The sequence below is a fragment of the Microtus oregoni genome, unplaced genomic scaffold (genome assembly GCF_018167655.1).
Source record: "Microtus oregoni isolate MIOR12 unplaced genomic scaffold, Mior012 000031F_ref0000149, whole genome shotgun sequence".
NCBI lineage: Eukaryota > Metazoa > Chordata > Mammalia > Rodentia > Cricetidae > Microtus > Microtus oregoni.
In genome coordinates, this window is record NW_024543090.1 from 20020472 (window position 1) to 20083702 (window position 63231).

The following is a 63231-nucleotide window of genomic DNA, read 5'->3' on the forward strand; positions in this document are numbered from 1 at the left end:
CACTGCTGGCTTTTTCTCTGAGCTGCAGGTCCCACCCCCACAGTCAGACCGTGATATTATAAAGGTGTTCATTATCCATCCCAGAACTTTAGTGCCCATTTTGAATCTCTTTACCTTCGGTGCGTACTGTCACTGGTCTAGGCGGGTTACCTTTCCAACCATGTTTCTATACATGCCTGTTTTCCATCAGAAGCAGATAAGGGAGCATCAGGAAGACACCCCAGTGGACCCCCTAGATACCAAATACAGTTTTCTTCTCCATTACATAATGGCATTCGAAAGGACTGGGGTCAGTTTCCCCTGCCAGCAAGTGACTCCTGGTCTTGCTTACTGTCACTTTGCACAAGGATTCTAGATAGAAAGCAGCACTTTTATGGGGGTTTTGTTCTGTTCCCTTGGGGAACTGTTCCACACTCTGAAGCCAAATCCTCCGAACACTGGGGTTCCTACCTAGAACCGTGGGAACAGCAAATGACAGATAAATGGGGTCGCTCTTATTTCCACCTCTGACCTCCCACTTTATACCCACATTTTCAGACATGGTACCATATAATGGATATCAATTAGGGTGCATGCACCCCTGGATCCCAGAGGCTCATCTTCTTAGCACCTTAACTCGAAGAGGTTAGCCCATTCTTGTCTCAACCTGTGGTATCAGGGTGATGACTTGTGAAATAGGCCTGAAGACCCTATAAAGTGACCTGTTCAGTGAGACCCCTTGTCAGCAAGTTAACACTTTCTAAGCATCCCAGACAGTGGCCTTTCAGGTGAGAAGCCAACTCTCCCTCCAGGATATACCCCAGCTCTTCTAGAACAAAACAGGAGCAGCATACTCAACTTGTTACCTATGACAGGTGGTCCTGGGGCTCGGGAGGTCATAGGTCAGTGCTACTGCATGGGAGTCCACTCTGGAGAGCCACTCTGACCATCACACCTGTGCACAGCCTCCGTCTAAGCCCCCACAGCCATTCATAAGACCACTATGCCATCCGTGCTGGTCATTCTGTCTGCTTGGTTGTGGAATATCTCCTTTGTGCTGTATTCTTGCCAGTGGGCATTCACATGTGATACGCAGATTTCCCCACCGTGTACCTACTGCCATCGATACAACACCTCATCACTCCCCAGACTTTCTTGCTATTCATCCTCATTTGCTGCAGCTCGTGAGCCCGTGTAGATGTTCACATCAGACCTCATACTGGAAGGTCATGATGGTAATGCAGTCTCCAGTCAGGTGTATCTTCAGTATCAAGGTGGACACTATATCGAGCAGTTAGCTTTCATGCCTGCTCCAGTACTCAAGTATACACAAACACACACACAAACACACACACACGCGCGTGCACACACAACCTCTGAAGAAGTAGGAAAATTACAACTGCATTCCCAGAGTGCCGTGGCAGCCTTCCTCCGGGACACGTGACCTCTAAGCCAATGTGTTAGTCACTGTGATCTGGATGCAGAGAGACACCATGACCACAGCAACTCTTCTAAAGGAAAGCATCTAATTGGAGCTTGCTTACAGTTTCAGAGGCTTAGTCCATTGTCATCACGGTGGAGAGTGTGGTGGCATGCAGGTAGACGTGGTGCTGGAGAAGTAGCTGAGAGTTCTACATCCGAATCCAACAGGAAGAGAGAGACACCAGGCCTGTCTCAGGCTTTTGAAACCTCAAAGCCAAGCCCCCCAGTGACACACTTCTTCCAAAGCCCAGCCCCCAGTGACACACCTCCTCCAACAAGGCCACACTTTTTTTTTTCTTTTTGAGACAGGGTTTTACTGTTTTTAGCTCTGGTTGTCCTGGAACTCACAGAGATCCGCCTGTTTCTGTCTCCCACGTGCTGGGATTAAAGGCGTGGGACATCACCACTGTCCAGCTTCTTAATCCTTCTCAAGTTGTGCTACTTCCAGGCAGCCAAGCATCCATTGAGCCTATGGGGGCCATTCTTACTCAAACCTCCACAGTCAAGTTCTACATGTAAAAATGGAGTCAGGTTTAAAAATTGAACAACATGTATAGCTGTTTATTGGAGCAGCTATTGTCTGTCTCGTGGCCTTTCATCCATCACTTTCGTTTGAAAACATTTATTCGTGCATCTTTACTACATTTTAAAACTTATTGTGTGTGTGTGTGTGTGTGTGTGTGTGTGTGTGTGTATGGTTGTAGGCACCGGTGCGCAGAGGTGTATATATATGGAGGTCAGGGGACAACTTGTGGGAGGGGGTTCTCTCATTCTCTCCTACCAGGGATCAATCTCAGGTCATCAAGCAGCTGGCGTCTTTACCCTGTGGGCATATCTTGACAGTACAAAATATGGGTCTTAAGATGATATATTCATACATATGAAAATGTATGAAATATGCTCTGATCACCTTCGGTCGCCATTCTCCTCTCTTCCTTCCCACTCCTCTTGGTCCCCTCACCTCCTGAACATTCTCTCTTCTGCTTCCATGTCTTTTTAAAATCTAGATCTCTGTGATGGCTAATTTTGGTTGTCATCTTGACTGCATCTGAAACTAACTAAAAGCAAGCTGCCGGGCTCTCTGGATTTTCTGAATCAGACTATGTGGGGTAGGAAGACCTGCCCTATATGTGGGCAGCACCTCTGATGGCAGAAGCTTTGCCTTGTCTCTTGTCCCCACTCCTGCTGGCAGACCCATCTCCCCTTTGCTGTGGCATCCCTTCACCGACTTTAGGAGCAGCATACCCAGAGTTTCAACACAGACTGATTATCAGCAGCACTCCAGGGCTGCAGGCGTCTAGCCTGGCAGACTGAACAACCACCGGATTCTTGGCCTCCGTGTGAGGCCGCCATTGTTGGACCACCTGGACCACATCCCAGTGAGACGATCCATTTTCTCAGTTCTGTTCTTTTAGAGAATCTTAGCACAATTCCTCACGTGAAAGAAAATGTGACATTTGAGTTTGGTTTATTTTAATTAACATTATGATCTCAGTCTATATCCGTCTTCCAGAAAATGACGTGACTTTTTTCTATTCATTCATTCTTATTCTTTTTGGTTTTTTTAAGACATGGTCTCACTATAACCATGACTGGCCTGGAACTCACTCCATAGACCAAGCTGGCCTGGATCTGACAGGGATCCGCCTGCCTCTGCCTCCCAATGCTGGGATTAAAGGCGTGCGCCACCACACCCAGCTTATTATTATTGCTTCTCTTGACGATGGTTAGCCTTACTTGGGTAAGATAGAATGTATTTTTAGTTTGTTTTTTCCTGATGGATAAGGATAATCATCTTTTCGAGTATTCTTTTCTATTTTAATAATTTTAAAACCATCTACCTTTAAAGATTTTTAATCTTTATGTGTATGAATGTTTGTCTAAGTATACATATGTGTACTATGTGTGTGCCTGATGTCACACAAAGTACACACACAGGCTAGAAGAGGGTGCTGAAACCCCCAGAACTGGAGGAACAGTTGTAACTCTACGTGGGTATTGGGGACTGAACTCAGGTTCCCTGCAAGAGCAGCAAGCTTTCTTAGCCGCTGAGCCATGTATCCAGCCCCCTTTTCATGTATTTCTTGACTATTTGTACTTTTTCATTTGGAGGGCTATATGTTCAGTTCATTCACCCATTTATTGATTGGATTATTAGTTCTCTTGGTGCTCAATTTTTAAAATGCTTTTAAAAAATCTTATTTATTTAACATGTATGGGTATGTTGTCTACATGTGTGTCTCTGCACCACATGCATGCCTGGTGCCCTTGGAATCCTGGGACTGGGCATACAGACAGGTGGTTTTGAGGAGCCATGTGGGCACTGGGAATGGAAACTGGACCCTCTGGGAAAGCAGCCAGTGTGCTTAACCATTGAGCCATCTCCCCAGCCCCTGAATTTTTTTCTATATTCTGGATAGTAAACCCCCTCAGATGAATAGCTGCAAAGACACCCCCACTTCTGACAGTTGTCTCTTCACACTGGCGTCTGTTTCTTCTGCCATGAAGAAGCCTTTTCGTTGATGGAATCCAAGATGTCAGTTGTGTTTATCTGAGCTCCTGGAGGCTGATTCAGCAGGAACTTGTCCATCCCTACACCCTGAATGGTCCCCTCTAATAGTCCCAAAGTTTCCAGTCTTACAGTAAGTTCTTAGACTTTTTCAGAGATTTCACAAGGGCAAAATGATTTTCTTAATACCAAGATGTTCATTTGCCTTTAAAACTGCATTGACATTTGCACCAAAGTTGCAAAGTTAATAGTGCATAAACTTTTGGCATCTTTAAACTACAACAACAAGGCAGTGGCACCAAATGGAACCAAATGGAATACCAATGATAAATTACTAAGTTAAAGAAAGAAAAGGAAGGAAAAGCCAGTTTCACTTAAGAATATACTCCACAAAGCAACAACCACTGTTAGACTAAATTAATCATGACACTTTACATGCATCTCTTTCTAATACTCCGAGTGACGGAATGTAAGGCGCTCTACCCCCGCGGGAGCATGACTGTCCTTTGGGGGAAGTCACTCGAGTGACTGGGTTGTGAACTGAACTAGCCACCTTCTCTCTTGGAGAGTAACTGACAGAAAGCTATTGTCAGCCAGACTTGACTACTTGGCAGATGTTTCCTCAAATGTGAATCAAGTGTCCCTGTCACTTGGAGAAAAACTGACATCCGTTACTAAGGATAAAAACCCGACCTTTCAAGTAAAAATAGATTTGGGGTGACCTGTATGTACCATATTATGACCTTGACTGATTTCCAAGGGTTTAAACTCTTTCTGGTATTACTACATACGATTTATATATTGCATAATTAAATGTTCCAGTATTTGAAAATACGCATATATCAGTAAATCAGTATTTTCCTAATAGCCAAAGCAGAATGTTACAAAATAATACATAGGTAAAAGTGCCATTTCAAGAGCAAGGTGGACAATGACTTTAGTGTCAAGTACCAAAATTACACTAATATAGTAAAAATAGTGCATATTTTTTGTTTGGTTGGTTTGGATTTTTTTTGAGACAGGGTTTCTCTGTGTAGCCCTGGCTGTCCTGGAACTTGCTCTGTAGACCAGGCTGGCCTCGAACTCAGAGGTCCACCTGCTTCTGTCTCCCAAGAGCTGGGACTAAAGGCGTGGGCCACCACCGCCTGGCTAGTAACGTTTTATAGTCTGCATTGCAACTTCCACTTAGTACTCATTGAGATTTGGTGTAGTACAAAAAATAGCCACACTGATCTGAAAGACTACTAAAATACTCGTCTATTTTCCAACCACATATCTACATGATGCCAGATTTTCTTTATATATTTTGACCGAAGGAACACAGTGCCAGCAAAAGTAAGACTCCAGCTGTCTTCCATAAAGCAACATTCAAGGGAGTTGTAAAACGGTGAAACTGGCCAGCCATAGTGGCACATGTCTTTAATTACAACACTGGGGAGGCAGAGACAAGCAGATCTCTGTGAGTTCAAGGCCAGCCTGCTCTACAGAGCGAGTTCCTAGAAAGCCAGGGCTACACAGTGAGATGCTGCCTCAAACAAGCAAACAAACAAACAACAACAACAAACAGGGACCCTAAGCCAGGCATAGTAACATCCATCTGCAATCCCAGCATTCCAAGGCTGAAGCAGGAAAACAGTGAGTCCAAGGAGAGCCTTGGCCACTTAGTAAGTAAATAAGTAAAGCCAAGCCACTTTTTAAAAACTATTTTCAAAATAAATATACTTATTTTCACAAAAATATGCTCTTTGTTAACATGCAATGGAATTATAATGTCCTAATAAAATATTATATAAATTCCTGCCTTCTTTTCCATGTGGCAATATACCAATAACTATAACCCACACAAAGGTTTTTTGTTGACCTCAATTTTTTTATATCTGACTCGTGTTGCCAAGACTGGTCTTGAACTCCTGGCCTGAAATGGTTTCTCTACCTCAACCTCTCAGGTAGCTGGGACCACATGATTGTGCTACCAAGGCTAGCTCTGGAAACCTGAATCTAAAATGCTTGAGAACCCCTGGCACAGGTGAGCCAGTGTACCATAGTGAGCTGTCCAGCTAGCTCCCCCGAAAGATGCTGTGGTATCAGACTGTTCCAGAAATCTACCAGCCTGAACCCCAACAGGATGCTCTTCGTATTTGCTGTGTCAACAATCTCACCTTCTGGAAGGGCTTCTGCTGGCCTACGGAGGGCAGCTTGCTCTGAGAAGAAGCTCCACCATACCGGCATCCTTTCCACCAGACATTCCTTGTTGCTTTGATACCTAAGTATTGTCTGAGTCTTCCTGCCAAACTTAAATAGGTTCCTAGCCATACTCATATCACCCACTGTAGCACCCCCCCTCTCATTTTTGTCTTGTTTGTTTTTGTTTTTGAAACATTCTTCCATGGCAGTTCTGGCATTCCATTTTCTTCTGGTGTTTCTCCAATCTCCCAACGTCTTTGTCAGGGTGTAAAATCCTGACTTTATAGGACAGTGTTTCCATAACAATAGGCTGATTCAAGACTGTGTTCAGTCCTTCCCACACCCACTGACCTGCAGGTCTGTCTCTGGCTCCTGCCAGCAAGTGCTAATTTCACTCCACTTATTGGTCTAATAGATGGGGAGACAGGCAACTTCCTTTGGTGCCTTCCTAGGGTCAATTCCCAGGAACAGTAACAGCGGGGAGCCATTCACAGCCAACACCAGCCAGAGGAATGAGTGTGTCCATCCCATGGGCTACCTGGCTGGTGCCTCACAAAATCCACCACGGAGACAAGGTTTGGCTGTGCTGCCAAGCAGAGAGGAGCAGGGATCAAGCACCCAAGCTAGGTTTTAATTGAATTCTAGTTCTGTGACCTTGGGTAAGTGCCTTAACCCTTTCAAAGCAGTTTCTTCTAAAAATGGAGATAGATGGTAACTACCTGATAAATTGAGAATACTTCCTCTCGACACAGTGTCTGTTACACCCATGGCCATAGTTCCTGCTGCTGCTTGGATTGCTTCCCCGGAGGCTGACGGGGCTTCTTCAGGGAGCAGACAATGAGACTCGCAGCAGAGACGGTCATTGAGCTGACGCCGCAGAATGCTCCACAGGGATGATGTACAAGAGGCTCCAGGGTGGTTGAGGATACTCACCAAAGATGGCCTTTTGGGTCCCTTCTGTCCCCAAACTTGCCTTGATTCTTGAGTTCCTGCCTAACCTTGGTGGGGGAGAAGCACTTAGAAAAGCATATTCACTTTCAGGCCACTAGGGGGCCATTTAGTTGCCGGCAACAGAAATACACTAATGGTTTCTTAATGGCTCAGGCACCAGGGAGATCAGGCTCAATTATATCTGAAAGCATTTTGAGTTCCAGGGGTAAAAGACACTATGTAAATCTAGATAATAAATAGTTCTTATTGACGATAGGTTAAAGAACCTGGCACCGTTTCATTTGGGGAAGAATAGGGAGAGGAATTGAATAAAGGCTTCAAGCACATCATTGTTTAGAAGAAAAAAAAGAGTGACGTGTTGTTTTCCTACTCTGCTGGGAAGCAAGCAAGAAAAAGGAAGTGTAATTTGCAACAGAAATATGGAGAAACAATATGGAACTCATTCCAGGAAGTGGATCAAAGGGGCTCCACAGGCGTCTTATGTGGGATCTTAAAGCGTAATTCACCTTGGGATGGTGGTATGATCAATCCTGCCAGGAAGGTCAGAGAACCACAGAGAAAACAACATTCGATGGTAGTTCGTGGATGTTAACTCTATAGGCCACCTTCAAGGCCAGCTCTGGCTGCCCTGGGAGCAGGGTAGGGAAGAAAAGCGCTCTCTCTCTCTCTCTCTCTCTCTCTCTCTCTCTCTCTCTCACACACACACACACACACACACACACACACACACCACCTATCAATCCACAGAAGCCAATAAGCACTCCAAACTCCCACCATCCTCGTCATTTCTCAGAAAGTAAAGGGCAAGCTTTTCCTTGAAACAGCGTCAGTTGGGCCGTTTTGCTAATGGCACAGCCCCACCTGAGCCTCCACCAGGACTGGATTAGAAGCTTGTGGTACCAGCAGCCCACTAGTAGCTGCTTCTGTGCCTAGGGATAAGGCTTGGGTAAGGAACGTCAACGTCAAAGGCTCCTGGAATGGGAGAGAGTCCTGTCCCACAAGGTCAGAAGCCAGCCAGGCCCTCCTTCGCAGAGGCCACGGAGAAGGTACCCCCACCCCACCTCATCAGGACCACAGTCCTCCCTCCCATACACTTAAACCAGCAGTTCTCTCAGCCTTTCAGACACCCAGGCTCACAAAGACAGTTTGGGGAAGATTCAAGTGGAGGGCCCCCGAAATCATAATGAATCCCACAGAGAGGAAATAGGAAGGAAAGAAGCAAAGAGGAGGTAAAGGCATAGGGAAAGTGGTCACTGACAGTCCCTGCATGCAGAGGGGTGTAGGCACCCAAAGGGCCAGAAGAGCAAAAGTCTAGAGCCTGGTAGGACAAACCTCAAGTGGGAAAAGAATTCTCTAGATCCTGGGGCTGGGGGGAAAAAAAAGTAAAAGAAAAAGAAAGAATGAAAACCCTAGGAGACGCCCTCTACCAGCTCAGTGCAGCCCCAGGAGCACAATTCAAGGACAGCCCCGGGAATCAGAAGACCTGAGTAGGACTTGAGACCTGTTGTGAGACGAGATTAAAGTGGCAGGCGAATCTAGGGAACAAACTTTCGCTCTGTCCCTGAGGCTCACGACAAACTGACTCAGGGGTCCTAAGAGGCCCCAAATAGGCAAGATTCGTGGAGTCTCAGAGTCCAGTACATCAGGAGAAAAGAATCGCGACAGGCAGCGGTTTGGGTGTACGCGCCGGGTTTCCAGATCTGAACCGGGCTCTTCGGGGTGAAGGGATCTGGGACACTACTGCACCCGCTCCGCGAGAGCTAGTGGGAGATCAAGAGCTTAGTGTCTGCCCCACTTCGGAGGCCTAAAGGACCGGGGCCTGGTTGGCCCGATCACCTCCTAGCCTGGGGCGATGTAGGGAGGTGCAGGAGTTGACAGCTCCCCGCCCAGCTGGCCCTACCCTCCGCCTCCCGGCTCAGCACTCCCTCCAGCACAACGCCGCCGTTTCCCCCTTTAAAGAAGCGCCCATCGCCCCTTTAAGGCCCAGCCTTCCTTAACTCTCTCTTAACTGGGCGTCCCCGCGGGTCCCGCGACGCCCCGCTGCAGCCGCCTCCCCGAGCGGCACTTCCGGGCCTCGGCATCGCCCTTTTAAGAGGCAGCCCCCCTGGCAGCGCGAGGCCCCGCCCCCTGCACCGGCGCGCCCCGCGGGGGAGCCGGGTAGGAGCCGGAGCGCGCGGTACGCGCGGCCACTGGAGACCAGGCGGCCGGCGGCCGAGCAGGCGGCGACAGCGGATGGGGACTCGGAGTCGGGCGGTTGTGGCTGTGGCGGCGGCCGGGAAGCAGCTGGCGGGCCGGCGGCGGCGGCGGCGCTGGCGGCGGTGACGGGCCCCGGCGGCGGCGGCAGCAGCAGCAGCAGGAGCAGCGACGCGGTGGCGGGCTGCGGGCGGGCGGCGTGAGGAGCGGCGGCGGCGGAGCGCGGGGCCGCCGGGAAGCTAGGGCGCCGAGACGCCCCCTGCCCAGTCCTCGCAGGCCGTCAGGCCCCCTCCAGCCGGGGCCGTGGAGCACCGGGGCAAAGGCCGGGGCCCCCCCATGAAGGAGCGCGACGCGGCCCCGGCCGAGCGGGGCAAGCCGGCCACCTATACCGGGGACAAGAAGGCGAAGATGGCGGCCAAGACCAACAAGAAGTGGGTCCGGCTCGCCACGGTGTTCGCCTACGTGCTCTCCGTGTCGCTGGCCGCCATCGTACTGGCCGTCTACTACAGCCTCATCTGGCAGCCGGTGGGCGCCGGGACCTCGGGGGGAGCCGCCGGCCCGCCCCACAGCGTCTCCAACGCCACTGGCCCGTCTGGGACTTCGGGGGCGGCGGCGGGGTCCAACACCACCAGGTCGTCCCACAGCGAGGCGCCACGCGACGCTCCCCCACTGCAGGCGGAGAGGCCGGCGCCCCCGGAACCCGCTGCAGACAACCCGCTAGTCGGGCCGCTCGAGCGGCCGCGGGGGCCGGACGAGGACGAAGAGGAAGCGGCCGCGGCGCCCCGGAGTCGTTGAGCCTCTCCGCGTTGGGGGCGGTCGGGAATCTTCGGCCCCCAAGCCCACAGGCTGGACTTTGCGGCAGGACCGGCTCCGGAGCCCTCCGGAGTGACCCCTACGCGAGCGAACGCCCCCACACACCTCAGCGGTCGCCAGCTCGCCCCGGGAGCGGGTAACACACAACCGGACCAGCCAAGGGACCACGATTCGCCGGGGACTCGGGGTTTGATCTTCCCAGCACCCGTGCTGCGCCAGGGCCCAGAGCCATAAGGGGAGCTGGGGGTGGGGGGGTGGGGAGAAAGAGCCTAGCACCCAGCCCTTCTGCGCCGCTAGCTCTGGTGTATCCTAAAGCAGGGGGTGACTGGGGCGCCCCATCCCCAAGACTCAGGGGAGGGGAGGGAGTTGTGTAGGGGCTCTTTTTTAATAAGCTGAAGCTCTCCAAAAGGAGAACACCAAAAGTAGCGGAGCTCAGGTACGTCAACCTAGTTGCAGTGGCCAGACATGCGTTTAATTTATAGATCCCTGTATATAGTTGTTGACATATGCACTAGAAGCTATAATCACACAGAATTCTATGTATTCCCCCTCACCCTGGGTAGCTACTGAATGGTGGGGTCCAGCAAGGGCTATTTGCTTGGCCTCCAAACTGCACTTAGTCAGAAGGGCACAAACACAGCTTTTTTTTTTCTTCATCACCCACTCTTTCACCTGTTCCCTGCCCGGTTCAGAAAGATTAAGTTCCCGACGTTCTTACACAAGTATAATCGTTCTTAGACTGCTAACATGACAGTGGAAAAACCTCAGTAGTAGAAACCGTTTAGGGAGGGTGGGGGAATGTATTGATCCCCCTCCCGTTCCCATCCTAAGGCTCCCACCAAAGTGGTTTCCTGTTGCAGCCCCGGGTGTCTGGATGGATGCCAGGGGCAATGGAGAAGGAGTACGCGCTGTGTTTAGATCAGTCTCTTCCCTCACAGAATTCCTTTAGGAAGAGCAAGCCTTTGTAAGTGCAGTGATTGGCAAGTGTTTTCTCTCGTTCCTTTTCTGGCTCCTCCGTTATCTTATCTGGTTCCAGATCTTGTCTTATTTAATTTCTTGCCCTCCTAGATCTTGTCTTACTCATTTTTGCATTTTCTATTTTCTGAGCCTGAAACAACACAGCATCTTGCCGTTAGGACAAAATCAGTTTCGAAGCCCAAGCTTTGATATGCTCTGGTTTTGAGTTACTTTATAGGACTCAAGCCCGAGAGTGTGCTAAGATAGCCAGTGAGGGGACCAGCCATGGGAAGATTGAATTGGCACCTTGTCTTTCTCGTTCCTGATAAGCTCCCACTTAAATGCAGCAAGGTTTCTAGAGGTGTGACAGATGAAGGGACACACACACACACACATGCACATAGCTAGCTCCAGGGCAGCAGGAATTATACTCCTTCAGTTTGGATTCCATTTCCTCTGCCACTTGCTTTTAGGCAATTGAGTGTGGGTAGTGACAGAGATCTAACCCCTTAGTGTTTCCTTTTTGGGAAATGAGCTACTTAAAAAAGAAACCAACAGGAACCCTGCCCACCTTGGTCCTGAATTGTCTATCCAGTTTTCTGGCCTACCTTGTAGTAGTTAGCTCTGATTCAGGTTTACAGGACAACAGTCTTGATTTAAGCCATGTCCTGTCCTGGGCAAGAAAGTAGCTCCTAAGCTGGCAGCCTCCCAGCAGGCTGCCAACACCCCAAGGTGTCTGGGCTTGGAGATTTCTTCACAACTGACTAGGACTTCGGTCGCTAGGAGGCCCATGGGGACTTTTTAAATTTTTGAGGAGAGACTGGGGGGGGGGACATAAAATGCCACTTTATAACTTCAATAATAGCCTGTAATTTATATTTATGGTGTGAATTTTTAGTCCTATATTTTAATAATTTGTAAATTGATCTCTTATTCCAAGAATCCTCGGGACTCGTGGGAGACTATCTGGGAGTCCATTCCTCCTACCCTTGTGACCCTGCTTTATGGACTGTTTAAATCCACTTTGGGATGAATCAGAGTCCAGCCAGACCACTCGTGGTCCAGCTGGCCTCCCGACTCTCCAAAGCCTTCACTGGAATTGGGACATTTTCTCCAGCCCTAGCTGTGAACATGACCAGAGACATTATTTATAATTCAGCCATTCAAGATATACCTGTACTTTAAAAGTCCTGTATATTTTTTAAAAGTTTTATTTTTCAGGTGAACAAAATACATTCTAAGAACTCTGCCTAAGCCTGTGTCAGTTGGTCCTTTCTCTTACTGACTTTATGGAGAAGGAGTAGAGGTGGTCTTGGGTGCCCTGGGTAGGTGGTGATGAATAGGTGCAGAAGGAAAAGGCAATTGCCTTGCTGTTCTCGGTGCCTGCAGTTGAGCAGATTAGAGGAAGATGGCAGGATCCATCTTAGTCAGGTCAGAAGAGGATGCCAGTTTCTGCTAACCTAACAAGGCCGGAGGGCAGAGAAAGTTCTACTCCATGGTACTCTTAAGCAGATACCTAGCAGGAGGACCAGCAAGTGTGAGGATTAAGCTTTAATCACAAACATTTAGCTGTCTGAGGTGAAGATACAGTTGCCTGCTGGCGTCGTGTTCTCACCTTAAACTGTTGGCCTTTTGCTAACTCAGGAAGTGCTGACACGGAAAAAGACAAACCCAGGCCTCTGAGCTGCCTTGTGGAGCCTGTCTCCCCAGGGCCAAGCAGCTAAGAGGTGTAGGTTGCTTCAAAGGTGCAGGGTTTTTTTTTTTTTTCCTCCCCTGAAAGCAAACAACAACAACAAAAAAGATGTGGGTGAGAAGCATAAATCTAAGGGATTAGTTATGCTGCAGAAATACATGGTATGAAATTGAGTTCAGCTCCTTACGAGACAATTGGTACCCAGTACAAATCCGGAGTGAGAAGCCAGTGTTGGTGGAGCCCCCTGTGGCCTGCACTTCTCTAGAACTGTGAGGGGGTAGGCACTGTGCATTTACTTCACCTTGTAGTCTGCGGGAGGCTAGGGAAAAGTCCCGCCCTTCCTTTATTTCCCTCTTCAGCCTACACAATGGCTTTCTGTGCGAGGCCTTGGTAAGGTAGGAGTGAGTTCGGTGGCTTTCCACTCACCCCCTCCCATCCGCAGATGGGGACATGTGGCTTCTACACCTGCACACAGCTTACCACATTGGCCAGAGATAGCAGTAGGTACACGGAGAGCCTGGTGGCTGATTAGAACAGGGCCCGATGGAATGGGAACAGGCTTCGGAAACAGCTTTCTTTGCAAATGTTGGGTAGGAGCAAAACTGTCCATGTGTTTAAGCCTGGAAGGCCTGTGTGAAGGGCATTAGAGATTTTCCCTCTTAACTGCTCTGCACTGGGACGATCCCTGGGTGTCTGCTTATACTGAAAGTTACCGTGTCTGTTCATTCCCTGGCAGCCTGAAAAAAAAGAATGAAGTTTTGAAAGTATGGGGTCAGGGAGCCCTTTGGATGAGCTTGTATCTTTCTCCTTCCTCCATGGCTGCTCGGGTACAGAAAAGTGTTTCTCTGAAACCTTAAGCAGTGTTATCCCCCCCCCCCCCCCCCCCACTAAGAGCTCCACGGTATGGATGGCACCACGGTTTGGGAAGCTTTTCTGTCTACCTTGGTTCTCGGTTTTCCCTGGGGAATTGTAAGCTGGTGTGTTGTGTCGTCGAGTATTTATATCCTGTTTGGAAATGCTGGAGGCAGAGCATCTACGTGTTCCTACACGCTGCTGTTGCTGCTCTGAGGAGCTGGAAGGCTGGTGGCTTTAGGGCCACTGCAGCTCTTTAGAGGGTAATAATGGTCCTCCCTTCCTGTCTGCAGAAAATGGAGGTATTTCTGGAAGTGCAGTTCTGTGACAAAGGGCCACAGCTGTACCGTTTAATTGGCCTCCCTCTGGGAGGGGAAAGGGCTGCAGTGGCTTTGCTCATTTCTCATGGCCAGTGCCAACTCAGTGCCTGGCACAGAGCACCAAGTCCTCAGAGAGTGTGGATCACCTGGGCGGTCACCGTGATGGAGGTAACGGCACGTCGTCATGGTGCTCCTGTCATGGTCCACTTACGGAACCTGCACCACAGCCTTAGTCTCTTTCAAGCTATAGCTGCCCTTACCTGGTTGAACGGTTCCTTCCGTCCGTGTTGATAGGCTTGGTCCAGGAACCAGAAGTCCATGCTGTCATCCATATGGCTGCAGCACGGGCTTTGTGACCCATTCACTGTCCTCTCTGTCCCAGCCTTAATGTAGAGCTACAAAAATAGCTGCACTGTTGACAGTTTTTTGGTCACATCTGTTTCCCTCACAGACATAGCCTGTGGTTTTCTGCTGCAGAGAGCCTGTGTTACGATTTTTGTTCCCTCCAACAGCTGGTCAAAAAAATAAATAAACAAACAAAGCCTGCCTTTGCCACACACCCAATGCTATTAGGATGTCCATCGTCGCCACCAACCCAGCCCCCAGTGGTCCTTCTCACACAGGCGTCACCTGGTCAGTCATAAGCGCCCTCGCTGAGCTAGTTCTTGTGGTCCTGTTCAGTTTCGAAAGCATTTATTAAGCTACAAGAAAGGAACCAGAAGATTAGCACACACTTCTTGCCCATGGCCGTCATGCTCTATTGCCTAAACAGCTCCATTTTCCTAATTTCTCTCATTAGTTTTTATTCCGGCAGCAAGATTCTGCTTAATATCCTCAGGAATATTTTCCACAAACCATTACCATTAATTTAGTATTTATCAAGTGCCCAGAGTATGCCAAGTGAACTTCAAAACTCTCAAAACAAACTTGTCAAAAAAAAAGCAACTGTATTCCTCAGAAATGATTTCTTTTTAAATATACCTTCTTTTTCTTCTACTCCCTCAGTGTTCAGTCATTAGATACAATTGTCCCCTGTGTCCCAGAAGCCACCTGTCCCTTAGGTACCTGCTGGGATGTGTCAGGTTACAGAAGCAGGGCTGGAGAGATGGCTCAGCAGTTTAGAGGGCTTGCAGCTCTTCCAGAGGTCCCAGGTTCCACTCACAACACCCACGTGGTGGCTGACAACTGTCAGTCACTCCATTTCCTGGGGTCCCCCGCCCTCTTATGGCCCCCACAGGCACCAGTCACGAACGTAGTGCACAGACATGCACACAGGCAGAACAACCATACGCATACAACATAAATTATATATATTTAAAAAGTTACAGGAGCCCATCTGTGAGGTCTAGTGAGCTCATGGCGTGACCAGAACCCTGGTGGGAGGCAGTGTGTTCTCAGAAGTGACCCCTGAACAGGAAGTTAAGAAACCTCACAGCTCATCGGTAGCATTGGAAAGGCCTTGGCCTCTTCTGCCAACCAAATGGGATATCCTAAGAGCAAATGAGGCAGCGGGTGTGAAAGGGCTTTAAGGCCTTGGGAATAAACGGATGGTACATAACACAGGAGGTAATATATTTTCAAGGGCATATCCATTCCTGCAGTAGAAAAAAAACAGAAGGAAATGTGAAGGGGAGGCCAGCAAAGATGACACCCCAGACCAAGAGATCAGCATCTCCTGAGAAACTGGGAGAGCTATGGCACTGTAAGCCACATTCCAGATCAGCTGAGCGACTGTCTCAGGAAGCAGAGGCAGGACTTTTGTTTAAAAACCAGCTTTCCAGCCAGGTGCATGCCTTTAATCCCAGCAGAGGCAGGCAGATACCCGAGTTTGAAGTCAGCCCTATCTTCAGAGTGAGTCCCAAGAGGGCCCGGGCTACAGAGAAACACTATTGTGAAAAACCAAAAATAAGTAAATAAATAAAGCAAAAAACAAGACTCAAAAACAAGAAAAGCCAACCCAGCTTTCCAGGTGATTCCAGTGCACACTGGAGTTGGAGAGCCCCCGCTGGCCCAGCCTTTCCCTCTGATTCGGTGACGTGGGGACCTTCCTGTTGGGCTAGCTGGTCATCAGTGTGATTTTTGACTCTTTTGCTTCATTGGAGCCAGCTGCCCTGCTTGAGGGAGAGGAAACACTATGTCCCCAGAGTTTGTAAGAAGGAAAAAGCTTATGCCGTCCATTATTTTTGACAGTTTGCCCTGGAGAGCTTGTTAAGATGGAGGTAGGCTGTAGTCTCCTCCCTCAGCCTCCAAGGTGCTGGTGTTCTTGCTCACCTCCCTCACCTCCTGCCCCGGGGCTGGCTGCTGCTCCAGCCAGTCCTTAAAAGGAGCAGTGGGTGCCACGCTTGTTCTTTCTGGTGCCAGGTCTGCGCTTTTTCACCTCCCTGGCGTCAAGTGGATGTTAATGAGAGCTGTGACGTAGGCACAGCAGACTTGAGAGAAAGCAGCCGCAGTCTGGACTCTGCTGGCTCTCCTCTTCACCGTTCCCAGCCCTCAATTTTTGCCTGTGTGGGGAAGCTGCGGTCACCATATCTGTCCTTCCTCTGTAGCCTAGAGAACTCCGACTCAGAAGGAGATGCTGGGGGACACCGATACATGACAGTGCGAAATGGCCGTGCCTTTGTTTTCCTCTCTTCTCTTGGCAACCCCCACTCCCAGAAAAGACAGTCCATATGAAAAAGTTTGCCATTTCTTGGTGTTTTTAAGGCCCAGTGTCATCTTTTCCTATAATTCTCATTCCTGAGGGTGGGACCGGGGCTGGAGTTAACTAGTGGTCAGATCTTCCTAACTTGTATGTTGTTTTAAATAGCTGAGGTTGACCATAAGAAGACCAGTCATTTGCTCCTTTGGGTGGCAGAACTTGCTTCTGGGAGACTCAGAGGAAGCTCCCTAGCGGGTGGGCTTCTGGAGGAAAATAATGAAAGGAAAGGAAAATGCCATCCTCTCCGAGAGAGCACTGATCCCCAGTAAAAGGAAAGTAAAAAAAAAAAATACGGCAGAACACAAGCAGACATCGACATTGTATCCAAGGTCCACCTTGTTTATTAACATTCTGTGTGCCAGCTCCTCTTCCCGCAGTCTACTGAGTGCAGGCATAGTTTGCACAGGCCAGCTTTCTCAGCAACCCCTTCGAGGTCCTGCTGCAAGCCTCATTGTGCAAATGGGGAAACCGAAGCTCCTAGAGGTTCAAGTTGACCAAGGTGGATGGGAGGTCCAGGGTTCATATTTAGAGTCTCAGACTCCAAAGTATGTTCTGCTCTACTACAGGGTCTGGGATCAAAGCACACACCTTTCTTACAGCATCATCTCCGTTTCCTTCCTGCCTTCTTAGTTTCAAGGTTTCTGCATGTGATCTGTGTCCTCTCCCTCCGGGGTCCCCCTGGGGACTTTCCTTGTTGGCTCCTTCCAGCCCTGCATCTGGTTCCCCAGAGCTGGGTTTAATGAAGACTCCTACTTTTGAAAAGTAGTCTTGTCTGGTTGTTGGAGAGAAGAGGGCTTCCTAAGGGAAAGCTCCGGGTCAGAGCTTTCAACAAAGCCACCAGCAAGAGTCACCTCAACGAGCTCTTTGCAGCCTCAAGAGGAATGACTGACAGGGATTTCTCCTGCTCAGAGTTGACTCTGTCGCAGAGCAGGCTGGCCACACCCAGAGAGCTGGGAGGTGACACCCTTATCTTATCTTATCTTGGAGAAAAGCTTCCCTTTCTCAGGGAAAGCTTGGTGTTATTGCTGGCACTTGCGGCTTCAGTGATGAAGATGCCCTGTGTTGGCTTCCGGCTTCCCTTTTCTCCAATCCCTAGGACGGCTTCCTGCAGTCATCTACTTAATGGCTGTTGCCCATGAAGAAAAGCCCCATGCCCTCAGTCCTCCTTGCCAGCTCTTTCTCCTGCTTAGGTCCCTTTGTAAGGTCTGAGCTAGAACCCTGCCAGATGTTTACATCCTCAGCCGGCGGTCAAACATGTCCTGCTCTGTGTGGTTTAATGAAGTACATTGTGCAATTGGCAGCATCCAATGGGGGGGGGGGCAAATTGTGAATCCTCTCTCTCTTTCTCTCCTCTCTCTCTCTTTCTCTCCTCTCTCTCTCTTTCTCTCCTCTCTCTCTCTCTCTCTCTCTCTCTCTCTCTCTCTCTCTCTCTGTCTGTCTGTCTGTCTTGAGGATCCTAGAGATTGAAACTAGGGCCTCACGTATGCTGAGAATGAGCTCTCCCAACCTGCACCCTAGCCAAGAATTCGAATTCTTGATCACCATCATTTCTTTGCAGTATCTGAATTCAAGAACTCTGCCTGACCCTGCTCTGTTCCAGTCCCATCTCTTAGGAGTCATGAGCTCCAGGGCCCGTGTCACACTCCAAAGACCTAGACTTGAGACTGGAAGGCAGGATAAAAACTTGAATTTGGATCCTTCATTCTGGCCCAGGCATGTCTCACATGTACAAGAATGTTTTTCTGCCTCTCCAAACTTCCGCTGACCCTCCTGCCCGCTTCATCCGGTCACATCCCTCCCTAGCCAGCTTCCTTTTCATCCACTGTAGAGCAGACTCCACTACCCACTACCCAAAGGTTCTTCTGCAGGAGCCTCAGAAGCCAGGAAGCCTCTTCTACTCGGCAGGGCCAGCACTCCCCTAGTTCCAGCATAGCCAGCAACTGGCCTTAGAGTGTAGACTTCGCTCTAACCTGAATCCTTCACACACTCCACTCCAGAACCCAACTCCTCAAAGGGTGCTTCAGGCCAAAAAGAGCAGCCATGCCTCCCTCACCTGGGACTTACTAGAAAAGCAAACACCCAGACCTTCCCCAGACCCCCTGGGTTCAACCTGCACCCGGAGTGCGAGAAGTCTCTAAACAACATGACCTGCTCGAAGATTCACACTGCCTGAGTAGAGGCAATAGACCCAAGAGCCAGGAAGGAAGGCCAAGACTGGAGCCCAGGTTTCAGGCCACACATGTAAAGATGGAGATGGTGTGGGCTTTCCCTAGAGTTTCAGAGGATTGTTGTGAGACCCCCACCATACACACACACACACACACACACCCTGTAGAGAAGAAAGGGGAGGGGCTGCATGGTGCTATCCAGATGAGGGCCTGGGAGCAAGGGCACAGGCCATATCAAAAGAAGGAAGCAAAGGTGGGGTGGCTCTCTCAGGCTGCTACCCTCGTCATACCCAAGGCTGCCAGGCATCTACAGAGGAGAACAGCACTTGCCATTCAGCCTGGAGCTGTCGATGACTGAGCTCCTTCCCTCCCTCCTGCTGGCAGAGTCGCCCTCCCACTGACTGGATCACTGGGAGAAGATGCTCAGGAAATGTTTGTTGTATTGAAAGGAAGCCACAGCTTGTGCAGAGTCTGGATAATTCACCAGACGTGGGCCCCGTGGGAGGGGCCTGGATGGAGACTGAGCGAGAACAACACATCCCGGTGTCGTACTGAGCTGAGGTTGCTGTTCCTCTGTCTCCGCCTATGTTCTGGCTTCTGCACGGCCCTGGTGAGGGGAAATGTGGAAGGAAGGAAGGAAGGAAGGAAGGAAGGAAGGAAGGAAGGTCAGGAAATGGCCCTGTCTGCAGGGTCCATTCAGGGCGCCCACGATGTCTGATCTGGATATAGAAGAGGCAGACTCAGTACCTGCCAGTGAACTCTTCCATTCACCTGTGGCCACGGACAAGAGAAGCCTAGCCCAGATCAAAGAAGAGGCCCTCCGATGCCTCCCTTCCTTCAAGAAGCCTTCCACTCCAACCTTGTTCCTGACAGCCATGAGCCCCAACCCACTTTCTATGGGCCTTGGGCAATTGTTGAAATCCCAGTTTGGCCATCTTGGAAGGCCAGGACTGTGAGTCACCTGGATGCAAGGCATGGGTATCAGAAAGGGGCTGGGCTGGCCACACCAGCACTGAGACTACCTAAAGCTGAAGAACCCGAAAGCTCTGACTGGGCGGGGTGACCTGGCAATATGGAATGACAAGGAGCCAGGAGACCCACATTCTGGGGTACTACCAACTCTTGCTTTGTGGGAAGGGCCCTATCCTAGGTAGCAGTAGGCCCAGGCCAGGGATACCATCCTTGGACAAGAGAGCCCAGTGTGGCAAATGTGCCAGGGTCCTTGCCCATATGTAAAAGCCCACTTGCGTAGAGAGATGTGCAGAGGAGGCCCTCACGCGGTGCCCCTGCGGAATTTTGCCACACTGCTCGACCACAAAGGTACAAGCCACAAGCAGCCAGACCCCTGTCCTGCAGAAGGTTCTTGATTGAGCTCTCTCCTCCACAGCCTGGCTCCCCAACTCCCATGAGCTTTGCTCAGCAGCTTCCTGCAGGGCCAGGGCCTCCTGCCCCGGTTCTTCTACTTGTGCCTCTTGCCCTTTGGCCAGTTCCTCTGGGGGGGCCTGCTTCTCAGTGCCAGGTTCTGCTGGGCCCCAGCTTTACCTGCCTGGTCCTCTTTGGACCCTGAGGCCTCTGCTTCTTTCAGTGGCTCAGTATAAATGCAGCCTGCCAACTCAGACTGGTGGTCATGCCTTGCCAAGGTCTGCTGCTCAGAACCAGTTGGCCGTGGTACTGGACTTTCTGGAATCCCACACCTTGTACTGAGTCCACATGTACTTTTTTCAGGCTTGGGGCTGCTAGCTCCTCCTAGAGAGAGGTCAAGAGGAGCCAAATCAGAATTTTGTGGGGTGTCTAGGGCCACACTGACTGTAGTAGAGGTTCCTGACTCCTCTTTTAGCCCCTCTGGGGAGGCCAGAACTGGACTGATGGCAGGGATGGTCTCCTGTCTGCCTGGTTCCATTTCATTCTGCTTTTGTTCATGCTCTTCCTCTGTACTGGGAGTCTTCGTGGTGCTCTGACTTCCCTGAAGCAAAAGAAGAGCCCAGCTGACTAGTAAATTTGGGGCTCCCATCCCCACACTGCCCTATCCTATGCCTAAGTACCCACCTCCTGGCTCTGCAGCTTCTCGTCTTCTTTCAGGCCACACCTGTAGAAACACAGCAAGTGGCAGTTTCTGTGCCAGGCAGGTCCTGGGCCAGGCGGGCCCTTGCCAGGCGGGTCCTGGGCCGGGCTCTATCTTGCTTCAAGTAACCCCCTTCATAACCCCAAAGAAAAGCTAAAGCCCAGAGGTTTCAGAGTAGGGCCAGAACCACAATGAGGCTCCAAGATGCTTCCTCCCCAGCCTGATCTTGGTTCTCAAACCTAGCCATTTCCTCTGAGCATCCATCCTGGGTCCCCAGCTGCTGTTTATGATCAAGCCTGTTGCACCATGAGATCCATAGGGACTCCAGGCATGTCCCTGCGTGCTCCGCCTGGGAAAGGCGCACCTCACATCTCAGAGGAAGCAAGATGTTGTAATTACCACAGTCTCTGGGCACCAGGCTCTCACCAACACCACCTATGATGGTGGCCTTTCTCGGTATCTCATTAACCTGTAACAGGCAGCAAGAAGCCAGGAAGCAGGGGCCCTGGGGATGAAGCGGAGGGACCTGGGCCAGTCCAGGAAATGAGGACACCTAAATGCCTGCCTTGATTTTTGTCCCCTGCTGCTTCTTAGCTTGTTACCTTCGGGCTCTGCCAGTCAGCCTCTCCTTCCCCTGGGCTTTGCTGCCTATGGTGGGTGTCACCGAGGGTCTTCCAGATTGTTCATCCTGACCTGCAAGACATTAAGGACAGAGGGCTGTAGCCACTGCCTTCACCAGCGAAAGCAATCCTGCTCCTTTTCTTCTCCCAACTCACGCTTTCCATCCATGGATGGTGGTGGGGGCTGTAGCTTCTGAGGGGTCCTAGGACCTAAGAGAGACAAAGGAAATGGGGATGGGATGTCAAAGGGTCAAACAGAGACAGCAGTTCCCTAGTACCAAGACGCTACCAGTAGTAATCCTGTTAGGAGTTCTATTTCCTCCAAAGTCTGAGCCGCCTCCCCGGAAAAGCCTGGCCAGGCCTGTAGTCCTGGGTTGTTTTTCCACTCCCCAGCTATGAGACATGGCCAGCTCGTTAGCCCCCAGGTTCTACATACGAGGCAGGAAGACACCAGAAGTCCGCAGGACAGTTTCCACAGCAGGCCAGGGAGGACCACTTGGACATATTGGGGTTTGGGTTTTTGTTGTTGTTGTTGTTGTTTGTTTGTCTGTTTTTTGAGATAGGGTTTCCCTGTGTAACAGTCTGATTGTCCTGGAACTCGCTTGGTAGACCAGGCTTACTTCGAACTCACTGAGCTCTGCCTGCCTCTGCCTCCCAAGTGCTGGACTTAAAGGTGTGCACCACCACCGCCCAGCTCCACTCACACTTTTACCCCACAAGGACCAGCGTCTGGAAAGACCCAGGTCAGCTCCCACAGAATCCAAACTGAGGTGTGGCTCAAAGGACTCAAGAGAGATGGAACAATACGGGAGAGGAAGGAAGGAAAGGAAGATATTTTTCTGTGTTTCCTTTCATCTTTGATGAGACAGAAAAGAGAGGAGAGTGGGATCCTAGATGAGACAGGAGGGTCATGAGTTCTGGGCCAGCCTGGGCTGAGAATGTCCCAAAAGACAAACAAACAAGGCACAGGACACACGGTGGGTATTGGCTCACCCTTTCTGCCCGGGGTCCAGTCCTTATCTCTAGGCTTGCTGCAGTTCTGTGGCCTGAGTTAGACAGAGGAGGGCATTAGGTCCGTCCACCGGGGCCAATGTGAACAGAGGCTGCATCAGCCTCCACCCTGACACTGCCTCCCCTAACCTCAGGGCACAAGGGTGGTGGACCCAAGAGAGGGGGCACACAGAACCCTGAGCCCAGGGTCTGACTAGGAGTCCAATGCAGGTCCTCTCCCTCCAAGAGGCACCCACAGTTAACCCTACCCGGTCCCTCAATCACAATGTCTCAGCAAGCTACTCAGCCATACCACCCACATGGACTTGGCTTTATCCAGGTCCCACGGGCGGCTCCAGTCACCCTGTGCATTTTTGTGCCTGGTAAGACGGGCCAGGTCAATCTGCTCTCGCTCCTGCTTCCAGTGCTTGTAGTCCCAGTTGGCCTCTGGGGGGAGTCCCACAGGCTGTTGGGGAGGTGGGCCTGGGGACACGCCTGGACTCCGGGGCTCCAGACCGCCCTGCAAAGGAAAGACACGTAGGCTTGTGGGGGCGAAGAAAGGAGATGATTCAAGTGGAGCTCCAGAGAGTCCGCTAAGCCCTTCCTCTCTCAGGGTGTCCACGTCCCAGTATGTGATTAGGTTTGCCTTGTCTCTAGCATGCTGTACTTGCTATGGGCTGTTTGCATCTGAACGCTCGTTAGCTGTCTGTTTGGGACCAGTAACTTAACCTCTGTATGCATCACTTCCTTATCTGTAAAAGGCGGTGTCTCCTTTCTTAGTTGTTGGTGTGGGTAGACTGGCCCCTAGATAGGAGGGGCACCCAGAGGCTGTGAGCAAGAGCAAGAGCAATTACAAGGGGTTGCTGCCACCTAGAGGTCACAGCTGGCACATAGCCAGTCGCCTACACATCCCACTGACACTTAGGATAATGTTGAGGTATGGGTCTTTTCATGGCCGAATCACAGCTCTGGCTTAAACCATTTCTCACGGCAAGGTGCACCCAAAGTGAATTTAAGTCAGAGAAGGGGAAGAGGGTGAGAATTCTCGAAGGTGGTGCCTAGGCCAGGCTCCCCTTAGGCAAGGGACATATCTGACTTTGTTTCTCTGCCTCCTCCCAACAGGGATTGCCAATTTGTGTCTCCTATCCCTTCTTGAAAATGTACCTTCCCTGCTGAATCTGGGCTGAAACCCATCTGCAGGGGAGAGCTCTGGCCCCGGACTCCTCCAGATGTCCCCTTCGCCCTTGGGGTCCTTGCTTGGGTGGTGGGTTTTTCACTCACGATTCGTTTGGCCTGTCGAGGGTGTAGATGGATGTCAAGTCTGAGCCAAAGGGGAGGAGACTGCCCACCCGGGGTCTGGAAGCGCCAACGCTCACCCTGGCTTTGTTTTCCATGGTGACAGCTAGTTCCACCCGGTCCCCCATGCAGAAAGTGCCCGTCAAGGCGGCAGCATTGTCATCTGTCAGCGCATCAATCCTTCCAGGGGGCACCCTGGCCCAGTTCCTGCTGACCACCCTCTTCTCCTGCAGAGTGAGACACCTGTGTCCTCAGGTCACGTGGGCAGTCCTAGGCAGGGCCAGGTTCTGGGTGCTAGGTGCTGGGCAAGGGGTTCCAAGGTTTGGGTTCTAGCCCTGGCCCTCTCTGGAATGCCCGTGGAGAAACTTGACCTTTCAGGAGTCCACGTGCCAATGGCATTAGCTATCCAAAGCTAAGGGCCAACCCAGGCACCCAAGATGCCATGAGGACTTGTCATCTCCAGAAACCCAGAGCGCACAGACAATACAGCCTTATCTCTAAGGCACGGATTCTTTTGCTTTTAGCCTAGATTTTTCTGTCCTCTGCTTCCAGTGAGGTTTTAGCCTCAGGGGCTGGGGTAGGGTGATGACTGTGCTTTCTGGCTTTTGTACAAAGTCATGGGGCTGGAAAAGGCTGTAGAAAGCCTCTGTTGGTGGTCTTTCATCTGCCGTCCTTTGGGGGAGCGTAGCAAGACTTGGTTGTTAAGGAGGCCTGTTGCTGGGGGGACACCCAGAAAGGCAAACAGGAGAAAGTGGGGTAGTGGTAACAGCCCAGGAACGGAATCATGCCTTAACTCTGCCACTCTCCAGGGTGAACTTACACCAGGAACCTGGCTGATGGTCACTGTGAGGCTGTCAGGTTGGAAGAGCCCTGGTGTGGTCACAGCCATGCCCCCCTGCTCTGCCTGGCGACGATCTTCCTCGATCTCCTGTGGGAGGGCCTGGGATCAGCAAGGCCACGGCCCCCCAGGCTCACAGACACACAGACACCGCTGACAGGCCTACACAGAGAAACACCAGTGGGGCACCAGGGGGCAGAAGCACCGGCCTCACCAGGGCCCGAGACTCTGACCACGCCTCTGAGAGGAACGATCCACCCAGACCCTGGGTCAGGGCCTGGAGTCGGGGTCTAGATGTCTCAGAAAGAACCTACTGCATGAACAGGCTTTGAGGGCACTCAGGGATGGGAGTCCTCTCAGCCGCTACAACCCACTCACCTGGTACCTGCGCAGTAAGGCCTGGTTCTTCTTGCGCAGGGCAGCTATCCTGCGGTCCAGCTCGGCGTCTTTGTCCTCGTGCCTGCGCATTGTGGACTCAGCTCTGTGAGGTCCCTGCAGAAGACAAGGAACCCAAGCTCACCAATGACCTAACTTCTAACTTTCCCGCTCAAAGAACAGGCCATGTTCCTACGTTAAGGCACACAGAAGGTAAAGGGGCTGGCCCCAAGCCCCATCCTAGTGAGGCCTATCTGCCAGTCTGCCTCCTGGGGGGCTCAGGTCAGGGCTCCATACCCAGGGCCTTTGCTCCCATCAGCAGGCTGCCCCTCCCCCTGGCTCCCCAGGGAGTTCTGCTGTGAGCACAGCCTGGAATGGGAGTTAAAAATGGCTCTGGCAGCAGAACCCGCAGTGACTGGGAAGCTGCCAGGGGATTCAGGAGGTCGAGGGGGTGGGGGGAACTCTTTGCCTCCCAAATCTAAACACACACACACACACACACACACACACACACACACACAGGTCTCAGCTTGGTTCTGGCCTCCTGGGCACTGGACCCCACAGTCTGTGGGCAGTCTGCAGGAGAGAGCTGCTCAAGTGGGCCCAGCCAGCCCTCCAGGTCGGAGCTGCTGACTGGTGGGCAGGACAGCAAGCGGGTCCATGGCAGCTCCAGCAAGGAGCTGCTCTGGGAAAGCCACATCTCCGCGTCCAGATCTGAGGTCCTGCTCCCGTCTGGCTGCGGGGTCTGTGTTCCGCCCAGTGACGTCCCCAGCCCACCACCTGCCTCATCATGGCCTTCTTCCTCCCAGGCCCAGCTGTCACCAGCTGTCTCCAGACTGTGGCTGCTTAGTAGTTCAGCCCCCTCCCATCCCCCAGAAGCCCTCTGCCCAAGACAAGGTGCCACTCACAGCCAAGTTCATGGAAATAGCAGTCACTGAGAGGATTCCAAAGCAGCCCCGGGAGCCAGAGCTGGAGGGAAGCTGGAGCCACCAGAGCCGGGCCTGTCGGCCTCTCCCTGCCGGCTTCAGCTTCTCTGCTCAGCACAAGAGATCATGTTGTGATTACCAGAGAGTGCTCTGGGCTCCCGGCCAGGAACGTCTGGCCAGCCGCCACCCCCACCCTTCCACTCTCAGAGGGCGAGGACCAGGGCACAAGCAGCCGGCTGGTCTTGTCTAACACCTCTCCCTGCCCTGCCTCAGTGTCCCCGCACAGGAGGCCTGGGCACCCAGGGCCCACCTTAACCTGTGGTCCTGAGCCCCGGGAAGACCCCTGCCTGTATTTGCCTGCAGCAGAATGGAAGGCCCGCAGAGGCCTTCACCCTCTCGATAGGAGAAAAGGCAAGGGATGCAGGCTCCACACCCTGAGGGCCCCACCTCAGGCATTCCTCCGCTCTCCTACTGGCCGTCCAATCAGCAGAGGCTTAAGTCATTAGCCAAGCGTGAAGAACCCTCTTCCCCAGCCGGCACACACCATCACAGACCTCAAAAGCCCCTCCCCGTCATCTGGTCCCTGAGGTTGAACATGGTTTCTCTGCACTCCAAACACAACCACTCCTGGAGGCCTAACTCTCTGGGTTACCAGCCCCTTACCAAGGTTGAGATGGCCTTTCTCTGGGGTCCCTAACATTTCCACTCAGGAGCAGTCAGGACCCTTCTCTGTCTTGTACTCCAGGGAGGACCTTTCCAGACCCTCGGATCCCCAGAAAGGACACGGGCTCCTTCCCTAGCAGTCCTCACACAGCCGAGGCCAGTCTCTCAGCCCAGGGGTGCCTAGGTCAGCTTCAGTACTTATGAGGACATAGGCCTTGAATGAGGTCCCTGACTGACCAGCTCAGCTATTTTCCCTCACCATTGCCTCCTGTCTCTGTGTTTTCTTGCCACCATCCTCAGCCCCTTTGCTGTCCAGGCTTTCCCCCCTGGCCCCACACCCCATCTCCGCAGCACAGCTCCCAGTTCCCGTCCTGCTTGCAAATGCTACTGTGTACCCTCCTCCCTTCCTGCCGGATGTTCCCACTGAGTCAGACTGTGTCCTTTCCCAGCAACGGTGACGCACTGAGCTCCTAGATCCTCTCTGTCTCCCTCCCCCTTTGGTCTACACACACACACACATGCACACACACACGCACACTCGCATGCACACGCACACTTGCATGCATGTGCTCGCAGGCACACATTTCTCCCACCTTCTCTGTGCCCTGCCCCACAAATCCAGCTGAGCTCAGCCTTACCCCACCCATCTCTGGAAGTCGGAAGTCGCGAGCCCCCGCCATGCTTCCTTCAGCGAGAAAGTCCACAGAGCCCAGTGCGAGAAGGAAAGAGACCTAACGCTGTCCACTCTCTTTAGAATTTTAGTCCCCTGACCAGGTGTAGGGAGGAGGGATGTGGACAGACTGCAGAGATAAGGCGAGGTCTTTGTCCATCTCAGCTCCCAGTCCTGACCAGGGTCAGAAGGTATAGGTAGAAACCTGGCCACCTTGAAGAGAGGGTGACCCAACCCTCTCCAAAGACTGCAGGAAGATATCCTGAATGTAGAAGCCAAATTTTCCCAGCCGTCAGGCGGAAAGACCATGTACCCTGAACAAACCTGCAGTCAAGACCGAACCCACAGTTGCTGACCGTGTTTCCGAGAGTCACACAGTTTGCCACGCTCTTGAGCAGCCCCCACCTTCTTTTACCAGTTTCTCCACAGCCCACCGTCTGCCTGTCTGCTCTCACACGGGACAGAGGCTGAGAGCAGAGAGTGGTATGCTGGATGCCCTGAGATTCTCCAGGGCCGGGTGCAGGGCCCCCAGGCAGCAGAACCTCATTGCTGCAGGAGGAGGATGGAAAGAGCCTGCCCTACACTTTATGTCACTGTGGGTGCCCTGTGCACAGGCTGTGACTGCCTTTCTGGCCACTCAGAACACACACAAACTGAAGAGGGCAGTTGAGTGGCAAAGAATCCCGGGTGGAGGGCACAGGAAGTTGGCCTTGGAGGCAGGAGGATTTCCAGGCCAGTATCCCCAAACACAGATCTTTTACTGAGTCACCACTAGGAGGCAGAAGCATTCCAAAAGCTTAGCTATGGTTGGGGGAGGGGCCCCCTTTCTTGCTACCATCTCTCAACCTCACTTTCCAGCTTCATCAGGCTAGATGATTACTCCGTGGTAGAAGCTTTATTTTACTGAGGAGGAAACAGGCCCAGAGAGGTGTTGCATCTTGGGCTGTCGCGCCTGGTCCGCCACAGACAAAACAAGCAGCCAGGGCAGTGGACTTGCCGTCCTAGGCGGGCCTCCTTGCCGCTTTCCACAGCCGCCCCACCAAAGCTAGATTGATGGAGACTTCTCTCTCTGCTCTCGCTTTCTCCTGCTAGGCTTGGGTGGGGTGACCTTGCTTGGGCTTGGATCATTCCTCTGTGGTAGCTCCCCACCTTCCCAGGCCACCTGCCAACTCAAGCAGCAGCCACACCTTCAGGTTCATGTGACCCTTATAGGTGGCATCTGGAAAAACACAGCTGAAGATGGTTGTAAGTCCAAGCTTCTCTCTGGGGGGAAACAGGGAGATCTCTCCAGGAGAAAAAGCCTAAGAAGTCCACCACGGAGGCAGGGATGCTCAGGCCCTCCTCTCCACTCCCGAGAGGCTGTCCCGTGGATGGCTGGTTGATCAGGTCTAGTACTAGGGCCTTTGCCCTACTCCTCGGTCTTGGTCTAGGAAGAGGCAGATGGGATGGCGGATTCCGGTCCCTTATCTTTCCACTTCTATAAAATGAGATGGCTATCCCCCTCAGTGAGTCATATGATGATAACATTTAAATACCTAGCAACATCCATATTAGGAAAACTGTGTGGCCCAGAGTAAGGTTCAAACAGTTTTCTTCTTGGGCCAGATACCTTCACGCTAGTCAGCCACTCAGTGTCCTTTAATGAGTGTCCAAGGCTGCCTCGCCCTGTCAGGGGCAGGAGCACATTGCAATTATTTAAAGCATTTGTAAAATACTAGGGCCATCCTGAGGGTCCTTTTGGGACCTCCTTTTCTGTCTCCTGCCCAACAGATCAAAGCCCAGCTTCTGCACCACCGCCCCTACTGGGAGATCCTCTGTATCTGCTCCCTTTCCAGGCCCCAGACTGTGCCTTCTCTCCATACCAGCATTGGGACCTCTGGAAGCAGACCTCGTCCTTTATCTGCTTGCAGATCCTAGCAGGCTGTCCCAAGCTCCCATGCCTGTCCTTAGGAATGGCTCTGCTTTGGGGGGGCTGGGTCCTTAGAGGTCACCGGTGGGGAAATGTTGAAGAAGAGGACAGGCAAGGGCGGGTTGTATTAGGCCCGGCTACTAAATGGGCCACGCTCCAGGTGGAAAGAGATGGTAACTCTAAGCACATTCCTTTCCTGCATGACCTTCCACCTCTGCCCGCTCCTAATGTAGACATTCCTGTCACATGAAAGATTGTTCCGGCTCCTAGGCCTGGAATGTACTCTGGTCCTCAGAGTATAAGGACCAGTCCTGAGCAGTTGATAACCTGAAGGGTGGAGGGAGAGACAGGGTGACTAATTGTCTTTGTTTGCACGTATCTTTTAGTAAAGAATTCTCTGCTAAGAAAAAAATTCATTCTCCTGAATGCCCTAACAAAGGAGATGGGGACAGCCAGGTGTCCCTCAGGAGCAACCATGCAACATTCTGGAGGATGCAAGAGCCGGAGATGATAGTGTGTCCAGCAGGAGATGCCCAGTGTGAAGCGAGGGGAGGCGTGCTGGGTTAGAGAGTCCAACAGGCCAGGGATGATCGCGTTCACTGCAGAAACTCATTGCACCACGGCTTATGCCTGCTGAGCCCCACACCTGTGACATCATTCGATCTCCTCAAGTTTTGGAATCTGTGGACGAGCCTGAGCTGGTGCTATTGACATCTCTGTGGAGATCAAGGTCAGTGACCTGAATGAACGTCTCTGTGGCACTTCCTGAATCATCGAAGCTAACTGCCTGTCAGCTCTTTCTCCAGCCCATGCCCAGGGTGAGCCACTTTTGTCAACACGGCCGCCAAACCAAGGCATCAGCCTGCTGGGCAGGCCAGGGAGCAGAGAGGCCTGGCTACCCCTCCAGACAAATACTGGAAGGTCATAGAGAGGGTTAGTGTCCTGCTTTGGGAGACTATTGTATGTCCCTATCAGCCCAAAGACCCCATGTGCTGCCCGCCCTGCATTGCCCCAGGAGACTCCCTAGCATCTCTCTTTCCTGATCCTGCTTCCAGCTTCTCACCACAGACATGCCCTCCTCACCCTCCACCAGGGCAGGAAGTTGCCCTCTGTCAACCAAGCCTTAAGCCAAGCACTTTGGAACCATTTACTCTCTGTGAGGTACAGGGCTGAAGGGTAGAGGGGATACACATGAGACTCGGGCTCTGTGGCCTCCAAACCCTTAGGACTGTGGAGAGCAAGAAGCAAAGCTCACTCTGCGGTGGATGCGTCAACGTGCCCACCACCACTCTGGCAGCTTCCCGTCTCCTGAAGGTCTCCGGCCCCAGTCTACCCACAATGCCTTACTGTCTCCATCCATCCCATCAAGACAAAGTCTAGCTCCTCTCTGAAAGCCTCAGCATCTCTACTTTGTCCTGCCCTACTCTGGGCCAGGGGCTTAGAGCTTGACTCCAGAGAAAGCAGGAGCGGAGGCCCCAAACCTGGAGCCCAGAGCGCTGCTCCCCCTCCTTCCTGAGGAGGTTTATGAGGACACGGAGCTCTCTTTTCAGCCTCCTGCCCAAGGCTGGCAGCGAAGAAGACGTAGTAGCAGTGTCCCTTAAAGAGAACAGGAAGATTCCTGAAAGAGGGGGGCTAGTAAACACAGGGGATGGCGGGCATAGGAAGTACCATCTGCTCAGCGTGGACTAGAACGTGGGAGTTCGCAGGCACCACACCTTTGCAAACCTCTTCTGGGGTTCTGCCTGTCTGCTGCCTCTGCCCTGGCTCTCTCTCCTCAGAATGGCAACGACTGTACACAAAGCAGAGTCATAGCTCCCCGCCTACTCATAAACCAAAGTCCTCTGCACAGACGTTTCCAAAGCAGGCTGCTGGAGTTTTTTTTTTTTTTTTGTTTTGTTTTTTTTTAGAAGTGCCTTCCTGAAAAGGAAGATGGTTCAACCTAAGAAATGCCCAGGCTCTAGGCTCTAGACTCAGGCAGTCCCTGATTAGGACGACTGCACACTGGCAAACATCTTAACCCCTGAACCAAGGTCCTTTCGGAATCTGTCAAAGAAGGGAAGATAAAGCCCGCTGTGGTGGTACAAGCCTGTAATTCCAACACTCCAGAGCTGGAGGCAGAGGGTCGGAAACTCAAGGTCAGTCTCAGTGTGAGAGACTAAGTCTCAGTGCAAGCACACACACACACACACACACACACACACACACAGACACACACCAAAGACAGGTTGGGTGTGGTGATATACACCTGCAATCCCAGTACTTCGAAGGTGGAGGCAGAAGGATCAAGTCTATCCTCTGCTCTGTTATAAGTTTCACACCAGGCTGGGATACTTGAGACCCTGTCTCAAAAGCTGAAGTTCCAGTCGGGAGGTGGTGGTGCACGCCTTTACTCCCAGCACTCGGGAGGGAGAGGCAGGCAAATCTCTGTGAGTTCGAGGCCAGCCCAGTCTACAAGGACAGGCTCCAAAGCTACAGAGAAACCCTGTCTCAAAAAACAAACAAAAAAGCTAAAGTTCCACCTCGGAAGAACTAAGGATGAGGAGTCTGGAGAGATGGCTTAGCGATTAGGAGCACTTGACAAAGACCCAGGTTTCACACCCAGCCCCCACATAGTGACTCAACCATTAGTAATCAGGCTGACACCAGGGATCCAACAGGCGTGTGTCAGATCCCTATATGCGTGCAAGCAAAACATTCATACACATAAAGCAAAATACAATACTGCCAAACAGTGAGGGTAATCTCTTCTAGAGGGGAGCAATTAAAAGCACTGGCTGCTCTTCTCAAGGGCCAGGGTTCAATTCTCAGCACCCGCATGACAGCTGATAACCATGTGTAACTCCAGTTGCAGGGGATTCAACTACCTCTTCTGGCCTCCAAGAGCACAAGGCATTCATTCAAGTGGCATACAGACACACATGCAGGCAAAGCATCCATAATATATAAATATCAATACCACCTAGAGTTTATATACATACATATATAACAATACCACCTAGAGTTTATATACAAGCATATATTACACATATATAAACTCTAGGTGGTATTTGTATTATATATATACATGCAAGCAAATACTCTGTGTGTGTGTGTGTGTGTGTAAAATAACACCACCACCTAGAGCCGATCTGAGCTCCCTGATAACGTAGAAGATCCTGGGGTCAGCCGGAGCCTCCCTCCCCGCCATTGAGATGAGGAAGACACACCCTGTTCCTCAATACTTTCATCTTGTCTTCTGAAAATGGCTATGGGACTCTTTATTTTACAATTCTAATTGAAGTCAAATTGACATGCCATAAACAATGCGTATTTGAATTGTGCAAGCTGTTTTGATCTGTGTTTACTTCACAAAGTCATAGCAGCAGCTCTTGCTTCTTCCTGCCCTTCCCCAGTGTCTCTCCTCCACTCTCCCCTTTTCACTGCCCACTGGTCGGCTGTGCTCATCAGTTTTCTGGTTCTTTATTCAAAAACATATGGTATGTATCCTTTGTGCGTGGCTCCTATCACTCCACATAACTATTTTGAGACGCTGCCCTAGTATGGTTTGCATCAACTGTCTATTCTTTCGTTTTATTTGATGTATGCACCACAACTAGCTGATTAACTCATGATGGGGAAAGTTAAAGATTGTCTCAGTCTTTAGCTATTCCCCAAACCAAACCATTGCCAGCCTTGTTTTTATTTTGATAGGTTCTCGCTCTGTAGCCTGGCTGAGGAGCATTGTAATTTCAGGGTAGAGCACAGCCATATTCAGAAAATAATTTTTAAAAATACAGAAACAAGAAAGGGAAAAATTCATACAATATAAACCTCAAAAAAAAAAAAGGAAACCAGTTATTACCCAACAACAACTAACTTCAGCAAACTTATCAAAATTTGTTCACCAAGGGCCTAGAGAGATGCCTCCGCAGTTAAGAGCACAGGCTGCTCTTCCAGAGGACCTGGGTTCAATTCCCAGCTTCTGTCTGACAGCTCACAAGTGTGTGTAACTCCAGTTCCAGGGGCTCTGACTCTTCAGAAGCCAGGGGATTCTGGCTAACCTTTATGAGCACTGCATGGATTGCTTGCACAGTCATACCTGCAGGCCAGACACCTAGACACATAAACTTCAGTTGTTCTGTTTTGTTTTTCAAGGGAGGGGTTCTCGGTGTAGCCCTGGTTGTCCTGGAACTTGCTCTATAGAACAGGCTGGCCTCGAACTCACAGAGATCTGCCTGCCTCCCGAGTAGTGAGATTAAAGGCATGCACCGCCACTGCCCAACCACATAAACTTTTAAAAATAAAATTTTTTCTTTACCAAATTACTAATACCAGGAGGGTTATCAATGGCCAAGGGACTGAGGAAGCCACTGTGTCCCAGAACCTGAGGCATGCAAAGGTCCGTGGAAATAAAAAAAATTAGAAGAAAGGCTCCCGGAAGGTAGGGGCTCCTGATCTGCTTGAGGGAGCACACAAAGCAAATCATCTGGGCAAATAGAGGTGCTGGGGCAGCCACACGGGCAGCCTACAAAGGGCTTGGTACAGGCAGAGCGAGATGACAGCCTGGGTTCCGAACTTTTTCATCCTTTCTGTCCTGTCCTGACTTTATTCCCACTGTCCCCTTTTCTGGGTGTGATTGCTGTTTCCAGACAAGCTTGCTGGACTGGGCAGCAATTCAAAAACTTGTCTGGGCCTTGGAATCCAAGGCAAGAATGTACTTAGGGTCACTTTTCTTCTTCTGCGTGCTGGGAGAAGTTAATGACCTGTCCACGTGACCTTGAGATGGCTCTGAGAATGATCCCCACTCTCCTCATCTACTCCACCCAAAACCTCCGCCCCACCCCACCGCACCCACATCCTGCTTCCTAGTGAACTTTGCCCAGGTAGAGATTATCCCATCCCTCTTCATTCCCTGGACCTTCTAGTCTAGAATCTCCCAGAGCTAGTGACCTGACCCAGCCCCTCCCTCTTTTGTACAAATACTCCCCTGGGGGAGACAGAGCCTCAGCCTTGCTGTCCCTGGCTCTGCACTCTCAGGTAAGGACCTGACTTATTTTACTAAAGGTAAATAAAATAAGAGGGTGTCTGTGAGAGTGAATGAGGTACCCGTGTGGTCTTAGTCTCTCTGGGTATGTATTTGTGTATTGGACTGCTGCCTCAGGGTCTTTGTGAGGACATCGTACTTTGGCACAAGTCAGTCCATTTCTAAAGGATTGTGTGTGTGTGTGTCAGGTGCTTGTGTATTTGTATGCATGTCTGCGTTTCTGCCCTCCCCACCCTCCAGGCTGGCCCCTGTGCCTTCACCCTGCAGGAGTTAGGACTGACTGCCAGGCAGAAGGGTCACCTGGCTTGCATTTTCAGTCCCTTCTAGAGCTGACCATTCCTGTTTTTCAGAGAGCTAGGCCTGAGTGGAAACATCCCAGGGACTGTCTTTTCACTGCCTTTAGTTCAGGTTTGGATTGAATCAAGGGTTTCCTTTACCTCCCCAAGTTCAGCCTTATGAGATCCTTCAAGCTCAACATTAGTCAGGGGTGAAAGAGTAGGGGCAACCTGGACTGGAGAGATGGCTCAGCAGTGAAGAGCACTGGCTGCTCTTCCGGAGGACCTGTGTTCAATTCCCAGCACCCACAAAGTAGGAGTCTTCCAGCCACATGTAACTCCGGTTTTTGGATATCTGGTATCCTCCCCTGTCCTCTGTGGGCACTGCATATGAACATGGTGCTCAGACTTAAGTCCAGACATAACACCCATACCCATAAAATTAAAAAAGGATCAGCAAGTGAGAAAGACTATGGTCATAAAGTGGGACTGATTTCAACCGGAAATAACAAATCAATAAGAATGAGTGGTTTGGTGGGGCTGGGGAGAGGCTCAATGGTAGAGAGCCTGCTTTCCAAGTACGAGGCTCTACATTTGATCTTCAGCTCTAGGTCTTTTGTATTGGAGGTGAGTGTGTGTGTGTGTGTGTGTGTGTGTGTGTGTGTGTCTGTAAGTGTGGACATCTGTACTAAAACACTCATTTGCCATATGAGTTCAGAGAGCCGCGATAGCTTTCATCTTCAAGTGTATTGTGTTGTGGGTGCTGGACCATTTTGGGCTTGTTAATTGTTATTTGCATGCCAGGCCCCAAAAGATGAGGCTAGATCGCAACAGTTTCCCATGACAAGAGACTGGCAGTGGATGACAAATTGATTCAGACCCTAAACCTCCCACACTCTCCCAATCCTTACAAAAGGAGACAATAACAAGCAGTGGGAACCCTGGAAGGTTCCATTCCTCTCTGTGGCAAGAACAAAGTCCTTAAGGTCTCCTGGGTCCCCAGAAGCCCAATACTCATCAGGTTGTCTGCACCTCCCCACTCGGCTATAGCAACCTCTCCAAGTCTCTGCATCCCACCTCTATGCAGGTGTTTATACAGAGACCTACAGAGGGCAGGGTATCATCACCAGGACGCCTGGCAGGCACCCCTTTTGTCTTGTGAAGGGACTATGTGTGTGCAGTCCTAGGAGGGAGAAGCAAAGCAACCAGATTACTGCCAACTAAAACGTTCTTGTTAACCACAGGTGTTGCGTGTGTCACTTCCTGCACTTGCCCCATAAAGATGGATCCAGGTAAGCATCATGGAGGCTAGGAGGTAGAAGAGGGGAAAGAAGAGGAAGGAGAGTGGGGAGGGCCGAGGCAAGCAGTCAGCCATATCTACTGAAAGCCAGGTGTGCTTGCATGTGTGTAAAGGTGTGTGTGCAGGGTGCCAAATGCAAACAAACTTTCATATTGCGAAGCACACATTATAGTTGAAGAAACAAGTGTGCACGTTTTTCATCTCACTAGCTCTTCAACTTGAGGAGACAAAAAGGTGGGTTCATCTCCCAGGGTACACATGAGGCCAGGGATGTCAGGCATGATGCTCAAAGTGAGCTCATGAAAAGCACTGCCAGATCTGGAGCCCAGAGCCCAGCAGCTATGCCACTGGATTCTCTCAAAAGAAGCAAAAGAACGGGGGCTGGATAGGTGGCTTAGAGATTAAGAGCTTTGCCTGTTCTTCCAAAGGTCCTGAGTTCAATTCCCAGCAACTATATGGTGGCTCACAACCATCTGTAATGCGATCTGATGCCCTCTTCTGGCTTACAGGCACACACACATATAGAATATTGTATACACAATGAATAAATAAATATTTTTTTAAAAAAAAGAAGCTTAAAAAAAAAGAAGCGAAAGACCTAGAATTCCCACCAAAGGTTACCTTTTGGGACACCCAGTACCACATAGGTGGCTTCTGCAGAATGAACTGTTGTGTCCACTCTGGGGATCTCCACACCCCAGTGATGTGGAACACCTGCTGGATAGTGAGGTAGAGCCATGCTAGAGAGATTTCCAGGCAGCAGACAGTGTGAGCAAAGGCCCTGAGCTGAGAGCAGAAGGTTGTGACCAGGATGTAACAGCAGCCACCACACAGCTCTGAGGGGCTATAGTGGGATGGACAGGCATGAGTGGGGGAGACTGCCTGGGGCCCAGAAGAATTGGGGTTTGCAACAATAGAATGCCTCCATGATGCCCTGAAATCTGACCAAGGCTAGGATAGCAGACCCCTGGCAGTGTGGAAAAAAGCCTCACCTCCTGCCTGGCCTGATGCCACCTGGGGGACTCAGCCAGCCTTGAGCCCATAGGGACACACAAGTGAGCTTCATATTGACTTCCAATACAAATCTGCTGTTAGTGGATGGATGAATGAAGGAATGTTTGTCAGGTGAATGGCCAGGTCTGAGGAGCCTTGTTGAATGTGGGATGTGGACACAGAGCTAGCATCAGGGAGAAGGCAAGGAGTCCCCTTCAGAAGCAAAAGACTGACCCTGCTGTTTCTTTCCCCATTTCTCTCCAACAGGTCACAAGGTAAGAACATTCGCTAACCTTCTTCCCCTTGCCCAACCCAACACCACCATCCTGGCCACTTCCTTCAGGCCCACCTCATTCTTAAACCAGCACTTCTGCCAGATAATGTCAGGAAGACTCAAGCATCAGCCTGGGAAGGGCGGGATACTGCCTAGCCACCCACCCCCTGCCAACTGCAACCTTCTCTTTGGCATTCTCTCTGTTTTCCCATCTGTCTCTCTCCATTCCTTACTTCCCTCCCCTGGCCCAGCAGCTCACTCTCTCTTCTTGCTGCTTCCCAGCCTGCTCTGTGGTCCCCTGGCTGGCTGCCTGGCTCCCAAGCCCCAGTCCCACTGCAGGGCTCCTAGGAGAGGCAGGCTTCTGCTAGGGAAAGAAGGGAAGGCTACCTGCTCACCACCTCTCCCTCCCAACAGGCAGCAGTCACCAAGCTTCCTGGCTGTATCTATAACCTTCCACAGAGTGGGGATGGGGGATGCTGCTGTTTCCTAGCACAGCTGAGGAAGGGACTGCTGTAACTGGAAAGCCTTCACTTCTGGAGACTGTCTCTTCCCATCTGTATTCCACTTCACTAAACCCGTGAGGTGGCGGGGGGGGGGGGCAGGTTAAAGCAGAATAGGGAGTCACCCTACTTCCAGAATAGGGGGTGTAACTCCATCTGTACCCCACTGGACTCCATACCTCAGTGCCCTAGCACTAACTCTCCTGGCTGGACTCCAGCTAAGAAAGGTTTAACAAAACTTTCCCGGGCCTCTTTGGTCTGAGAAGTGGACATTAACCTTACTTTCACTTCTTCCTGTTCGAGTCTGGCAGGTGTGCAGAGGCATTATATAGGCAGCCGGTGCATGCATCTGTGTGTACATGTGTGCATGCTATGTGCCCACCACGGGAATATACCCAGACATAGCTATTTTGTTGTGCTTTTTTTTTGTTTTATTTTGTTTTACACAGTGTTGTGTTTGTACTTTCTGGACAAATTCTCTAACATTAAACTCCATACCCAGACACACTTTCAGAATAGTATTCATTCATTTTTTAATTTTCATTGTTTGAGAAAGGGTCTCACCACAGAGAATGGCCTGGAGCTCCTTATGTAGACCAGGCTGGCCTTGAACTCACAGAGATCCACCAGTCTCTATCTCTTGAGGGCCAGAATTAAAGCTGTGTGCCACTACTTTTGGACAAAATAAAAAATAAATTAAAGACAGGGTAACATTCTGTATATACATACAGGCCCTGGCTGGGCTGAACCTCCCTGTAAATAGATCAGGCTAGTCTCAAACTTACAGAGATCACCCTCTGCCACCTCAGAGGATTAAAGCCGTGTGTCACCACATGCCACATATATAAATATATATATATATATTGTATTTGAATACACTTCCTATCTACACACAAACACATCCTTGATTTCCACCTCTTACCTTTGACCCACCACATCTCTCCTCAGAGCCTGGGTTTCCCCTACCTGGTGTCCGGGGAATTCTTCTCCAGCCTCCCCAGCTTCACCTTTGCTGTAAATACAGCAAGCTACCACTTGTAGCAAGGCAGAACCTGTAGCCTTTCTGCTAGGACCCCTGGGCCAGGGTAGGGGTCATGAGATAATTTTGCTTCTTGCAAACAAATAATGATGTGGGAGTGTCATATATCAATCTGTTGATTTCATTGGTTAAGTAATAAACAAACTGCTTGGGCTCATAGCTTAGAACATAGGTGGGTGGAGTAAACAGAACAGAATGCTGGGAGGAAGAGGAAGTGAGATAAGACGCCTCAGACAGAGTCGCCATAATTCTCCCACTCCAGGCAGACGCAGGTTAAGATCATTCCTGGTAAGCCAGCTCGTGGGCTAAACAGATTATTAGAAATGGGCTAGTCCAGGTGCGAGAGTTAGCCGAGAAAAGGCTAGATATAATGGGCCAAGCGGTGTTTAAAAGAATACAGTTTCTGTGTAATTATTTCGGGGCATAAGCTAGCAGGCGGCCGGGGTGCTGGGGATGCAGCCCCTTGGCTCCTAATTACTACAAAATAACTCGAGGTCCAGGGAAAGAGGTCAAAACTTTGCAAAGGGAATAAATCTAAAACAACAAGACTCTTCCCTTTTGCTAGCCCAGTACTTAAGAGACTTCTTTGCAAAAGGGGCAGGGCCAGGAGCAAATCCTTTGCTATCCAACTCCCCACCACAACCCCTTCCAGATGCCTAGGAATCCTGAGGCCCTTGGGGAGGGGAGGTAAAGAGGAGTTGACCACAGCCATTGGCGGTGGCTTTGAATTCTGACATTTCCCTTTTGGTTTTCCACAGGGTCCGTCCCCTCCTCATGGTCCACCACCCCCTGGTCCTGGGGGACCCCCACATCCAGGACCTGCTTGCCCAGCCCCTGGCCATGGTCCTGGGGGACCTCCCCCTCCAGGACCTGCTTGCCCAGCCCGTGGCCATGGCCCCGGGCACCCTGGTCCTCACCATCCCCATAGCCCCGGACACACTGGTCCTCATCACTGAGAAATGAGAAGACAAGAGGACACAAGATGAGGAAGCTACACAGAACCCCCAGCTGACCCAGCTCCCAGACTTACCCAGAATTTTCCTTTCCAAATAAATAGACTTCTGTATGCCATTTTGTTCTCATCTGAGGTTGTCTTTCTTCATATCCAACCTGGTACTCAGGGTCCAGTTCTATCTAATTTGTAAAAACAGATGTCCATCTTGACATTCCCAGAAGCATGACTGCTGGTGACCACAACACAGGGCTGATTAATACTACTGATCCCAGGGACAGCGCCCTACTCTCTGTCCATCCACTCCTGTCCGGCTGCTCCTGTCAGTATGCATACATTCTCACCATTTCCTGAAAACACACTGATCTCCTGACCTACTTATTATTTTATTGAGCTATCCATTTTTCTCTGACCCCTTCCCCGACATCTTTTTGTTGCTATTTTTGCTTAGCTATTGTTTGATGTCAGTCGTAGGGGCTGCAGCAGAGAGAGAAGCTCACCAAGATGCTATGCCTTCATTTTCTGAAGGAACAGTGGGGTTCAGCCTTCTTGGAGAAGGATGACAGCCAGCTAGCTGACTCCAGTTACTTTATTCAAACATACACAAGGCTAATAGGGGCTGGCAAAGGTTCCAACTCCCAAAGTCATTTGCTCCTGCTGGCCATGAGAGCAGACAGCACACACAGATCTCAGTCCCTTCTGATTATGGCTAGCCATAACCAAAAGTACAGACTCCAGGTGAGCCAGGAGTGTCATAGGACCAAGGTCGGTGTAGATGCAAGCACTCTCATGTAGCACCAAGTGCAGAGTCTCCAGAGAGACATTTCTTCAAGGTTTCAACAGTCTCAAAACAATTTTCAGCCTTTACTGATTAACCCAAACATAGCAAAGGCTTTGCTGAAACATTTCTCTCAAAGCCAGACACAAAGTCTGCGCATTACCTATCACTACAACGCAAACCAAAAGAAAGAAGACTTAGCTTTATCATTCAGGCCTCAACCCTGCTGCAAACCCCATGGTCTCCAGGCAGTCTGCCCTGTAGCCATCTTTCCTTTTCCCTAAGACTGGCAATCCTGCTGCAGAAGTGAGACTCTACCTCCTCTTGGAGCAGAAGACTGGAAAGACAACTACACAGTGTCGTCTTATGACTAATTTGGGGTCATCGCTGACTTCTTCCTGCCATATTCCAGCTCCCTGTCTGAACTGTGCACACCTTGACTAAGTAAAGCCATGCTGTACAGGGCCCCGGGCCGGGGCTGTCAGAAGGGCAGCACTCCTGTTTGCTGAACTTTCTACCTTCCTTCATCCCCATTAAGATTGAGCCATCCAGATTTCTCTCTCATACAAACCAACAGTTGGTCTGTCTGCATCTCCCAACTACTGCAAATTCCCAGGGGCAGGAACGGAGTCTTATTCATCACCACGCCACACCTCACAGTCAATCTGGCACTGTGTTCACCTAATGAACATTCCCTGGCCACCTTCTGAGCCAGTGAGCTGATCAAGGCACTGAAGCTATGGGGATGAACCTTTCTAACCATCAGCTTCTGCATTCCCAGCCTCCACCACCCAGCTGAGAGGGGGACAAGTCTATGATCTGATAGTCAGCTGCATCAAATACGTGAAGAAATACCCAGGAGGCCAATGGAACACAGAGGGGCAAGTGACTGGTTTAGGGGGAATAATGACGGATGCAGGTGCTCAAAGACATGTGCTGGACACAGTGGAGCAGCCCTTTAATCCCAACCCTGGGCAGAGGCAGGCAGATCTCTGTGAGTTCAAGGACAACCTGGTCTATATAATGAGTACCAGGACAGCCAGGTATATACGTTAAGACCCTGGAGAGAGATGGTGTGGGGATAAAGAGACAACCATACAGGAAGGTCAGAAGATCTTGAACGTGGCTCATGGTTCTAATCTTTACTTCTCACTGCATCTGCTTTCAAATCTGTAAAACGAGAATTTTCTTCTTTTTGTAGACAGCGAATAAGATCATGTATGCAGTAACAGGTGTGACAGCAAGCAGGGTTTGACACATGGCAGGTTGCCAGCGATAATTTTTGAAGGCACAGATGTTTGGATGAAAGCTCAGGCCCCAGCATGCAGGCCTTGAGCTTCCACCCTCCTCCTCTGCCCTCAGAACTAATGGAAAAATCAGCCCTGAGCTCTTGTCTCCTTGTCTTGCTTACTGAACAACCCTGGGACACAGATAACCACAACACTCCTCCTCCCCTGCCTGCCCTCTCCCAGGTTCCAGACCAAAGGCATGACTCCTGAGGCAAGCCCTGAGAGAAGCTGCTCCCTCCACACCTGTCCCCTTGAAGACCCAGCAGATGCGGCAGTCTCGGTGCCCACAGTCTCCACCCTCCAGGCTGTCGACCCAACCAGCCCGCTAACAGCTGGACATTTTGCCTTTCCTCGAGCACCTCAAGACTATCAAGAAGGCAGTTCCTTACCAGGTTTAGGCGATCAAGCCTCTCTGTGTACTCATGACTCCTTTAAGGGATCTTTAGCTATAACATTAGCAAAATATAGTTTTGCAAATTGTAACAACTATCATCTCGGAAAATATTATTACTCTGGCCTTTAAATTGAGCAAACACAGTTGTCCAAGAATCATTATCCTAAAATTATCAATTAATCTATTTAGTATAAGAAACTTTGATCATAGCCAATATTCTATTAAGCTATCTCTGAGATTTTATCTTGCTCTTCTCTATTAGACAAGCTACTGATCTAATTAAAACTTTAATATCTTAACTGGCAAAAACTGGGAAGATGCAGCTCTAAAAAGCATTCTATTCTTTTCATAAAACCGCTGTAGAATAAGTTTTGTACTTAATACACACTTGTCATAGCTGAATCATAATTAATATACTGTACTTGTACATTATTGCATAATTTACCTGTTGATCTATATTTTACCTGCTTGAGTACCTGTCTGGCAGCTTCTATAAGCTCTCTATTGGAAATTGGCTCATTGCTTCCTTTAAGAATTTTACTTAGTGGCTCAATATCTCCCATAAGAATATTGTAACTAAGGCTTTAACCATTGTATAAATAATTAAAAGTTTGTGAACTATCTTCCTGTAAAGTTGTAAGTCTGCCTAGCCGATAGGAAAATGGAAAAAGAACGCATATTTAACTAATGACGCTGGTCTAACAAGACATCAACATGTGGAAGAATGAAAACAGATCCATATTTATCTCTATGAACAAAATTCAAGTTTGAATGAATCAAAGATCTGAACATAAAACCAACCACACTGAAGATCACAGAAGAAAAAGTTAAGAGTACACTTTGGCACATCTCAAACACAGCCTCAGTGGCACAGACCTTGAGAGAAACAATTAATAAATCAGATCCGAACTGAGAAGCTTCTGTATAGCAAAGGACATAGTAACAAGACATATTATCAGTCTAAAGAATGAGAAAATACCTTTACTAACCACTTAATCCACTCCAAAAACATACGAAGAACTCAGGAAATTAGTTATCAAAAGAATAATCCAATAAAAATATATGTTACAGACCTAAACTTAAAACTCTCGACAGATGAACTTAATGCTGACACATAATAACATCCTTAGTCATTAGAGAAATGCAACTCTGAGATTCCATCTTTTCCCTGTAAGAATGGCCAAGATTGCCGGGCCGTGGTGGCGCACGCCTTTAATCCCAGCACTCGGGAGGCAGAGGCAGGCGGATCTCTGTGAGTTCGAGACCAGCCTGGTCTACAAGAGCTAGTTCCAGGACAGGCTCTAAAACCACAGAGAAACCCTGTCTCGAAAAACCAAAAAAAAAAAAAAGAATGGCCAAGATCAAAGACACCTGTGACAGTTTGTGCTGAAGAGACTGTGGGGGAAGGAAAAACTCCTCCACTGCTGGTGGAAGTGCAAACTGGCACAGCTGCTTTGGAACGTAGTACGGCAATTTCTCAAAACTAGGCAACCCTCTACCTTAAGACTCAGCAACACTCCTTTTGTGCCTATATACAGAAGATGCCCAACCACACCATAAGGACACGTGCTCAACTCTGTTTACAGCAGAATTACTTTATCATAGCCAGAACCCAAAATGCACCTCTTCTGCACATATGATAAATGAGAGACATCATCCTTTACAATAGCCATAAATACAACAAAATATTTTGGAGTAACTCTAACCACACAAATGGAAAAACTTGGATGATAAGAACTTTGAATCTTTTAAGAAAGAAACTTAAACTGGCGGTGGTGGCACACACCTTTAATCCCATCTCTCAGCAGGCAAAGACAGGCAGATCTCTGTGAGTTCAAGGCTACCCTGGTCTAAAATAGTTAGTTTCAGGACAGGCTCCAAAAAAAAAAAAAAAAGAAAAGAAAGAAAGGAAAAAAGAAAGAAAGAAAGAAGAAAAAAGAAAAAAAAAAGAAAAGAAAACTTAAGACATTAGAAAAAAGAAAGATCTATTCTCTTGGAAAAGTAGAACCAAGATAGCAAATCTGACAATCTTACTGAAATTAATCTACAGATTCAATGCAAATGTCCATTAAAATTATAACAAAATTTATTTATTTATTTATTATGTATACAATATTCTGTCTGTGTGTTTGTCTGCTGGCCAGAAGAGGGCACCAGACCCATTACAGATGGCTGAGAGCTACCATGTGGTTGCTAGGAATTGAACTCAGGACCTTTGGAAGAATAGGCAAGGCCGGGCAGTGGTGGCGCACGCCTTTAATCCCAGCACTCGGGAGGCAGAGGCAGGCGGATCTCTGTGAGTTCGAGACCAGCCTGGTCTACAAGAGCTATTTCCAGGACAGGCTCCAAAACCACAGAGAAACCCTGTCTCGAAAAACCAAAAAAAAAAAAAAAAAGAATAGGCAATGCTCTTAACCACTGAGCCATCTCTCCAGCCCATAACAAAATTTTTTTACAGACCTTGAAACAACAATCCTCAACTTTATAAGAAAAGATAAAAACTCAGGATAGCCTAAACACTCTTAAAATCCTACACAATCATGGCAATTCTAAATGCATCACAATCTCTGACTTTAAAAACTTTACTGCAGAGCCACAGTACTGAAATCAATCCACCTTGGATACAAATTCACAAACCTACAAACAGCAGATTGTTGACAAAGGAGCTAAATTGTGAAATGAACAAGAAACGTATTTAACCTACTTATTTATTTTTGATTGTCATGTCTCAGGGATACCTCAATTCAAACCTGCCTTTCAGCTTCTGGTTGAAGCTGCGCCACCCGGCAGGGGGTACGACACAGGAGCTGTCTGCCTGTCTGCCTGCCTGTCATCTGCCAGCTCTGGAAGGCATAGCAGCCTGGATTTTACCCTTACTCCTCCTGTCTTGAGGGACTCCTTGAGTCTGTGGAAAAACAAATTCTATTTACCGAATGCTTGTCCCATGGTATGATTTTTACCTTGCATCACTGTGCAGAAACCTCCGGATCTGATGGTGGGTGGTCCATGGCGATTCTTCACTGAGCAGGTGCTGAGCTGCTGACTGCAGTGGCTCAATGGCTGGATAGGCCTGTCCCCTGTCTGCAGCAACATTCTTCAAACCCACACAGTGTTGTCAGGTCCCTGTTTGGGCGCCATTTGTCCCGACCAGTGACACATGAATGGAGATTCTGAACCCTGTCGACAAGGAATGAAGAGACAAGAGACATGAGAAACAGACAGCAAGTCTGCATTCTGATCAAGCTGCCAACTTTATTTTTTTCTCAGGAATATTATATAGCAGAAGGCAGGGGGAGGGGATGGGAGATTGCTGGAATGTCAGGTCTAGAGACTTCCCAAGCTGATGGATGGGAAGAGATAAGGAAATGCTGAGGGTCTGTCAATAGTTACTAACAAGGGGATGCTAATTACTTCTGGGGCCTGGGACCCCCATGTCTGCAGGGGATCTTAACTCACAGGGGGATAAGGGTTATCCTAGGCCCTGAATTTGCCCTACAAGGGTTTCTGAAGAGCTAACTTAATTTATGACCGAGATGGCTATAACCAAATACAGGTCTTTGCTTCCAGCAGGTTTTTCTGTATGTCCTGTCTGTCCTAGAACTCGCTCTGTAGACCAGGCTGGCCATGAACTCACAGAGATCTGCCTATCTCCCAAGTGCTGGGATTAAAGGCATGCACAACCACTGCCCAACCACAAAAACTCTTAAAAAAAAATAATACAAAATTTTCATTTACCAAATTTACAAGACACTTACTAATGCCAAGGGGTTGTCAATGGCCAAGTGACTGAGGTCAGTGAAATAAGAAAAATTAGAAGAAAGGATCCCGGAAGGTAGGGGCTCCTGATATGCTTGAGGGAGCACACAAAGCAAATCATCTGGGCAAATACAGGTGCTGGGGAGGCCACACGGGCAGCCTACAAAGGGCTTGGGACAAGCAGAGCCAGCTGGCATCCTGGGTTCCGAACTTTTTCATACTTTCCATTCTGTCCTGACTTTATTCCCACTGTCCCCTTTTCTGGGTGTGAATTCTGTTTCCAGACAAGCTTGATGGATGAGGTAGCAATTCAAAAACTCATCTGTGCCTTGGAGGCAGGAATGTACTTAGGGTCACTTTTCTTCTTCTGCGTGCTGGGAGGAGTTAATGACCCTGTCCACAACCTAGAAATTGTTCTGAGAATGACCCCCAATCCCCTAACCTACTCCACCCCAACCCCTCCCCACCCACCACACCCCCATCCTATTTCCTAGTGCTCTTTGCACCAGTAGAGATCAGCCCATCCCTCTTCACTCCCTGGCCCTCTATTCTAGACTCTCCCAGAGCTTGTGACCCAACACAGCCCCACCCTCTCTTGTACAAATACTCCCCTGGGGAGACAGAGCCTTAGCCTTGCTGTCTCTGGCTCTGCACTCTCAGGTAAGGACCTGACTTATTTTACTAAAGGTAAATAAAATAAGAGGGTGTCTGTGAGAGTGAATGAGGTACCCGTGTGGTCTTAGTCTCTCTGGGTATGTATTTGTGTATTGGACTGCTGCCTCAGGGTCTTTGTGAGGACATCGTACTTTGGCACAAGTCAGTCCATTTCTAAAGGATTGTGTGTGTCTGTGTCAGGTACTTGTGTATTTGTATGCATGTCTGCGTTTCTGCCCTCCCCACCCTCCAGGCTGGCCCCTGTGCCTTCACCCTGCAGGAGTTAGGACTGACTGCCAGGCAGAAGGGTCACCTGGCTTGCATTTTCAGTCCCTTCTAGAGCTGACCATTCCTGTTTTGCAGAGAGCTAGGCCTGAGTGGAAACATCCCAGGGACTGTCTTTTCACTGCCTTTAGTTCAGGTTTGGATTGAATCAAAGGTTTCCTTTACCTACCCATGTTCAGCCTTATGAGATCCTTCAAGCTTAACATTAGTCAAGGGTGAAGAGTAGGGGCAACCTGGACTGGAGAGATGGCTCAGCAGTGAAGAGCACTGGCTGCTCTTTTGGAGGACCTGGGTTCAATTCCCAGCACCCAAAAAGTAGGAGTCTCCCAGCCACATGTAACTTGGGTTTTTGGATATCTGGCATCCACCTCTGTCCCCTGTGGGTACTGCATATGATCACCTCTATCTGGCATCCCACCTCTATGCCAGGTGTTTATACAGAGACCTACATAGGGAGAGGTATCATGACCAGGGCACCTGGTAGATATCCTGTTTTGTCTTGTGAAGGGACTGTGTGTGTGTGTGCAGACCTAGGAGGGGAGAAGCCAAGCAACCAGATCACGGCCAACAAAAGCGTTCTCTGTTAACCACAGGTGTTGCGTGTGTCACTTCCTGCTCTTGCCCCATAAAGATGTATCCAGGTAAGCATCATGGAGGCTAGGAGGTAGAAGAGGGAAAAGAAGAGGAAGGAGAGTGGGGAGGGCAGAGGCAAGCAGTCAGCCATATCACAGCTCTGAGGGGCTATAGTGGGATGGACAGGCATGAGTGGGGGAGACTGCCTGGGGCCCAGATGGAGACAGAGGAGGAAGAATTGGGGTTTGCAACAATAGAATGCCTCCCTGATACCCTGAAATCTGACCAAGGTTAGGATAGCAGACCCCTGGCAGTGTGGACAAAAGCCTCACCTCCTACGTGGCCTGATGCCACCTGGGGGACTCAGCCAGCCTTGAGCCCATAGGGACACACAAGTGAGCTTCATATTGACTTCCAATACAAATCTGCTGTTAGTGGATGGATGAAGGATGGAGTGATTGTCGGGCAAGTGGCCAGGTGTGAGGAGCCTAGTTGAACGTGGGGTGTGGACACAGAGCTAGCATCAGGGAGAAGGCAAGGGGTCCCCTTCAGAAGCAAAAGACTGACCCTGCTGTTTCTTTCCCCCCTTTCTCTCCAACAGGTCACCAGGTAAGAACATTCACTACCCTTCTTCCCCTTGCCCACACTAACACCCCCACCTTGACCCCTTCCTTCAGGTCCACCTCATTTTTTTAGACCAGTACTTCTGCCAGATGAAGTCAGGAAGACTCAGGCATCAGCCTGGGAAGGGCGGGGTACTGCCATAGCCACCCACCCCCTGCCAAATGCAACCTTCTCCTTGGCATTCTCTCTGTTTTCCCATCTGTCTCTCTCCATTCCTTACTTCCCTCCCCTGGCCCAGCAGCTCACTCTCTCTTCCTGCTGCTCCCCAGCCTGTTCTGTGCTCCCCTGGCTGCCTGGCTCCCAAGCCCCAGTCCCACTGCAGGGCTCCTAGGACAGGTAGGCTTCTGCTGAGAAAGAAGAGAAGGCTACCTGCTCACCACCTCTCCCTCCCAACAGGCAGCAGCCACCAGGCTCCCTGCCACAGAGGGGGTGGGGGAGGATGAGGCTGTTTCCTAGCACAGCTGAGGCAGGGACTGCTGTAACTGGAAAGCCTTCACTTCTGGAGACTGTCTCTCCCCACCTGTATTCCACCTCACTCAAACCCCTGAGTCGGGCGGGGGAGGTCAAAGTAGAGGAGGGTATAATTCTACTCCCAGAATAGAGGGTGTAACCCCACCTCTACCCCACTGGACTTCACACCCCAGTCCCTAGCACTAACCATCCTGGCTAGTCTCCAGCTAAGAAAGGTTATACAACACTTTCCCGGGCCTCTTTGGGTCTGAGAAGTGGCCATTAACTTTAATTTTACTTCTTCCCGTTTGAGTCTGGCAGTTGTGCAGAGGCGTTATATAGGCAGCCTGTGCATGCATCTGTGTGTACATGTGTGCATGCTATGTGCCCACCACGGGAATACACCCACATATAGCCATTTCGTTGTGTTTTTGTTTTATTTTGCTTTTTTTTTGAAATGTTGGGTTTGTACTTTCTGGACAAATTATCTACCATTGAACTCCATACCAAGACACACCTTCAAAATTGTATTCATTCATTTATTTATTTTCATTGTTTGAGAAAGGGTCTCACCACATAGCTTTGACTGTCCTGGAGCTCCCTATGTAGACCAGGCTGGCCTTGAACTCACAGAGATCCACCAGTCTCTGTCTCGTGAGTGCGGAATTAAAGGTGTGTGCCACCACTTCTGGCCAAAAATAAAAAATATATTAAAGACATGGCCTCATTCTGTATATGCATACAGACCCTGGCTGGGCTGAACCTCACTATATAGAGCAGGCTAGTCTCAAACTTACAGAGATCACCCTCTGCCACCTCAGAGGATTAAAGCCATGTGCCACCACGTGCTACATATATATAAACTGAATACACTTCCTATCTACACACAAACACATCCTTTATTTCCTCCTCTTACCTTTGACCTGCCACATCTCTCCTCAGAGCCTGGGTTTCCCCTACCTGGTGTCCGGGGAATTCTCCACCTCCCCAGCTTCACCTTTGCTGTAAATACAGCAAGCCACCACTTGTAGCAAGGCAGAACCTGTAGCCTTTCTGCTAGGACCCCTGGGCCAGGGAAGGGGTCATGAGATAATTTTGCTTCTTACAAATAAATAACTCGAGGTCTAGGGAAAGAGGTCAAAACTTTGCAAAGGGAATAAATCTAAAACAACAAGACTCTTCCCTTTTGCTTGCCCAGTTCTTAAGAGACTTCAATGAAAAAGGGGCAGGGCCAGGAGAAAATCCTTTGCTATCCAACTCCCCATCATAACCCCTTCCAGATGCCTAGGAATCCTGAGCCCCTTGGGGAGGGGAGGTAAAGAAGAGTTGACCGCAGCCATTAGCATTGGCTTTGAATTCTGACACTTCCCTTTTGGTTTTCCACAGGGTCCTTGCCCTCCTCATGGTCCACCACCCCCTGGTCCACCACCCCCTGGCCCAGGACACTGTCCTGTGGGACCCCACCCTCCAGGACCTGCTTGCCCACCCCATGGTCATGGCCCTGGACACCCTGATCCTCACCATCACCACGGCCCTGGGCATCCTGGTCCTCACCATCACCATGGCCCCGGGCACCCTGGTCCTCATCATCATCATGGTCCACATCACTGAGAAATGAGAAGATGAGAGGACACAAGATGAGTAGACTACACTGAACCCCCAGCTGAACCAGCTCCCAGACTTATACAGAATTTTCCCTTCCAAATAAACAGCCTCCTGGAGGCCATGTTTGTGCTCCTCAGAGGTTGTCTCTTCATATCCAACCTGGTACTCAGGGTCCAGTTCTATCTAAATACCTTGTTGTGAAAACCGGATGTCCATCTTGGCATTCCCAGAAGCATGACTTGGTAGTGACCACAACACAGGGCTGCTTAAGACTACTGATCTGAGGGACAGTGCCCTACTGTCTGTCCTTCCATTCCTGTCTGGCTGCTCTTGTCAGTCTGCAAACATTCTCCCCATTTCCTGAAAACACACTGAACTCCCAACCTCCTTTTTTATTTTATCTTATTTTATCTTATGGAGCTATACATTTTTCTCTGCCCCCTCTACCACCAGCTTTTGTTGTACTCTCCTGACTCCCCCTCCAGGTGAGACTTGTTTCTGCTGTCTTTCATACCTTCGCGGTTTCCAAGCCTTCTGAGTCAGTCACAGCCCCTGCTCTTTCTCCTGAAAGCCCATTAGGAAGAGGAACTTCTGTCTTTGCTGTACCCTTCCCTGCCCCCTTTCTGCTACAAACAGGCAGACTGAAGCTGGTAGGCGCCATCTCATAGGCCCAGCCACACCCTGACCCCCTGGTGCCAATTTAGTACCACCCTAAATCTCTCCAGCCATCTGTAAGTCACTTGAAGCACTTGGTAAACCCCTAGATCCGCTCACGCCATGCCCTTGACCCATGCCTTGCCTAGACCTGCACTTGGACACACTTGAGAGACATCTTCCATTCAAACCTCTTGAGTCTGTCTCTCGGTCCCTCCCTTTCAGTCTTTGCCTATCCAAATCTATCCAGGATTCTTTCTACTCTGCTGTACACAGGCTTCTCATACATCTGCTATCCACCATAATTCTGCTCAGTCCTCCAGCCAGGCCTGTCCTATGACCAGCACCCCAATGTTCTTTTCCTTCACAGCTGGTCTCTGGTGAGGGCTGGCAAGTGCTCCGGAGTAGGTGGCTATCAGGTCTCTAAAGGCAGACACTGGGGAGTTGTGGTGACTGCCAGAAAGGGGCTGGACATGTTTCTCTCCTCCTCTCACTCCCTTTTCCCCTTGTGGCAAGACACTCTAAATAGGAAGTGGCCACAGACTCAGGTCCAAAGTGCTAGGATAGACCCAGCCTGAGCATCTAAATACATAGCCCTAACCAAAGTACAAACTCCAGGTTTGCCAAGCGTGTCTTAGGACCAAGGTCGGTGTAGATGCAAGCACTCTCATGTAGCACCAAGTGCAGAGTCTCCAGAGAGACATTTCTTCAAGGTTTCAACAGTCTCAAAACAATTTTCAGCCTTTACTGATTAACCCAAACATAGCAAAGGCTTTGCTGAAACATTTCTCTCAAAGCCAGACACAAAGTCTGTGCATTACCTATCACTACCACGCAAACCAAAAGAAAGAAGACTTAGCTTTATCATTCAGGCCTCAACCCTGCTGCAAACCCCATGGTCTCCAGGCAGTCTGCCCTGTAGCCATCTTTCCTTTTCCCTAAGACTGGCAATCCTGCTGCAGAAGTGAGACTCTACCTCCTCTTAGAGCAGAAGACTGGAAAGACAGCTACACACAGTGTCGTCTTATGACTAATTTGGGGTCATCGCTGACTTCTTCCTGCCATATTCCAGCTCCCTGTCTGAACTGTGCACACCTTGACTAAGTAAAGCCATGCTGTACAGGGCCCCGGGCCGGGGCTGTCAGAAGGGCAGCACTCCTGTTTGCTGAACTTTCTACCTTTCTTCATCCCCATTAAGATTGAGCCATCCAGATTTCTCTCTCATACAAACCAACAGTTGGTCTGTCTGCATCTCCCAACTACTACAAATTCCCAGGGGCAGGAACGGAGTCTTATTCATCACCACGCCACACCTCACAGTCAATCTGGCACTGTGTTCACCTAATGACCATTCCCTGGCCACCTTCTGAGCCAGTGAGCTGATCAAGGCACTGAAGCTATGGGGATGAACCTTTCTAACCATCAGCTTCTGCATTCCCAGCCTCTCTCTCTCTCACCCTCTTCTCCCCTTTTTCCTTCCCCTCCATAATTTAACTAATAAATAATCCAATTCTATTCTGTATAATGTGTCTGTCAGCCCACGTTAGCACTGTACACCTGGTGCGGTGCATTCAACAGGGGACCCAAGGTCCCTCAGATTCTTCATCTTTTTTTTCCATTTCTTCTCTTTTCTTTTTCTTCCCTCCCCATAAAAGGCCGCTCAGAGCAGGCTCTGGTCTCTGGTTTCTGAGTCACCAGACCAGATCCAGCCAGGCCATAACACCCCACCCAGAGTTGGGAGATGCCCAGCTCACAGGTCCTGGGTGTTCACGCCGATTTGCACCCCACCTATACGGGGAGACGTTCCTGTTATAGTGTTTCACAGGCTTTCACGATTTCGGCTGTAAAAACAACCATTCATGTTCCCCTGCCTTTGTAAAATTCCATCTAGCTTTTTCAATTTCAGCCATGACATGGTGCATTTTTTTTGGTTCCAGCCTTTTGCTCCCCTCTGCAGCTTGTGGTGTGGCATGGCTGCTCAGCGACAGGGCAGGTCACACCTTTAGGTCCCTCTTATTAGGCTTCAAATCCTTATAGCACAAAAATTATGGCTTTTTCATACAACGCGTGGCTGCCGCTATTTTGTCCAGGGTCAGGTGACTTCGCCACCATCTTGGCTAAGAGCCAGGTCAGGTGACAAAGCTCTCCCATCTTTACTGAAGTATACCCTGCCTTGTCCCCCAGTTTTCACTAAATTCCTCTTGTTGAATCTGTTACATGTGTTTTGTGCAGTGGCATGCCTTTGGTAGGGCCCAGTAAGAGCATCCACTTTGCCCAATTCCTGTTCACTCTTTCTGTGTATAATAATTGTTCATTACATATCCTTTCAGACTACAAAATCAGTAAGTCTCATGTTTTAAACTGGTATGTACTTTTAAGTCTCTTAAAATTATATTTAATCCAAACCTTGAAGGCGTAAGTCAAAAACAATGCCACACCAGTTTGGAATTATGATTAATAGGGTGGAATTTATTTAAAGGGGAAAAAACTTACAGATCACTGTCCCATGCAACAGCCCTCTATGCAACCAGGAAGGGAGTCTAGTCACTGGCGGAGCAGGAAGTGAAGAGAGAGAGGAGAGGGAAGTGGCCGCTTTTTTAAAGGGAGAGAGACCAGGCCCCAATGGGCTGGTATCTCAGCAGCTATAGGCTGGAGGAGTGGGAGGACCTCCCGCAACACCTCCCCCTTTTGTTTAAATAAGAGAGTTCTAAACCTACTATGAAATTATATACAATAAGTACAAATATCCTATTCTAACTAGCTTGGTCTTGTATAATAAATAACTTGGCCAAGTCATAAGAGAAAGTAACTACATTTATATAGTCTTCAACCCCATCGAAGATCTGAGAAGGGAAATAATGTTACCTGGGTAATTAGGAAGTTCAGTAAAACAACTTCCAAAACATGCAACAAATCACAGAGACAACTAGCTACCTGGGCAATCACCCAAAGTCACATTAGCAGCGTTGAAGCAACCAACTTTGGCTAAGGCCTAACATAACTGACATACCATTTTCTAAGGCAAGCAACTTTTCAAAACTATCTTACCCTGTCTTGGCAGGATATGACAGTCCTGTTTTATCCATTGATGCACGCTCTGTATCTTTTGTCAGTCGTTGAGGTATGGGCATTTCTTTGCCCAAAGGCCAGTTCTGCCAAAAAGAAAGGCTCCAGGTGGAGTGTCTTTGGTGCTCAACATTCTCTCGGGAATAGAGCGGTGTTGCCAGGAGCAATTGTGTCTCACAACCACAAAACTCTGAGTTAGATTAAAGGCCATTTTCTACAGCTCTTTGAAGAAGTTGAAGATTATCTATCTATACTGAGTATAATCTCTATATATCTAAAGAACCTGATTAGTCTAATTATAAATGACAAACTTAAATGACTATTAATCTATATAATTCTCAATATCTATCTAATTTAAAGACTAAGAATATAAGCCGGGCGGTGGTGGCGCACGCCTTTAATCCCAGCACTCGGGAGGCAGAGGCAGGCGGATCTCTGTGAGTTCGAGACCAGCCTGGTCTACAAAAGCTAGTTTCAGGACAGGCTCCAAAACCACAGAGAAACCCTGTCTCGAAAAACAAAAAAAAAAAAAAAAAAGACTAAGAAAATAAACGACTGTGAAACAAATAAGGACAATGACCTACAAATATAAACAATGTACAAATATACATTGCAGTAGGTAAATATATATCAATACACAAATATTATATAAGTGTCTTAATCAGAGGTAGAAATGTACACTGCAATATGGTAAATATATACAATATATATATATATCAATACAATATATGTCAATACATAAAAAATGTTTTAAACAGAGGTAGAAACATGCATGCATACAATAGTCGATATAATTTAACTTTGTGTCAATATACAAAAATCTATACCAATATATTTGTCTAAAAACAGTAACTCACAATTACAAATCTATTATCCCATCATCCCTCTTTTTTTTTTCAAAATGATCCCTGAGCTTATAAAATTCCTCCCCCAACCCTCAATCATATACTAATTATAATCAACCCCTAAATGATGTCCCTAAACCCAAGGGCAAACTTTACTGGGAGAGGGGACGTCGTCCTCTAGAATTACTTCCAGCTGTCATGGGGGCGACGTTCTTTCTGGGGGATCCTGTGAAAGTAAAATGATGGTTAAATTTCAAGATCAATGTCTTTTAAAATTGCAAATAGTCTCTGAGTATTTTGTGCAGGTCTGGCCAAAATGTATAAGATGTGCACCATTTCAGCTAACCAAGTTGGAACTGTCTTGTGCAGCTGGTACCCAAAGCAGGTCTTGTAGTAGCGCTATCAGTATCATGACATCATATCAACCAGGTGGAGTTGTTGTTATGGGGCCCCATCTTCTTCCTGGAAACTTCAAATGTCACTTCAGAAAAAACTCATTGTTCATTGTGAAAAACTTAAACATTAATCATATAGACATATATGTATATATTCACTGAAAGGCATGATAGATATATTCAATGAAAAGTATGATAGATATGAAGAAAAGCAAAGATGTTTTCTAAACTCATATTTCTTTCTGTCCCATATCATGGCTCTTGACATGAGACAGAAACTCCAGAAACTCTGGGTTTTTCTCTTACTAACAGGCTTGGAATTGGAGAGGGACTGAGCCAGAGTCCAACTTCAAAATTAGCTTTATAAATTTAGAAATATGGTTTAATATTACTTACACAACCCATTCAGTTTTCTTGATATTTCCTATTGGGCAGGTATTTTTCCATCTGTCAGTATCCAAACATCCAGGGTCCCTTGAATTTTTCAAAGATGAATGTTTTCCTGTAGAGATAGGAACACAACCCTGCCTCCATTCTATATGTTTTTCTTACCACCTGTATGAATATCATCATTGTGGATGAGTTGTCATTTCTCCTTTCCAAGAGGTTTCTCCTCTTCAAATCGAAACTTTATTAATTTTGATGGTATCCACAATTTTTCTTCTCCTGTGGAAACAAGAGCAAAACCCCTTCCCCAACGTAGCACATCTCCTGGCTTCCATTGAGAGGTCAGTACATCTTTGCAATAAATCGGTTGATTTAGTTCAGCAGACTTTTCCATTATCCAATGTCTTTCTGCTGCTGTTGTTCCTTTCTCATTAGCATTAAGAAAATTCAAGGTTAATAAAGCATTATGTAATCTATTTCTGGGGGTATTTTCGGTCCCTTTCTGTTTGTTGAGCATATCCTTTATAGTACGATTTGATCTTTCTATAACTGCCTGACCTGTAGGATTATTTAGTATACCTGTAATGTGTTTTATATTATAATAATCAAAAAAGCGTTTCATTTTCTTAGATACATATGCTGGACCATTATCTGTCTTTATTTGTGCAGGTATACCCATGATGGCCATAACTTCCAATAAATGTGTGATTACTGAATCAGCCTTTTCTGAGCTCAGGGCAGTAGCCCATTGAAAACCTGAATACGTGTCTATGGTATGGTGTACATATTTTAATTTACCAAATTCCATAAACTGGAACACATCCATCTGCCAGATTTCATTTCTCTTAGTACCCTTTGGGTTACTCCCTGCAGGCAACGGTGTTTGATTATAGAAAGAACAAGTAGGACATCTCTTTATAATGTTCTTAGCTTGTTGCCAAGTAATGGAAAATTCTTTCTTTAGGCCTTTACTATTGACATGATGCTTCTTATGAAATTCTGAGGCCTGCAACACACTTCCAATCAATAATTGATCAATCTCAGCATTGCCTTGGGCTAGAGGACCAGGCAGACCTGTACGGGACCGGATGTGTGTTATGTACATCGGACAAAGCCTGTTCCTGATTATGTCTTGTACCTGGATAAACAATGAAGTCAACTCTGTGTCATCTGGTATAAATTCAGCGGTTTCAATATGCAAGATAACTCTTTCTGCATATTGTGAATCTGTAACTATATTAAGAGGTTCTTTAAAATCCCTTAGCACCATAAGAATGGCATATAATTCTGCCTTCTGGACAGAATTATAAGGGCTTTGTTCCACCTTACTCAATTCATCTGACTTGTAACCTGCTTTCCCTGATTTATTTGCATCAGTATAGAACGTATGGGCTCCAGTTATTGGAGCATCATGTACAATTCTAGGAAGAATCCAAGAAGTTCTTCTTATGAGGTTAAGTCTACCACTTTTGGGATAGTTGCTATTAATTTCTCCCAAAAAGTTAGCACAAGCTCTTTGCCACGGTTCATTGTCTTCCCATAACTTTTTTATTTCTTCAGTAGTAAAAGGCACTATAATTTCTGCTGGGTCTATACCTGCTAGTTAACAAAGTCTCAGCTTACCTTTTATAACTAATTCAGAGACTTTTTCCACATAAGTTTTTAATTTTTTACTTGGTTTATTAGGTATAAATATCCACTCTAAAATAATATCTTCCCTCTGCATTAGAATCCCTGTAGGGGAAATTCTGGAAGGCAATATGACTAGGATGCAGCTAAGATTTGGGTTCACCCTATCCACATGTGCCTCCTGTAATTTTTCCTCAATCATTGTCAGTTCCTTTTCTGCTTCAGCTGTCAATTTTCTTGGACTATTCAAATCTTTATCACCATCTAAGGTTTTGTTTAAATGAACCATTAGATCAGGTGTTATCCCAACAGCTGGTCGTAGACTGGAAATGTCTCCTAACAATCTTTGGAAGTCATTAAGAGTCTTTAACCGGTCTCTCCTAATTTGTGCCTTTTGCGTTTTAATTTTCTCTAACCCTATTCTGTAACCTAGGTAATTAATAGAATTTCCTCTTTGAATCTTTTCAGGGGCAATTTGTAATCCCCACCTAGGCAAGACTTTCTTTACTTCTTCAAACATCCTTTCTAAAGTATCTTTATTTGAATCAGATAACAAGATGTCATCCATGTAATGATAAATTATGGACTTGGGGAATTGTTTACGAATTATTTCCAATGGCTTACTTACAAAATATTGGCACAATGTAGGACTATTGAGCATACCCTGTGGGAGGACAGTCCATTGATATCTCCTATTAGGCTGAGAATTATTATAAGTAGGCACTGTGAAAGCAAATTTTTCTCTATCCTTTTCTTGTAACGGTATAGTGAAAAAACAATCTTTCAAATCAATAACTATAAGAGGCCATCCTTTTGGTAACAGAAGGCAAAGGAATTCCAGATTGTAGTGGGCCCATAGGTTGAATTACTTTGTTGACAGCTCTTAGATCTGTCGCCATTCTCCATTTGCCAGATTTCTTTTTTACAAAAAACACAGGAGAATTCCAAGGGCTGCTTGATTCTTCAATGTGGTGAGCATCTAGTTGCTCTTGCACCAGCTGTTCCAATGCCTGTAGTTTATCTTCAGCTAGAGGCCACTGTTTGATCCATATTGGCTTCTCAGTTAGCCATTTTAAAGGTAGGGTTGTTGGTACCTCTAAAGGTTTGGTATTTGCTGTATGTTCTTGTACAGCCTGAATGACTGGTGACCTTTTTCCATAATACCTCATCATATCCTTCCCAGAATTATGAGTTCCTGGAACTACAGGAATGTTAATCTGGGTATTCCATTGCTGTAGCAGGTCACGGCCCCATAAATTTATGGCAATATTGGCTATATATGGCCTTAGTCTTCCTATTTGCCCTTCTAGCCCTATGCATTCAACCCATCTGTGCTTTGTTTTACACGAGATAGGGTTCCAATTCCCAGGAACTGAACATCTACCTCTTGAAGAGGCCAATTCGGATGCCAAGATTCTGGGGTAATGATACTTACATCCGCACCTGTGTCTAATAAGCCTTCAATAAAAGTGCTATTTATACAGACTCTTAGCTTTGGTCTTTGATCGTTAATAGAAGTCTGCCAAAATATACATTTACTCTGTCCTGCTGGGTTTTTTGACTCATCCTCCACACGTATTTCATCATTTAGACCAGTATTACTTTTTACAGCAGAAATTGGAGCTTTTAATTTTCTTGGTGAGGCACGTTCTCCACTGTGACTGGGAATGACTGGGCCACTGTTGGCTTGGGGGCCTGCGAGAGGCCCCTCAAGGAGTTTCCCGATGGTATCGGGTTGCCTTGTTTATCTGTTGTTGACCTGCATTCATTGGACCAATGTCGGCCTTTACCGCATCTCCTACATATACCTGAAGGCCTAGGTCTTCTATTTTTGTCATTCCCAGAGGAGATAATATTCCTAGAAATTCTGTGCCTGCAATCCCTTTTCAGATGTCCTAATTTACCACAATTAAAACACCTGGCAGTTTGATGTCTCCTCATTGCTGTGGAAATCGCTTCTCCTACCCAAGGTTCATCGTTATAGCTAAACATCTCAACATTCATCGTATGCTGAATCCATTTATCCATAGGTGCTGATCTAGACTTTAAAGGCCCAATTATCTTTTTGCATTCTATGTTTGCATTCTCAAAAGCTAGAGATTCAAAGAAGTATTCGTCTAGCTTCTGGGTCTGTTACCCCTATGTCCAGAGCCTTAATTAATCTTTGCAAAAAGTCAATAAAGGGTTCTCTCGGTCCCTGCCTAATTCTAGTATATGATTCAACCCTTTTTGCTGGATCTTGTATCCTATTCCAAGCATTTAAAGCTGCTTGGTGACATAGACACAGTACTTCATCATCATAAAGAGCTTGGACCTGTGGATCAGCATATTCTCCTGCACCAAGAATTTGATCTTGGGAAACCTCGACACCTTTTGCTCTTCCTTGCTGTTCATTTTTGTTTGGATTCTTCTCTGAAATAAATTCCAAACATCAAGGAAGGTCCATTATCTAAAACTGCAGACACTAACTGATGGAAATCATGGGGGGTAGCTCTAGCATTAGAAGCCCAAGTCCTTATCATTTCCTTTACATATATGCAGAGTGCAAGCCAAAATTAACAATAGCTTGCTTAATTTCTTTTAGATCATTCATTGCTATTGGTGTCCATCTAGCTTCTCTGACTCCCTTTGAGCCTTTAGAAGTTGACGCTTTGTCAGAATTAAGTATAGGGTATGCCGCTAAAACCTTGGGTAAGCCAGTTCTAATAGCTGGTGTTGGCATTGTATCCTGTCCTTGTGCCTTATTACTCTGTTCACCAGCTCCAATCATTTCTTCAATCATTTCAAGTCTTTTTATTATTGTCTTTATTATTGTTTCTTTTGAATCCTGAATCTCCTGACCTGCATGAGTTTCTAGTAAAGATTGTATGGTTCTTAAGAGTGCCATGATCTTCCTAAATGATAGAATATTCAAAAGAATACTGAAACCTAGTAACCAGTAAATTAAGTTATCCCTATAGTCATATAAACCTTGCATGATATAACCCATTGTATTGGTAACCAGAACAGTAAAATTCGCGTTGGAAACGAAAACTGCCATATTACCTATTATCCAGCAGGTGGCGCTGTTGCCAAGTCGCGACGAAAACAGAGTCCTGTTTCAGAGTCCGCCTAGTATTTGTTAAAAACTGGAAAATGTAAGTTGCTCAACAAAGTAAATGTAATTAAATCAATTCCAGAGACGGAACCAGAAACCCAGAATCCAGGGGTAGAGAAGAGCAACCTGGAAGCCGCTTATGCCTCCACGTGACAGAGTCACCCTGAGGGGTTGCAGCTTTCAGCAACCGTGTACTCTGGTTTGTGCCACTTAAGAGCTGTGCTTGCAAGGGAGATTTAAAAATGACTCAGAAAGCCGGGCGGTGGTGGCGCACGCCTTTAATCCCAGCACTCGGGAGGCAGAGGCAGGCGGATCTCTGTGTTCGAGACCAGCCTGGTCTACAAGAGCTAGTTCCAGGACAGGCTCCAAAACCACAGAGAAACCCTGTCTCGAAAAACCAAAAAAAAAAAAAAAACCGACTCAGAAAAGAGCAAACCACGTGGCAGAGACTTCGCAGGCCTGTGGAGTTTAAATCCATGTGGGGAGGCCAAGGCCACCAGCGGCGGCTGAGGAAGGGAAGGCTCCCGCCAAGCCGAACTCGCGGCCTGCAGCCAAGCGGGGAAAGGAGAGGTTCTAAAACCAAACATTGGGCGCCAAATGAAGGCGTAAGTCAAAAACAATGCCACACCAGTTTGGAATTATGATTAATAGGGTGGAATTTATTTAAAGGGGAAAAAACTTAGTCTAGTTGCCGGCGGAGCAGGAAGTGAAGAGAGAGAGGAGAGGGAAGTGGCCGCTTTTTTAAAGGGAGAGAGACCACGCCCCAAAGGGCTGGTATCTCAGCAGCTATAGGCTGGAGGAGTGGGAGGACCTCCCGCAACAAAACCTCATTTAAAATATATTAAGATGTTCTCTACTATTGTCAATTCTGCCATTAACCTTCTATTGCAAGCAGTTTTTCCTTTCTGTCTTTTTATGAGTGTAAATCTTACTTGTTAAGTTAAGAGCCAGTATAGTCAAGCTCAGACCCAACTCTCCAGACAGATTCTATACTGTAGTTATACCTAATAAACAGCCCTCAACTGCTCAGAGATCTGGGGAATGTGATATTTAAATATTTAATTATTAAAAAACTTTTCATAACAAAATGGGACAGGTTGGCTCCTAGCAGCAGCACTCTACTTCCTCCAAAGAAGACAGAAGACAAATGAACACATAACAACATCCATCTACACTGGGCAAAACTGCCTTTCATCTAAGCTGAGGATCTCCTGAAGTGGAGAGAATCGCTGGAATCGACAGCCTAGCTGCTCAGGTCAAGGTAGGCCTGTCTTCCTACAGATTTCTTAGCCCACAGGATCTTCTGGAGCCTGGAAGGCCATGTGCCAAACAGCAAAAGACAAATGCGACCTTCAGCGACAATGGAGGACCCTAAAAGAGTAGCTCTGGGTGCCAACCAAGTAAGTTCTCTATCATTTTTTAATCAGTAACTCAAGTAAAATCTTATCCTTCTCAAAGATCTCTGATACAGTTTGATAGCTGAGAGGCTTTGCCAGGTTAAAAAAAAAAAAAACCTCACCAAACAAATTTCCAATCAAATTTCTCTCTTATGCTGCCTTCCATAGTCTTAAAAATACTTTTCATTTTACAAAAATATGTCACAGTCATTAAACAATGTGTATGTCTAAAACTTCCATTTTCACAAACCCAAAGAATTCTTGTGAGTTCCAGGGAGCTGAATTAAAGTTTCCACCTTAAACAGGTCAGATACATCCCCCTAAATTTCCTGGTCCTAAATTTTTTTTCCTTAAATTTAACTTTGTTCTGTGTTCTGCCAATACCTTTAACAGGTATAAGAGACACCAGATATTTCCATACCACAAACACCGGACAGGAGCAAAGAGACCAGCTATGCCAGGATGCGGCCAGCACACAGCCTTCTGAGGTTCCCACCCCCCAAAGATGATGCCCACAAATAAGCTGGAAGCAGTCTTGGGAATCCACCACCCCAATTCTGTCAACCTGTGGTGTCCAATCTCCAATTTTTTTGTTATAAAAAAAGAGCTGGGAATGTTATGGTTGTTCATCAATTTAAAAGATGTAGCCCCCCCCCACTCGCCATCTTGGCTTCTCTGTTCCCTTTCCTGCTCCCCCCTTCTTTCTCTCTCTCTGTCCTCTTTTCTCTCTTCCTTCTCTCTCCACCATCCCTCTCTCTATCTCTCTCTCTCTCTCTCTCTCTCTCTTTCACCGCCTTATCCCCTTTTTCCTTCTCCTCCATAATTTAACTAATAAATATCCAATTCTATTCAGTACAATGTGCCTTCCATGTGCCTCCCACCTGCCGCCTGTTCACACCGCCAGGCCTGCTGGGCCCAGCCCTCCACCGTATGGCTGAGCCAACCACTTTGGTTTGTGGACCCATGCAAGCTGCCGGGAACCAAAAATCATAACACAGGTGTTTCTGAATAGCGTACTTAATTTGTGACTAAGATGGCTATAACTGAATACAGGTCTTTGTTTCCAGTATGTATCTCTGTGTAGTCCTGTCTGTCCTGGAACTTGCTCTGTAGACCAGGTTGGCCTTGAACTCACAGAGATCTGCCTGCTTCTGCCTCCTGAGTGCTGGGATTGAAGGCATGTCCCACCACTGCCCAACCACATAAACTTTTAAAAAACTAATAAACAATTCATTTATCAAATTTACTAGATGCTTACTAATGCCAAGGGGTTGTCAATGGCCAAGTGACTGAGGTCAGTGAAATAAGAAAAAGTAGAAGAAAGGATCCCAGAAGGTAGGGGCTCCTGATCTGCTCGAGGGAGCACACAAAGCAAATCATCTGGGCAAATACAGGAGCTGGGGAGGCCACACGGGCAGCCTACAAAGGGCTTGGGACAAGCAGAGCCAGCTGGCAGCCTGAGTTCCGAACTTTTTCACCCTTTCTGTCCTGTCCTGACTTTATTCCCACTGTCCCCTTTTCTGGGTGTGATTGCTGTTTACAGACAAGCTTGCTGGACTGGGCAGCAATTTAAAAACTCATCTTGCCTGGAATCCAAGGCAAGAATGTGCTTAGGGTCACCTTTCTTCTTCTACGTGCTGGGAGAAGTTAATGGCCTGTCCACGTGACCTTGAGATGGCTCTGAATGACCCCCACTCTCCTCATCTGCTCCACCCACCCCTCCCCACCCACCACACCCCCATCCTATTTCCTAGTGCTCTTTGCCCTGGTAGAGATCAGCCCATCCCTCTTCACTCCCTGGCCCTCTATTCTAGACTCTCCAGGAGCATGTGACCCAACCCAGCCCCAC

General features: G+C 48.5%; 3 protein-coding genes and 2 long non-coding RNA genes across 6 annotated transcripts in view; 4 read left to right on the forward strand and 1 right to left on the reverse strand.

The window, feature by feature from the left end:
• Window positions 1-9222: 9222 nt before the first annotated feature.
• Inafm2 (InaF motif containing 2) lies at window positions 9223-13599 on the forward strand. Its single transcript, XM_041679218.1, has one exon. The coding sequence runs from the start codon at window positions 9635-9637 to the stop codon at window positions 10091-10093; it is 459 nt and encodes a 152-aa protein (XP_041535152.1). The 5' UTR covers window positions 9223-9634; the 3' UTR covers window positions 10094-13599.
• Window positions 13600-17981: 4382 nt separating this feature from the next.
• On the reverse strand, window positions 17982-26235 carry Ccdc9b (coiled-coil domain containing 9B). 2 transcript variants are annotated; one of them, XR_005976687.1, is made up of 13 exons: window positions 26217-26235; window positions 25889-26013; window positions 24984-25097; window positions 24588-24695; window positions 23848-23994; window positions 23636-23764; window positions 22792-22991; window positions 22475-22527; window positions 21638-21691; window positions 21464-21554; window positions 20846-20885; window positions 19547-20762; window positions 17982-19406 (listed from the first exon to the last, which is right to left on the reverse strand). XR_005976687.1 is itself a non-coding variant. In XM_041679312.1 (12 exons), the coding sequence occupies exons 2-12, from the start codon at window positions 25898-25900 to the stop codon at window positions 20259-20261; spliced, it is 1452 nt and encodes a 483-aa protein (XP_041535246.1). In that variant the 5' UTR covers window positions 25901-26013; window positions 26217-26235; the 3' UTR covers window positions 17982-20258. The 2 variants fall into 2 exon arrangements, 1 of the variants encoding a protein (XP_041535246.1); XM_041679312.1 differs by having other exon boundaries at window positions 17982-20762.
• A 7799-nt stretch (window positions 26236-34034) lies between these two features.
• Window positions 34035-39623, forward strand: LOC121465795. The gene is made up of 4 exons (XR_005976682.1): window positions 34035-34164; window positions 35691-35738; window positions 37007-37014; window positions 39311-39623. It is a non-coding gene; the product is annotated as an uncharacterized LOC121465795 (long non-coding RNA).
• A 6657-nt stretch (window positions 39624-46280) lies between these two features.
• LOC121465790 lies at window positions 46281-50048 on the forward strand. The gene is made up of 4 exons (XR_005976681.1): window positions 46281-46381; window positions 47254-47301; window positions 47835-47842; window positions 49694-50048. It is a non-coding gene; the product is annotated as an uncharacterized LOC121465790 (long non-coding RNA).
• Window positions 50049-63066: 13018 nt separating this feature from the next.
• The window catches only part of LOC121465523 (chromosome alignment-maintaining phosphoprotein 1-like), a 5280-nt gene continuing 5115 nt past the window's right edge, over window positions 63067-63231 (forward strand). The window contains exon 1 of the mRNA XM_041678733.1: window positions 63067-63231. This exon is cut by the window's right edge and continues 71 nt beyond it. Coding sequence (XP_041534667.1) covers window positions 63067-63231 — 165 coding nt within the window.

Excerpts from the sequence above, each read along its gene's own strand:
- Ccdc9b (XM_041679312.1), bottom strand. Across the intron at positions 23,995-24,587 it reads CCATCAGCCAGGTTCCTGGT|GAGAAGAGGGTGGTCAGCAG; the intron begins GTAAGTTCACCC and ends CTCACTCTGCAG. Across the intron at positions 21,555-21,637 it reads ACCATCCATGGATGGAAAGC|GTCAGGATGAACAATCTGGA; the intron begins GTGAGTTGGGAG and ends AATGTCTTGCAG.
- Inafm2 (XM_041679218.1), top strand. The coding sequence starts at position 9,635 with ATGAAGGAGCGCGACGCGGCCCCGGCCGAGCGGGGCAAGCCGGCCACC.